The 72,089-nt window shown below is 40.3% G+C and overlaps 1 long non-coding RNA gene across 5 annotated transcripts; it reads right to left on the bottom strand.

The window, feature by feature from the left end:
* Positions 1-24,197: 24,197 nt before the first annotated feature.
* Positions 24,198-51,867, bottom strand: LOC112135843 (uncharacterized). Of its 5 annotated transcripts, XR_010135849.1 has the most exons (8): positions 51,555-51,849; positions 49,743-49,926; positions 42,515-42,628; positions 39,321-39,433; positions 39,070-39,232; positions 37,663-37,802; positions 26,160-26,320; positions 24,198-24,856 (listed from the first exon to the last, which is right to left on the bottom strand). It is a non-coding gene; the product is annotated as an uncharacterized LOC112135843 (long non-coding RNA). The 5 variants fall into 5 exon arrangements; XR_008512238.2 differs by lacking the exon at positions 39,321-39,433; XR_008512239.2 differs by lacking the exons at positions 39,321-39,433; positions 49,743-49,926 and having other exon boundaries at positions 51,555-51,855.
* Positions 51,868-72,089: the final 20,222 nt, after the last annotated feature.

A 72,089-nucleotide genomic window follows, 5' to 3' on the forward strand; every position in this document is an offset into this window, starting at 1 on the left:
CTATTTCTCCACATCCTCTCCAGCATCTGTTGTTTCCCGACTTTTTAATGATCGCCATTCTAACTCAAATAAGATGGTATCTCATTGTGGTTTTGATTTGCATTTCTCTGATGACCAGTGATGATGAGCATTTTTTCATGTTTGTTGGCTGCATAAATGCCTTCTCTTGAGAAGTGTCTGTTCATATCCTTTGCCCAGTTTTTGAAGGGGTTGTTTGTTTTCACTTGTAAATTTGTTTAAGTTATTTGTAGATTCTGGATATTAGCCCTTTGTCAGGTGGGTAGATTGCAAAGATTTTCTCCCATTCTGTAGGTTGCCTGTTCACCTTGATGATAGTTGCTTTTGCTGTGCAGAAGCTCTTTAGTTTAATTAGATCCTATTTGTCTGTTTTGGCTTTTGTTGCCATTGCTTTTGGTGTTTTAGTCATGAAGTCTTTGCCGATGCCTGTGTCCTGAATGGTATTACCTAGGTTTTTTTCTAGGGTTTTTATGGTTTTAAGTCTTACACTTAAGTCTTTAATCCGTCTTGAATTAATTTTTGTATAAAGTGTAAGGAAGGGATACAGTTTCAGCTTTCTACGTAAGGTTAGCCAGTTTTACCAGCACCATTTATTAAATAGGGAATCCTTTCCCCATTTCTTCTTTTTGTCAGGTTTGTCAAAGATCAGATGGTTGTAGATGTGTGGTGCTATTTCTGAGGCCTGTGTTCTGTTCCATTGGTCTATATGTCTGTTTTGGTACCAGTACCATGCTGTTTTGGTTACTGTAGCCTTGTAGTATAGTTTGAAGTCAGGTAGCATGATGCCTCCAGCTTTTTTTTTGTTTTTTGCTTAGGATTGTCTTTGCTATGTGGGCTCTTTTTTGGTTCCATATGAAGTTTAAAGTAGTTTTTTCCAATTCTGTGAAGAAAGTCATTGGTAGCTTGATGGGGATGGCATTGAATCTATAAATTACCTTGGGCAGTATGGCCATTTTCACAATATTGAGTCTTCCTATCCATGAACATGGAATATTCTTCCATTTGTTTGTGTCCTCTTTTATTTCGTTGAGCAGTGGTTTGTAGTTCTCCTTGAAGAGGTCCTTCACATTCCTTGTAAGTTGGATTCCTAGGTATTTTATTCCCTTTGTAGCAATTGTGAATGGGAGTTCACTCATGATTTGGCTCTCTGTTTGTCTGTTATTGGTGTATAGGAATGCTTGTGAGTTTTGCACATTGATTTTGTATCCTGAGACTTTGCTGAGGTTGCTTATCAGCTTAAGGAGATTTTGGGCTGAGATGAGGGGGTTCTCTAAATATATAATCCTGTCATCTGCAAACAGGGACAACTTGACTTCCTCTTTTCCTAATTGAATACACTTTATTTCTTTCTCTTGTTTGATTGCCCTGGCCAGAACTTCCAACACTATGTTGAATAGGAGTGGTGAGAGGGCATCCTTGTCTTGTGTCAGTTTTCAAAGGGAATGTGTGTCTCTGCACATGAGATGGGTCTCCTGAATACAGCACATTGATGGGTGTTGACTCTTTATCCAATTTGCCAGTCTGTGTCTTTTAATTGGGGCATTTAGCCCATTTACATTTAAGGTTAATATCGTTATGTGTGAATTTGATCCTGTCATTATGATGTTAGCTGGTTATTTTGCTCATTAATTGATGCAGTTTCTTCATAGCACCGCTGGTCTTTACAATTTGGCATGTTTTTGCAGTGGCTGGAACCGTTTATTCCTTTCTATGTTTAGTGCTTCCTTCAGGAGCTCTTGTAAGGCCAGCCTGGTTGTGACAAAATCTCTCAGCATTTGCTTGTCTGTAAAGGATTTTATTGCTCCTTCACTTATGACGCTTAGTTTAGCTGGATATGAAATTCTGGGTTGAAAATTCTTTTCTTTAAGAATGTTGAATATTGGCCTCCACTCTCTTCTGCCTTGTAGGCTTTCTGCCAAGAGATCCGCTTTTAGTCTAATGGGCTTCCCTTTGTGGGTAACCCGACCTTTCTCTCTAGCTGCCCTTAACATTTTTTCCTTCATTTCAACCTTGATGAATCTGACAATTATGAGTCTTGGGGTTGCTCTTCTCAAGGAGTATCTTTGTGGTGTTCTCTGTACTTCCTGAATTTGAATGTTGGCCTGCCTTGCTAGGTTGGGGAAGTTCTCCTGGAAAATATCCTGAAGAGTGTTTTCCAGCTTGGTTCCATTCCCCCCATCACTTTCAAGTACACCAATCAAACGTAGATTTGGTCTTTTCACATAGTCCCATGTTTCTTGGAGGCTTTGTTCATTTCTTTTTACTCTTTTTTTCTCTAAGCTTGTCTTCTCACTTTATTTCATTAATTTGATCTTCAATCACTGATATTCTTTCTTCCACTTGATCTAATCAGCTATTGAAGCTTGTACATGCATCACGAAGTTCTCATGTCATGGTTTTCAGCTCCATCAGGTCATTTGAGGTCTTCTCTACACTATTTATTCCAGTTAGCCATTCATCTAACCTTTTTTCAATGTTTGTAGCTTCCTTGTGATGAGTTAGAACATGCTCGTTTAGCTCGGAGAAGTTTGTTATTACCAACCTTCTGAAGCCTACTTCTGTCAACTCATCAAAGTCATTCTCCATCCAGCTTTGTTCTGCTGCTGGCGAGGAGCTGTGATCATTTGGAAGAGAAGAGGTGCTCTGGTTTTTAGAATTTTCAGGTTTTCTGCTCTGGTTTCTCCCTATCTTTGTGGTTTTATGTACCTTTGGTCTTTGATGTTGGTGACCTACAGATGAGGTTTTGGTGTGGATGTCTTTTTTGTTGATGTTGGTGCCATTCCTTTCAGTTTGTTAGTTTTCCTTCTGACAGTCAGGTCCCTGAGCTGCAGGTCTGTTGGAGTTTGCTGGAGGTCCATTCCAGACCCTGTTTGCCTGGGTATCATCAGCAGAGGCTGTAGAACAGCAAATATTGCAGAACAGCAAATATTGCTGCCTGATCCTTCCTCTAGAAGCTTCGTCCCAGAGGTGCACCCACCTGTATGAGGTATCTGTTGGCCCCTAGTAGGAGGTGTCTCCCAGTTAGGCTACACGGGGTCAGGGACCCACTTGAGGAGGCGGTATGTCCGTTCTCAGAGCTCAAACACCTTGAGTCTTGGACTGCTCTCTTCAGAGCTATCAGACAGGGGCGTTTAAGTCTTCAGAAGTTTCTGCTGCCTTTTGTTCAGCTATGGCCTGCCCACAGTCATGGAGTCTATAGAGGCAGTAGGCCTTGTTGAGCTATAGTGGGCTCTGCCCAGTTCGAGCTTCCCAGCCTTTTTGTTTACCTACTCAAGCCTCAGCAATGGTGGAAGCCCCTCCCCGCGCCAGGCTGCAGCCTCACAGGTGATCTCAGACTGCTGTGCTAGCAGTGAGCAAGGCTCTGTGGGCATGGGACCCACGGAGCCAGGCACGGGAGAGAATTTCCTGGTTTGCCGGTTGCTAAGACCATTGGAAAAGCACAGTATTTGGGCAGAAGTGTACCAATTTGCCAGGTACAGTCTGTCATGGCTTCCCTTGGCTAGGAAAGGAAAATTCCCTGACCCCTTGTGCTTCCCAAGTGAGGTGATGCCCTGCCCTGCTTTGCTTCACTCTCCATGGGCTGGTGCTGCACATTTTTAAACAACCAGATCTAATGAGAACTCACTCATTATACCAAGGGGGGAAGGTGTTACATCATTAATGAGAACTCCACCCCCATAATCCTATCACCTCTTACCAGACTGCACTTCCAACACTGGGTATTACAATTAGACAAGAGGTTTGGGTAGCGACACAGATCCAAATAATATCACTAGGGAACTGCTTCTGTCATTTAACTAGAACTGTTACCTAAGTCTCCCTTTTGCCCATTCAGTCCATCAGTATCTATTTAACCAACTCTATTTCTGTTAAAGTAACCACCATAACTTCATTTTTCCTGATTGGATCCAAACTGATAAACTCCCTTTAGCAGCCATCCACTCCCTACTCTGGAAGAGTCTCATCCCACTTTGAAATAGGCTCTTCTCACTATGCTGAGCCATAACCTTGCTCCTCTGTGTAAGCAGACCCTGTGGAACCGACCTAATTATGTTACCTCCTTTTTCCCCTATGAAATCTGATCTTTTCTTCCCCACAGATCCTTTTTTTCATAGGGCTTGGCTTGAAGTGACCTGACTGCATGAATCAAAGCTAAAGACACTGTGGGATATGCAAATCTGTTCTCAAGGCATGGGGCCTTCTGGCTGCTTTGTGGTGCACATTTGTTCTTTATCAGCAGTCCCTGAGCCCTTCCCTTTTCCCAGTAATAACATCTTAGTTTGCTATAGGCAGGTCTCCCCCACTCTCAGATTATGGGTTTGGGAAGCCTCCTCTGTCTTATTAGTTGGAAGGGTATCAACTCAGACTCAGGCCTGATCAATTGGATTGTTCAGTTTCTCTGGTCCCAGTGGTTGGTTCATAGATGTCCACTTCAGAGCTAATCAGAGCTAATGAGTAATGATGGGTCCCTGTCTGGGAGTGTTGGAAGATGGACCTGTTCTTTTTAAGGGAACTGGAGTCAGGTAGAATGCAAAGTTGGAGATAATACAGCCATTGTGCCTTCAGAAAGGGAGATTCTGTCTAAGAATTAAACCAGCAGGGGGAAACAATGCAAAGAGAAGAAAAGAAAGTAACCAGATGCTGGTGACATTAAAGAAATCCCTGATTGTATTAGTCTGTTCTTATGCTGCTAATAATACATACCTGAGACTGGGTAATTTACAAAGGAAAGAAGTTTGACTCACAGTTCCACATGGCTGGGGAGGCCTCTCAATCATGGTGGAAGGCGAATGAGGAGCGAAGTCACATCTCATATGGTGGCAGGCAAGAGAGAATGTGTGCAGGGGAACTCCTCTTTATAAAACCATCAGATCTCATGAGACTTATTCACTATCATGAGAACAGCATGAGAAAAATGCACCCCCATGATTCCCCTATCTCCCACTGAGTCCCTCCCACAACACTTGGGGATTATGGGAGCTACAGTTCAAGATTAGATTTGGGTGGGGACACAGGAAAATCACATCACTGGTTCAAGCCATACCTGAAGGAGTCTCCTTCCTGTATATTTCAGTTATGATAAACATGAATAAACTTCATATTGTTGCCAATTTGAGATGGGATTTCTATCATTTCAGTTGAAAAAGTTATTTCTGGTCTTCCCACTTCCCTAAAAGAGCTCTTGTATTTCCAAATCAATGAGCAGAGTTTGTTGTTTCTACTGTGATGGGTTAGCAGCCTGGTCTCCCAGTGCTTTTGACATTTCCTACTCATAGGCTCGCCCAGTACATTCCTTGGGTCTGCATTTGATAGCAGCAGACTCCTCCAGGCCATCAGCTGTACTGAGATTGATTTAACACAGCTGAATGCATAACACAGGCCTTAGTTACTTTTGCCAAGGAAACGTGGGCCTTTCTCCTTTGTTCTGCAGGATAGAGGGCCCTTATTTATATCTCCAAAAAGAAAAGTAAATGATTAATGAACAGGACTAAACAATAATATAATAATAATAGTTAATATATAGTGCACCTTTATGAATATTAAACAAGTTAAATTTTTAAGTATTTTATATTCATTAACCCATTTATATCTCTCAAAGCAATTCATGCATCAGATACTAATATCATGGTAATTACACAGATGAAGACACTGAAACACAGCAAGGATGGGCAACGTGCCCAAGTCACACCACTAAGCAACTGGCAGTCTCACCAGGAAGTCTGAACTGAGACCCTCTGTGTGCTAAGCAGATAATGTCCCTTCCCCCAAAGATGTCCTAGTTTCTATAATCTTTGACAGTGTCACCTTATATGGCAAAACAGATTTGGAGGTGTGATCAAGTGGACCTTAAAGTGGGAGAAATTATCCTAAATTGTTGGGTAGGCTCAATAATAACAAAGGTTTTTCAAAGTGGATGATGGATGCCAAGGAGGGTCAGAGAAGCAGACATTGAAGTGAGTCAATGTGGGAAGAACTCACCACCATTGCTGGCTTTACAGATAAAGGCAGCAATGAGCCAAGAATCATGGGCAGCTTCTAGAAGCTAGAAAGAGCAAGAAAACCAATTTTTCTCTACAGTCTCCAGAAAAGAATGCAGCCTTGTCCACATCTTGGTTTAAGGCAGAAAAACTCAGATGTATGACCTGTAGAACAGTAAGACTATAAAGTTTTGCTGTTTTAAGCTAAGCATGTTACAGCAGCAATAGAAAATTAAGACATCTTATCATGGTTTTTCAAAAACAACTTTGTTAAGGTATATTTGACCATTTGAAATTCATCCATTTCAGGTGCACAGTTCCATGACTTTTAGTCACTTTACTAAGTCTTGAAAGCATTACTATAAGTCAGCTTTAAAATACTCCCATATGCGGCTGGTCATGGTGGCTCATGCCTGTAATCCCAGCACTTTGGGAGGCCGAGGTGGGTGGAATACCTGAGGTCAGGAGTTTGAGACCAGCCTGGCCAAAATGGTGAAACCCCATCTCTACTAAAAACACAAAAAATTAGCTGGGTGTTGTGGTGGGTGCCTATAATCCCAGCTACTCAGGAGGCTGAGGCAGGAGAATCACTTGAACCTGGGAGGCAGAGGTTGCAGTGAGGTGAGATCACGCCACTGCACTCCAGCCTGGGAAACAAAGCGAGACTCCATTTCAAAAAAAATATATTCCCATAAGATCCCATTTACAATATATCCCTGGTCCCATCTCCAGCTCCAGGCAACTACTAATCTACTTTTCCGTCTCTATAAATATGCCTTGTCTGAACATTTTACATAAACGGAAACATACAATATGTGTTCTCTTGTGTCTGGCTTCTTTCACTTAACGTGGTAATCATAGATCCACCTATGACATCGTGAGTGTCAGAAGTCCATTCATTCTTATTGCTGAATGCTTTTCCACTTATGAATATATTGTATCTTATCTACGTACCTATTGATGGAAATTTCAGTTGTTTCTACTTTTTCCTATTATGAATAACTCTATTATGAACAATTTGTGCACAAGTTTTCACATGGACATGTGTTTTCATCTTACCTCTTTTTCCAGAAGTGAAATTGCTGGGTCATATGGCAGTTTTACATTTAACTTTGTGAGGAACGGTTTTTCAAAGTGGCAGTGCCATTTTACATTTCAGTTAATACTACAGTACCACTTGTATTCATTTTCTCATTTACCATTGTCATTCTAGTGAGTGTGAAATGGTATTGCTTGTGGTTTTAACCTACATTTTCCTAATGACTAATGATGATGAACATCTTTCTGTATGTTTATTAACCACTGATACACCTTCCTTGGTGAAATATCTATTCATATCATTTGCCTATTTTGGATTGAGTTGTTTGTCTTTTTATCATTGAATTTTTAAGTGTTCATTGTAAATTCTAGATAAAAGTCCTTCATCAGATTTGTATTTTACAAATATTTTCTCTCTGTTTTTTTTTTTTTTCATTTTCTTCACATTTTTTGAAGTGCAAACATTTTGTGTTTTGATAAGGTCCACTTTACCTTTTTTAAAAAGAAACTATGGGACATTCATTTTGTTGCACAAAACTCTATCATCTTCACCATTAGACTGTATGCCTCTCAAAGTAGCTCATTGTTTGATGTATTTACTAGCTTTGTTCAATGTTAGGTTAAGTATATCTAACATTCTAACATTCAATGTTAGCTTAACTATATCTTAGAGTTCTTCAGGAGCTAAAGCACTTAAATTAGAATGTTGTTACCCCAATGCTCTAATGAATTCTGCCAAGTCCCTGCAATGCCTGGAGACCACAGTTCAGGATATATGGGGAAAAGAAAGTTTTCACATTTTTTTCCTCAGTTTTGCCCAGGAATGGTCAGTGCCTAATGTCAAAATACATAGTCTGCAACACAACAATATGAATGGACTGAATACCACTGGTGTGTATACTTACAAATGCTTAAGATGACAAATCTTATGTGTACTTTATAATAATAAAATGTTTTATTTAAAGAAATTAATTAAAACTCACTTGGAAAAATTACAGGAAATATGTTGTATGAAAATGCTAAGATATTTATAACAAAGACCTATAGGGAAAAAAAAGAATGACCTGTGTTTTACCAGACCTGTTCATATATACACAGCTGTGATAAAGGAAAAATCACCACCATATATATCGAGTTTCAAAAGCACACTCAGTGTGTAAGGATAAACATAATTTATCTCTATTTACTTGATCTGAATCCAGTAGGTCATAGTTCTGTCTCAGAGAAGGTCTTACAGAAAGTAGACTGACTTAGCACATTACCTCCAAGCCTAGTATAAGGGCCATAATATGTCATAGTGTTACCGGTGACAGGTATCCGGAGTTACACTGTGTTACCAGTGGCAAATCCCTATGCATCTGCAGCAACTTTAATTCTTGCCTCTTGAGAAGAAAGAATTTTACTAAGGGGCATAAGACAGAAGGAGAGACCGAGGCAAGTTTCAGAGCAGGAGTGAAAGTTTATTAAAAAGCTTTAGAACAGTAAGGAAAGGAAAGAAAGGCAAGAGAAGGAAAGTACAGCTTGGGAGAGGGCCAAGGGGGCGACTTGAGAAATGACGTATACAGCTTGACCTCCTGACTTGGGGCTTTTTTTTTTTTTTTTTTTTTTGACATGGAGTCTCACTCTGTTACCAGGCTGGAGTGCAGTGGCGTGATCTTGGCTCACTGCAGCCTCCGCCTCCTGGATCCAAGTGATTCTTCTGCCTCAGCCTCCCGAGTAGCCAGGACTACAGGGGCGTGCCACCACGCCCAGCTAATTTTAGTATTTTTAGTAGAGACGGGATTTCACCATGTTGGCCAGGATGGTCTCGATCTCTTGACCTCGCGATCCACCTGCCTTGGCCTCAAAAGTGCTGGGATTACAGGCATGAGCTACTGCGCCTGCCTTAACTTGGGGCTTTTCTACATTGGCATACTTCTGTGATCTTATTGGGAAGCTGCTGATCAGTTTCAGTTGTTTTCTATCTATTAGGAAATGGCCTTTTCCTGGTGCCGGCTGTGGCTAATCATTACTTTTGAGAAAGGGTTAGCAACAGCCTGACCATCACCTGTGGTCACCCAACACTCCTGGCGTGTGTATGGTCAGGGGAGCCCTCTCCTGCCCTGCTCACGCCCGACCAGCCACTTCCTGTAGCTGTAGGAGGCAGCTGCTCCAAGGTGTGTATTTTGGAACACTTGTTGTTGGTTATGAAAGCTGTTCTCTTTTTATGCTGCATGTCTGCAACGTGTCAGAAGGCCCAGGCTGCTGCTGTATTTCTCAAACAGGAGAATGTTATGCTGTCTGCAGTCTTTGTATTCGTAGATCACATAGTAGGGAATTGCAGGCAGTTTTGTGTCAAACCAGGAGCTGTGGGTGAGTGTTGGCTTTTCCACATTCCAGCTGAGAGATTTGAGCTGAATTATTAATACCTCTGTATCCTGGTTTCTTTGTCTGAAAAATAAGGATTAAAAATGCCGATCGGCCTTTAAAAAGGCCGAGGCGGGCGGATCACGAGCTCAGCAGATCGAGACCATCCTGGCTAACATGGTGAAACCCCGTCTCTACGATTAAATAAACTCATATGCATAAAGCCCTTAGCACAATTCCCAGCACCTAATCAATGTTTTTGGAAAATTATTAATATTTTTATTGCTGTTTTTTCATAAATATAATTATCATTATATTAATAGCTAGAAGCTAAGATTGGAAATGTGGACAAAGGTTGCAGGCAGGTGGTATTCCCTATTGCAAAGCGTTAGAATAAGTGTTGCATCCTCACCTCCCATATGGTTAACAGATCTCAGTAGAGCAGATACAGTTGAGTACCCCTTATCCAAAATGCTGGGGACTGGAAGCATTTCAGTCCCAAGCATTTTTTCAGTTTTGGAATATTTGTATTATATTTATCATATTTGGAAACTAATTTTTTCAGTTTTGGAATACTTGTATTATACTTATCATTGAACGTCCCTCATCTGAAAATCTGAAATCCACAACCCTTCAGTGAACATTTCCTTTGAGCACCAGTGCTGAAAAAGTTCCAGATTTTGGAGAATTTGGGATTTCGGATTTTTGGATTATGGATATTCAACCTGCACTGGCTGCATTTGTTGACCCCGATTACAAGTGAGAAAGAAAGAGCCCCCTGGGCCGGGTGTGGTGGCTCACGCCTGTAATCCCAGCACTCTGGGAGGCCGAGGCGGGCGGATCACGAGCTCAGCAGATCGAGACTATCCTGGCTAACGTGGTGAAACCCCATCTCTACTGAAAATGCAAAACATTAGCCAGGAGTGGTGGTGGGTGCCTGTAGTCCCAGCTACTCGGGAGACTGAGGCAGGAGAATGGCGTGAATCAGGGAGGCAGAGCTTGCAGTGAGCTGAGATCACGCCACTGCACTCCAGCCTGGGCGACAGAGCGAGATTCAGTCTCAAAAAAAAAAGAAAGAAAGAAAGAAAGAAAAAGGAGGGAAGGAAGGAAGGAAGAAAAGAAAGAGCTCCCTGCACCTGTGGGGAAGACATGGGTTGTATTTAAAACTGACACACTAAAAACAAGATCAAATAGGAGGAACCATTTTGAGAAATTTTTGTGAAAGTGCATACTTTAGGAATAGATGTGATTTTCCACAAAGCCTTCAAGGATTGTATTTTTGTCTCTGGTTTTTAACGATTTCCCTGAAACTATCAAACAGTATCTTGTGAAAGGCAGGATGTAGAGGCCTCAGGGTCTGGGGTCAGATGAAGTTAGGTTGGATACCAGCACTGACACTTAACAGCTGTGTGGACTTGAAAACATTACTTAGCCTCAAGCTATTTAAATTCTCTCAGTTCCCTTCTATATAAAATGGGTAAAATGGTAGAACCTTCCTCCTTGGATTGTCATCAGAATTAAGTGAGGTGAAGCTTGTAAAATGCTGAGCATAGGGCCAAGAACATTGTGACAGCGCCATAATTGGGAGTGACACCCATCCTGGAACGCTGCATGGTCCTAAAAATCTGCCAGAGTCTTGTACTTCAAGATCCTTAAGTCTGCTGCAAATGATATCTTACCAGATTTAGCTATAACAATCCTAATAAAGTTCTCCTAGAGGAATGTACTCTTCTAATGCAATGTCTTAGACAGGACTAGAGTATTGGAAGTCTTTTCATACAAAAAAATTTATGTCCTTCAGTAAATTTGGGCCTAATTTTAAAGTATAACCCACAGGCCAAAAATGAAAATTTAGCTCAATTACAAAAGTGTTTTACTGAGCCTTTTTTCTTGACCTGTAAGAGATTCAGAAAGGGGTAAAATAAGGATACGCCATAGGGAAGTTCACAGTGTGATGGTAATAAGCCCTGTTAGTTTCTGGTGTTCCTGGGATCACCTGCCTGTTCAGAAAGATTCACAGGGCTCTGCACATATTGTTTATACAGCTAAGTTTTATTATTGCAATATTGGTCAGATATTCAGTCGAACCGCAAGGGTTATACTGGTGGAGTCAGTAGGAATCCATGTGCAGGATTCTCATAATCTCTCTCCCACAAAGGTCACACAAAGCACACTCTTTCCCCAACAGTTAAAGTGCTGAAACATGAATACTGTGTTTCAACAAAGGGAAATCTGTTAAAGACTCAGTGGCCAGGAGTTTTACTGTGGGCTGGTCATGTAGACACCCTCTGTCTAGCAGAGGGTATGGTTTATGTGAACACCTGCTTCTTTCTTTTGAGAAGTCCCCAAATTCCAGACTCCCCAGAGGAAAAGCAGGTGTTCACATGAACAATATCATTTGCACAAGCAGTTTAGGCACATTGGGTGCTCTTATCAGTGAGCTATTGACATTGAGAGACAAGTTTCCAGATGAAAAGCGCCAACCTTGACAACAGGCCTTTCTACAGATGACAGTTTCAGCCCAGCTGCTCTTTCTTTGCTGCACACCATGTGTTGGAGGCTGTCCATGAACCAGACCCTTCACGTATGTTATATCATTAAATTTAATACATACACACACACCCCTATACACAGGAGCTTTTACTATTTCAGGAAGAAACAGAACAACTTGACCAAGGTCACACTGCTAAGAGGCAGAGAGATGAGATTGAAACCAAGAAGACTCTTATTCTTGTGTCCTCATTTTTGCTGGTCGCAAAAACCTTCAGTGAGGCAGAAAATTTAGGCGAAGCTTCTCCCAATGATTCTTTGTTAGCCCTGACAGCAAACTCCTCATTTCCTTGGACTCCTCCTGAATTAAAGCCCAAGGTCTCTTTCCAGCTCTGAAATCATAGGTCATGTTCACCTCCGCATATGTTCACTGGGGAATGATACTACCAACTATTTGATAATGTTCTTGTGAATATTCAAAGTCAGAGCACAAGACCAGTTCCCTTTCCTTGGCCTTAAGGGAGTATAGCAAAAAGCCAGAAATCACCTAAATTACCTTCTTCTTTGTTCTAGGGCTGAAGGAGGAAGGCAGGAGCCAGACAGGCTGAGGTTCCCAAGCTGGGGGCCCTCCCATTCTCTTACCCAGTGTCTAAGCTGCAGTCACTCTCATCTAGAAGACAAAAGTCAAATACAGTGTTTCTAACTGAAGACTCACTTCCTAATGCCTGATCTCATTAGCAGTCGGGTTTAAAAGACCCAGCTCAACATGGCCTTGTTAATATTCTTACTCACCCACTTTGGTTTTAATAACATGTGTTCTTGTAACTTTCTCATGTAATGTTTATTTTTTATTGCATGTTTTAAATGATACTTTGATTTTATTTAGTTAGAATAAAAATGGCAGATCATTATTTCTGTTCAAGTTTCTCATTCATTAAGATCTTAAATTGCTCTGGTATTTTGCATCCACAACAGAAATAAACAAAATGTGACAAACAAAATGTAGATTACATCAAATATTTATGGCCCATAAAAAGTGCATCCCATCTAAAAACCTTTCCAGGTAATTATAAGTATGTGAAAATAATGTAACTGTGAGGCATTTGAGATGGAATCCATAGTAATCTCTTTAGAGCTTGTAAAAGCATTAATTTATGATTAAGTATACACAGTACTCTGTGTGGCCTGGAGCTGAGGAAGTCAAATTCAATCTGAAAAAACCCTTATAAAGAACAGCATTATTTGAGAAGCAAGAGATTGGGGTAGGTCAGTGAATTAAAAAAAAAAATGCATTTTGAAAACTTAAGTCTAAACTAGCTATAGGGAGAGATGGTGGTGGGATACCCCTTCCAGCTCAGTGGTTCTGAGACTAAAGGATTTGTCATTCTAGTTTATGCACACACATTTGATATTAGTGTCTCCTGCTCAGTGGAGAGGCCCACAATTTAATCAACATTTTTAGGCAAAGCTAGTGAGAAACCACTGAATAATATTCTTCAGCTGTTAAAACATATAATAAACATTTCCCTAAAATGATACATTCTTTATTTCAGTGTTCCTAGCACAAATACTGCCAAAACTGCTGTGCAAAAGATGAGTTTAATTTCCTTATTTCGGGTACCTACTGATGATCTCTTACTGAGTCAGTAAGCGTATTTCCCTAATCTACAGAAAATAAATATGGGGGCTTGTTGTAATTTGGTTCATATGTCATGATTCCAAAACTGTTATGCAAGCTAGAAATCACAAGGCAAAATATACTGCATTTTTAAAGATATTAACCAAGTCTATATTTATGAATAATTCATGGCTTGCCAGTGAAGTGGCAGGTTTTGCATACTTTAGCATTAAAAATTAGTCATCTTGCTTCTGTCTATTGGTGTTCTTCAAAGTAGAATATTATCTGAGGAAGGGTTAGAGAGGACATTGAATTAATTTTATTTTGAGATTTAGTACATTATAAGTATTGCTTAATATAGAACAAAAGTCATCAGCTCAAGGGAAACAAATTTAGTTCATTCACTCCTAGAACTGCTTCCAATATACACAAGACATCCCATATGCACGTTGTCCTAGGGAGGTGGATTTGTGACCACAGTCATGCTCAATCGAATATTTTATTTTGGCGGTTTCATTGGTTTCCAAATATGTGTTTCTCTCATTGTATTGAAATGCTAGTTTCCTTGTTTTGAACTTCATTGCTTGGTAAAGTTCAGTCTCATATCTTTTTTTTTTTTTTTTTGGGACGGAATCTCGCCCTGTCGCCCAGGCTGGAGTACAGTGGCACGATCTCGGCTCACTGCAATCTCTGCCTCCTGGGTTCAAGCAATTCTTCTGCCTCAGCCTCCCGAGTAGCCAGGACCACAGGCATGTGCCACCATGCCCGGCTAATTTTTGTAGTTTTTAGTAGAGACAGGGTTTCACCATGTTGGCCAGGCTGGTCTTGAACCTGTCACCTTGTTATCCACCCACCTTGGCCTCCCAAAGTGCTGGGATTACAGGTGTGAGCCACTGCGCCCGGCTCAGTCTCATATCTTAACCTTATCAGAAGTCAGAAAGGATGAACCGTGAACCATGGCTAATTTCATAAGTACTGTGAGTTCTATGCTAATCATGGCATAAAAGGTTTTGAGTAATTAATATTAGTTTCTATCTCTAAGGACAATCTCCTGTACCTGATCATTGTATGCTTGAGCCATTGACAGACAGGGAATCGAGTCTTCAGAGCTCTGTTTCTATGTTAATCCTTCCTTCCCCGCACAACAGGTGACCCTTTGAAGCAGCCAGGTCCAATCTTCTGTGGAGAGTCAGTCATGTGAATATTAAGCAAGACTCTAGATCAAAAAGTTTCCTCCAACACTGCGTGACATACTCAGTAAATTCCCAAAAGACTCCTATAGAAAAGTCAAGACTGCCAAACCCATACGCCTTAGCAGCCCAATTTAAGACATTTGGAAAAATACCCAGTATTACATTTAATGCCTTCTCTCTTGAGAAAAAAGTACCAGACATTCTATATGCTTTTTCCCATTATCTAATAGAGCCTCAGCAGAATGTCAAGAATAGAGAATTCAGTAATTGAAGGAAAAAAGGAGCCAAGAGTTCTGTATATGTAGTTTTCGGAAGGTTCAAGCAATACAATCCTAAGCATTAGCAACAGGGAGTCTTTAAAAGTTTGTACAATAGATAAAATTGATGATGCCATTTCTTTTGTAAGTTAAATATGTCTTTTGATTAGGACATACAAATTCCCATTGTAAAGGAACTGTTTTGTCATTTAAATTTAAAATTTTCCTTACAACTAAAGAAAAAAATATAAGTACCCAAACCCCTGTATCCCTGAGATAAACAGTATTAACTTCCAGTAGTTTTTCTATATGTATATTTTAAAGAAGATACTATTAAGATAATTTGTATTGTTTTTCCACTTAGTATTATGTCTTAAGCATTTGTGGGACCATTAAAATCTTTGAAAACAGGATTTTTGTTTTCCAAATTTTAATATAAGTAATACATAATCATTGTAAAGGAAGAGATATGGAAATATACTGCTAAGTGATAAGAGCATCTATATCTAATCTCCCAGACCCAGCACTGTTCATTAATCCTGAGGGCTTCCCATTCGCACATATGTATAAGTGGCAAGCAATATCATTGTGATATTAACTCAAGTGTTAGGAGCACCGAGAGGATGTGCAGCAGGATCAATCAAGGTCCATCCACAGCACTATCCTGCAAAGGTTCCAATGTCCCACCCAGCCCAGGAGCAAAAAAGAGCGCATGGACCATGCTCACTGCTACAGATGAGCAGAGGCTTTTCTATACCTGTGGAGCCTCAACTGCATAAAATCCAGAGCTCTGGACAGTGCTGCAGGGATGGGGCAGAGAGCTTCATTCTCAAAACAACAAAGGCATATTTTTTCCAAAACCAATTTTAGTAATGAAAGTTATTGTAGTATTGGTAAACCTCTAAGATTTTTGACCAACCTCTGCCTTTGATCCCAACTAGAATAAATGTATCACATAATAAATCTTGGACCATTTATTGTCCTTCCAAGCACTGATCTAAGCACTCTGTAAATGTTTACTTTTATAACCCTCATGGTAACAAATCACTATCATTAAACCAGTCTTACAATTGAGGTGACAGTAAGAAGCACAGAGAAGTTAAGTAACCTATCCAGGTTTACACAGCTTGTGAGCAGGAAGCCAGAACTTCAGTCTGGACTGTAGAATCCTGGGAGCCAATGGTTTTTGGTGCCATAGAGCTCCAGCAGCCTTATGCAGGTGGGAGGGGTGGAGGGAGGCTGGGGATTGAATGGCTTCTGGGGAGTCAGCGTCCCCTCTTCTTCCTCATAAGCTGATATTCTCTGTGTATCACCACCAGTTTTATCAGTACCAATACACTTTTCACTATATGTAGTTAATTCATGTTAGTTTCTATCTCTAAGAGCAATCTCTTGTACCTGATCACTATGCTTGAGCTATTGACAGTGAATCAAATCTTCAAAGCCCTGTTCCTGCATTAATCCTTCCTTCTCTGTACAATAGGCAACCCTCATAAGCTGATATTCTCTGTCCATCACCACCAATTTTAGCAATACCAATATGCTTTTTGCCATATGTAGTCAATTAATGTTCGTTTTTATCTCTAAGGACAATCTCTTGTACCTGCTCACTGATTTATGTATTTTATAAATAAATAAAATAGTTATAATTTATAATAATGTTTATATTATTTTATAAATATTACTTTTATAAATATTTGTTTACTTTTCCTTTTTGCCTATATTATGATAAACAAAGCATAAAATGGTTGTACTTTGTGGGCAATGCCCAATCATGTTTTCTGTTTTTTCCCTTAATATTTACAGTTTCTAGAACATCATCTGGATGCATACGATCCTTACAAAACAGTTAACACAATACAAAGCCTCTATCCTCATTAACCAGTTACCAATGATTCTGTTCGAGTAATGGAAACTCATGCTGTAGAACAGCAGTTCTCAGTGCTCACTGCACAACAGAATCACCTGAGGATGGCTTACCTGCCCTTTTGTGATGCCCAGGACCCACCTACAGAAGTTCTGATTGGGGTGGCCTGGACTGGGGGCCTGGAAGTTTTAAGTCTCCAGGTGATTTAAATGTGTGCCCAAGATTGATAATCATCTTAGAAAGAGAAAGTTCTATGGATTTAGATGGCTTCACTGAAAAAAATGGTTGTTTCTTGATTTCTTATTAGAAGAATTATCATGGATGAATAAAGGTTGTCCACACCCCTCTGAAGAAAGAAACCTGAAACCCGAGCTGGAGTCTTCTTTTCTGAAGGGAAAATCTCGTCTTTAATGGCAAAGTAAATTATTAGGAGAGCTTAATTTCAGAATGTGTAGACTTTTTTTTTCCAGACAAAGTCTTGGCTTCGTTTCCCAAGCTGGAGGGCAGTGGCCCGATCACAGCTCATGGTGCAGCCTCAAACTCCTGGGCTCAGGAGATCCTCCTACCTCAGCCTCTCAGGGAGCTGGGACTACAGGCATATGCTGCCATGCCCGGTTAATTTTCCTATTTTTTGTAGAGATGGGTTTTTGCCATGTTGCCCAGGTGGGTCTTGAACTCCTGGCCTCAAGGGATTCTCCCACCTTGTCCTCCCAAAGTGCTGGGATTACAGGCACCAGCCACCACACCCAGCCTCTGAATGTCTAGACTCTTGATTCTAAGTGGCTGGTGTTTCCCAGAGAGAAGAGGGTTGCAATTATGGAGAGTGGCCAGATTGAGGTGGAGTAACTAAGGGGATTGGCCCAGATGATGTGGAAGATGGGTTGTGGATTCCCCCCATGTGGACCTAGCACCCTGAGCACCGTAGAACATCAAGCAGGTGGAGCTCTGAGCCTGCGCAGGCAGCTGGGCATCCGTTTCCTCTGCAGAGGGCTCTTCATCTCCAGCTCAGCTTGAAGGAAGGGAGCTGGCTCTCTCTGAGCAGAAACTGTGGATGTCAAAGAGGAGACCCCAGGAGCAGTAGCCCGGGTGAACTGAGGACTAGGGGTTTCTTAAATTATTCCAGCTTGCACAAGTCTCTACGTTCCTGACAATCACAGACGGTGAGGGAAGATCTCCCTTAAAATTACTCAACTGCATTTTCTATCATCCCTGATGGGTGGAGGCTTAGCCAGACTGAAGCCTATTTAAGAATACAAAGGGATGTGCTATCTATTTTACCTTGAGAGCGTGTTGCACTCATGACCTTTACTTATGGTATGATGGATTTGAGGACGTGGGAGTGCTCAAGCTCCATTACTCCACAGAGGATGGAAAAGAAGGAGGAAGGAGTAAATTGTTCAAAGGAAATGCATGATAGACAGAGATAAAGATGTGTAATGTCTTGATTTCAAAAATCTTTAAACCCTGGGATATAGGAGACAGTCTGGCCTCCCGAGAGCTTTTAAAACACCACTGATGATGATCACTCTATGCTATGGTCTGAATGCTTGCGCCTCACCAAAATTCATATGTCCAAGCCTGTCTTGAAGGTGATGCTGTTAGGAGATGAGGCCATTGGAAGGTGATTAGGCCATGAATGTAGAGCCTCACAATGGAATGAGTGCCTTTAAAGGGGGCTGGAAAGACCAGAACCTTTCCCTTCCACCATGTGAGGACACAGGGAGAAGGCTATCTTTGTGAACGAGGTAGTGAGCCCTCACCAGGTGTGGAATCCATCAGCTTTCTATCTTAAATACTCAGCCTCCAGAGCTGTGAGAAGTAAATTTATGCTTTTTAAGCTACTGAGTTTATGGCATTTTGTGATAGCATCCCAAACAGACTAAGATCTCATGAAGAGAATCATGTAAGTCATTCAAGTCTTTTATGTTTATGTTTTGATAGAGATGAAAATAGAAATCTATGAATTCCTGTCAAAAGTAGTAAAGTGAGTGAAGGAAAATTACTTATTTTATAGATACTTGTCTTGTTTTGTCTAAAACTTGGTAAACTACAGCAATTCTCATAGGGCTCAATCATATAATGTAGCTACTTTGATAAAATATTTTATTTTCATTGCTTATATGAAAAGTTAAAAAGAACATATACAAATATTAAAAAGTATTAATTTTCACCAGTAATTGTATTCTGAGATCTATTCCATCTATATGTGAATGTTGGATTCCTTTGCTTACTTTTTTTAACAATCTTATAACTGTGCCTGTTTCATGAAGTTAAAATTCATGAAGCCCAGTTAAGATAGTAAGGCTTTTTGAAAGCAAGTTTGGAACATTCATTCCTGAATGTAAATGCCGCTATCATATATTATTTTAAATGGCATGATGCTATTATTTGTATTTCAATGCTTAAGTATAATAAATTATTTCAATATTTTCCCATTATTGTGATTTATTGATTTTTTAAAAATCAGACATATTGTAAAAAATAAATATTAGCTTCTTAGAAGAAAAGCCAAGTAATTGAATCTCCAGCTTTATTTCTAATTATCTGCAATCTGCTTTCTGTGCAAGGACCTTTTATTTGAGACTTGTATTTGCTCTTTGGTATTTTCTTGGATTTTATTTGATTTTCTATGTTTTAACTGTAATTTAAGTTCTCTCTGGGAGGGCAGTTTATAATTAAAATTATTCCTAATTGTGTGTTTTCATTTCACTGCTGCTTAATGAGAGATTATGAGACAATTTGGTGCATGCAGGGAGATCTTAGACCATAGAATAGTTGCCATTTGGGGAAAGATTTCTCTATTTTTAACCTGTGTAATGCAGACCAAAGCTCAAATGAACACAAAATATTTACATGGTCTAGGAATATGGCTTTGAACCAAGGAAAAAAATGACTGTCAGCCTTTGACTGGATTTCTCATTGGCATTCAGATTTATAAATAAACTTGGAAAACTGGAGATTGTTATGTGACTTCAGTGCATGATCATATCCATGTGCTCTGGCCAGTCAAATGCAACTAGAAGTTCTGCTGGCCCCACAGTTCTTTGACCCAGTTGGTCTTTAGGACTGTTACACACACTCTGCAAAACTTGTGGTTAATTTCACTTAATTTCCTCCTCTTCAGCCCCATCCCTCATTAGCCTCATTTCTTCCTACAAGGTTATCAGTAAAAGGAGAATCCTATCAGCATGAATGATATCAAGGCTTCCATAGTCAATGATTTGCCTATAAAATCCTTGTTTGTACCTGCAATGCATTCATTATACTCCTCATTTTAATTTAGTCTAATCAACACAAGAAAATTGCTGAAAGAGAAAGAGAGAGAAAGGACACGTTGAAAATACAGTATAGCTGTGATCATCAAAGTGCACCAGTCCCCAGAGAATCCTATAGATGTAGCTCGTAGGAACTTTTGTCAAGGACAAAACACAAGGGTTACATTGTTAGCTTTTCTTGTCATTAATTTTAACTCTTTCCTTAGGTTATACCATGGTTGTTAATAAAGTTTTGGAGATTGTCGGTGGACCCACCTGGCAACTATGGGCAATGCAAGTTTTCCCACGGTTACTGCCACTGCCACAGTTTTCAGGGTTTCTGTGTAGCTGAAGCCCGAACATGTGACCCAGGATTTTGGTTGGGAAACATGCAAGAAAGGGGAAAAGGAAGGATGTGACCCTTCACTGGGTGTTTTCATATTAGTGGCTCAAAAAATTACACAAGTGGATAGAGGCAAGGACAGGATGCCACAGACCTTAGAGAAGGGGCCTGAAAAGCTGGCATTTTCAGTTGTATCATGAAGGCCAGCGGGAAACTGGACAAGCGAAGAAGGTCTAAGGATATCTCACGTGGAAGGAAGAGCAAGATGCACGTGCATAGAGATGAAAAATGTGTCCCCACTTTCTGAGAAAGGCAAGATGCTGGTGCAGCACTGTAAGGACAGCAGTTGGAGGAGGGTAGGGGAAAAGCCCCATAAGAGACTGAGAACCAGGCTTCAGTTACCTGCATTCCATAGGCAGAGTTGGCACACTCTCTACATAAAGGAACAGAGTAAATGTTTAACGCTTTTCAGGACAGTATGTGCCACAACTATTAAGCTCTTCCATTGTCTAGCAGAAGCAGCCACAGCCAATTTGTAAGCAAACGTCCATGGGTATGATCTAAAATAACTTCATTTACAAAAAAACATGTGATACCATGGTTGGACCCACCGACTGCAGATTGGTGATTCTGTCCATGGATGGAGAAATTATGAGATCAGTGAAATTATCATATGACCTGTAGGTGGTAGGGCCCAAATCAGGCTGAACTATTCTGTTTTGTTCTGTTTTATTCTAGTGTTCTTTCTTCCTCTCTGAAATCTGAAATTATGCCACATTTCCTTGTGGATGGGGCAGAGTATTCAACACTGGGTGGTGTGGTGGTTGTTCTGTGTCCCACAAACAAGGACGGCGACCAGGCTCTGTCATGTTGAACTCTGTGTGGCTTCAGCAAAAGAGACTTGCTGTCCATGGAAGAAACCTGAAGTTATTGTAAATCTTATTTGAATCAGCCAGGTTTCTGAGTTGTAAGCAAGGGAAAGCACCTCTGGTTATTTCACAGAGAATGGAGATGCACTAATGTGATACTGCGTAGGCTCATGTAATCCCAGGAGAATAGTAAGGAAAGGCTTAGAGGATACCCAAGGAAGGAAAATGTCCCAAGTGATGCTGAAGTATTAGTCCTGTCAAGGGACCAGGAGGGCAAGCGCTGGGGGAAGACCCTGGATCTTGCACCACAGAAACCATTAACAGAAGGCCATGAGCACTGCAGCTGAAACCACTCCCACTGATACCCTGGGAAAAATGGTGTAAACACTGCAGATGCACCATCCTTCCAGAAATTATGCCCCTCTACATTATAGTTCCCCAGAGAAATAGAACCAATAGGAGATAGATAGATAGGCAGATAGATGGATGGATGGATGAATGGACAGATGGACAGATGGGTGGACAGACAGATAGACAGCTAGTTAGATAAATAGACGGATAGGTGGATAGATTCATACATACATTACATAGATACATAGATACATGGATGGATGGATGGATGGATGGATGGATGGATGGATGGATTGATGAATGGACGGATGGATGAATGGGTGGATGGATAGATTAGATAGAAATAGATGCATAAGTACATTGATACATAGATACATGGATGGGTTGATGGATGGGTAAATGGATAGATTAAATATAGATAGATAGATAGATAGATAGATAACAGGGGATTTTAGGGGGAGAACTAGGTACAATTAGGATGTTGAGAAATCTCACAATATGCTGTCTGCAAGCTGGAGAACCAGGAAAGCTGCCAGCATGGCTCAGTCCACATCTGAAGGCCTCAGAACCAGGGGGAGCAAATGGTGTAGCTCTCAGTCTGAAGTCAAGGCCTGAGAACCCAAGGGCCACTGGTGCAAGCCCTGGATTCTGAAGGCTGGAAAACGTGAAATTTTGATCTCTCAGGACAGGAGATGGTGGGTGTCTCAGCTCCAGGAGAGAGAGGGAGAAAGAGAGAGATAGGGAGAACTAATTCCTCTTTCCTCTGACTTTTTGTTCTAATCTGGTTCTCAGCTGATTGGATGGTGCTGCCCACATTAGGTGAAGTGGATCTTCCTTACTTAGCTCACTTAATCAAATGCCAATCTCTTCCAGAAATACCCTCACAGGCATACTCACTGATAGTGTTTGGCTGTGTCCCCACCCAAATCTCACCTTGAATTGTAATAATCCCCACATTTCAAGGGCAGGGACAGGTAGAGATAATTGAATCATGGGGGCAGTTTCCCCCATACTGTTCTTGTAGTAGTGAATAAGTCTCACAAGATCTGATGGTTTCATAAATGGGAGTTCCCTTGGACAAGCTCTCTCCTGCCTGCCACCATGTAAGACATGGCTTTGCTCTTCCTCCATCTTCCATCACGATTGTGAAGCCTCCTCAGCCATGTGAAACTATGAGTCCATTAAACATCTTTTCTTTATAAATTACCCAGTCTCATATATGTCTTTATTAGCAACATGAGACTGAACTAATACACCCAGAAATAATGCTTTACAAGCTATCTGGATATCCCTTAATGCAGTCAAGTTGACTTCTAAAATCAAGCTATCTGGATATCCCTTAATGCAGTCAAGTTGACTCCTAAAATTTACCATCACATCTTCATAAGACTTTGCTGCATTTACATATCCTGAAACAAAAGCCAGCTCAGGTTCTTCTCTTGGTGAGGCTGGGCTCTTACACCCTAGCTGCTCGGGAGTTGGAGAAGGCCCTGGCAGTTTCATATTGTGGAGTGGGTGGTAATCTTTGCTTCCTATGAATAATCTTCAGTTGGGGAATTCCCCCAAACAGAAAAAGAAAATAGAGGAGCAAATAAAAATAGGTATATTTGTTTGCTAGGGCTGCTATAAGAAAGTTATTTAAGTTTGGAAACAAAGGGCTGAAGGAGTTTGGAGATTGCCTAGAATGTATTTAAAAAATGTGCAGAAGGCACAGACTTGAGCATTGTTGCAGTAGTGAGCCAATCTGCATTGCAGCATCACAGGCTGAGATGTAGTTTTTTAATTTAACAATATTTTTGTATTTAAGAATTTGAAAGTTTGGGTTTTTAAATTAATTTTCTTCTCCTGTCTGATAAAAACAGATGACTTCTCTTAAGAGACTTTTACAGTGTATGAAGCATGCCTCCTAAGACTTAGAGTACATGAAGTTGTCCTTGACAGTGTGTATAAAATTGCAACTGTCTTACCCTCTTCTAGGCAGGAAAAGAATGATACAGTGGAAGTTTTCTCTAGGAAAGTCACTTGAGCCATCCCTCTTAGTTGTATAAACATTTATTTTCTTAAAATTTTCATATGACAAACATCTGAGTAGCCACATTCATTCATGCCTTCATTTCCTCAAAAGATTGAACTCTATCCAGTAAACAGAGATAGAAAAGGGCAGAGAAATTCCTCTTCTCATACAGTTATTTCAGTGGCATACAAAATTATGGTATTCAGTGTATGCCAAAAAGGGTATTCAGTGGCATACCCTTTTTGGCATACAAAATTAACTCTGGAAGGTAGAGATCTTAATTTTCATAGAGAATCCAGGACCTCCCAGTAGGGTAGAAGTGGATGCTGCATTTCCTGTAACTTCAGTTGCATTTCTATGAAATAAAATTGCTTTGTGGGAAGAAGTCAGTGACCTGGCTCAGCTAAAGGTGGTAAGAGTTCATTTCAAAGGGTTGGCTTCAAAAAAATCTGCAGCTGATTGTGGGATTCCTCATGGAACAGAGGTGGTGATTTGAAGAAAATGGCTAAAGATGTATATGACTCTGAAAGAACAGTAATTTGGCACCCAACTGTGCCTGAGCACAGGGATCTAGGCAGTCCTGAACAAGGATCTAGGCAGCCCACGGATCTGCACAGAATGACTCTTCAACAGTGCCACCGTGAGGCCATGTGAAGCAATACCCCTGTCGTCCATTAGATTTCTTTTTTTTTTTCTCCTTGCTGTTTAAAAGAGACCGGATTCCTTTTGAACTATAGAATGATACCAACAGATCTTGAACCATTTTTCATGAGATAAAAATGAGACAGAAATTCCATAATTCTTACTAATAGAGCTTTTATTTATTAGGCAATTATTTGGAGGTGGTCCTGGTGAGGTATGCCAGTTTATGTCTCTTCTCTTTATGGAAAGGGTCTTATCGCTGATTCTTCCATAATAACAGTTCCCCAATTTTATTCACAAACCAACCGGACAGACCTGTGCCCTTGAGAGGAGATGACTGAGAAGCTGAAAAGGTGAGTCATGCCTGTTCTAAGCCAGTTTTGGTCCTTGTACCTGTGCTTGGTCTTGGAATGAGCCTTTCAGCCAATTTGCGCCTATGAGTCCAATGGGAGGTTTGCTGGGGCTTCTAGGAAAGGTGGATTCTTCATAAGAGAACATTGTCAGGAACGTTTCCTTTTCTGCCTGCTCTGTCTCATCCTGCTTCAGATGAATATCATGTAAGGCCATGATACCTGAACCTGAAAGTTTAGAGGACTGGCTCATGGTGATGCCACAACCTGATATTACAGCACTGATAAATGACCTTAGCACTGCTCATCTCCACAGTTATTAATTTAAATTATTATTTGGGATTTCTGTTATTTTAGCACAAAATATTCCCCAAAGTGCAATTTTTCTTCGGTACTAAAATGAAAATACTACACATTTTAACATAATTATTTTATATAAAAACTTTAAAATATATATTTTTAAAAAGCTTACCCAGTTATACCTTTAGATTGCATTGTGCACTTTTACTTGATAAGTATTGTCTTAAATGCAATTAAAGGATGGATTTTGAAATAAATGGTTTAACATCTGCCTCTTAATAGCAAATTTCACAAGCAGGCAGGAACCAAGTCTCTCAGGTACACCCCCTAATACATAATGGAGGGTCTGACAAAATAGTTGATACTCAAAATTATTTGTCAATTAAAAGCTGGATGAGACAAAGAAATGGCATTTCACGCTTCTATTACAGATTGAGCATTATTACCAAATTCCAGTGCAGTTACATGTAAGCTCAAAGGCAAGGACACTTTCCCAGTGGACAAGGAGAAAAGGCAATTTTTGGAATCGAAATGCTTCCTCCAAACTTTTGATGCATAAGAAACAAATATTCAGTTCAGGCTAGGTTATCACTCATGTTTCATTGATTGTGTGTCTTCAGAGTAAAGAAAAAAAAATAAGTGTAAATGGGCTTTAAAGGAGAAACTTATCCAAGAGATATTGATTTGCCTTAAGTGTCCTGGGGGCAAGGCTGGTCCCTAAGCCAAGCAGCTCCATGCAGCATGCCCTCTCCTCTAAAGGCAGCAACCCCCTGTCACAAATTACATTGTTAAAATTTTCCAGTGAAATCTTACAAAGGTTTTGTACTGAGTGGGCTAGTATTTTTTCAATCATAGATTAAGTCTTTTTAGTGTCCTGAAATACATTTGTTCTTCCAAGGCTATCATTTATCCAAAGATAGGTTGTGCAAGGTGATTTGGATGAGTTGAAACCCTCAATCTTGAATTTCATAGGGAGAGTTATAGCTACTTGATTACAGGCTGAGGTTTCCTTGCCTTCAATTCCTCAAAGACAGGACCCCACAAGCTCCACTCAGTGCAGAGAGGATCTCTTTTGGGAAGGAGAAGGCAAAATAGCACGTATTTAACATTGCCTGGGTTATGAACTTAGCTATACTCACTTAATATATGGATATATATTTAATTTTCCCACTTTCCAAAATGACAAAAAAAATAAAAACTTATAAGAGTTATAACACTTATCTACATTCACCTGTATAGTAAGTGATAGGTGGGGTTGGTATTTGAACTCATGACAATTTAAATCCATGCCCCTTCCATAAAGAATGCCAATTACACTTCAGTTCATGTGTCAGGTCCCAAAAGAATGATTTCATTGCCCAGAGATGTGCTGAGATTTTTCTAAAGATGCAACTAGGATTAGAAGGAAAAGTGACAAGATTGACTAGGAATGTCTGCTGCAGGTCAGGATAAGAGCTACTTAATTGCTGTTCCTGTACTAAACCATAGTTAGTTCCCAGATGAGCCAAATTTATCCATATCTGCTCTATTATTCTAGATTCAGTAAGTTTTAAAATGTTCGTTAATTTCAATAGGCATCTTCTACTTTATCACACAGTGGGGAAAAAAAGGTGATAACATTTTTCTTCCATAGAATGCTCTCATTCTTTTCTGGAATTAAATATGTACCTCATATTAGGGAAATCAAAGCATCTCATTGACATGACCACAGTACTTTAGGAATAGTTATTGATCTAATGAATAAATGAGAGATGAGACTCTTTGGGGCTATTGTGTAGAGCAAAAATATATTTTTTAATAGGACTTGAACCTGAGAGGATACAGCCCTCCCAGATCCCATCTCAATTCCATGTGGAGCCTGACAATGAAGTCAACATGGATAAGGGAAGACCTGGGAGATGGAGACCAAATCCTGGTGTCCTTGTGTGAGCCGCAATCCCAGCCTTGCCTGAATTCATTTCTTCTAATAAAGAGTTACACCAAAAAACTATCTTGTGTACCTAAGCTGTTTTGAATTATATTTTCTATGTCACTCAAATATTTAGAAAACCTGAAAAATTTGCAGCCACAGGAGCTTTCTTGTACTCAGGATGGTGGCCACTTAGAGTATCTTTAACAGATGGAATCAGCATGTCTTTAACCATTTTCACACCTTCATTCACTCATCAAACATTTACCCAGTAAGCACCATGGAGCAGGGACTACCAAAATCATTAGGAATATAGAGCTAATTCGACAGGAACCCTGCCTCTAGGTCTTAGAATGCCAATGGACGGAGCAAATGTGCATAGAAACAACTTCAGTTCAAGACTTTATGGGACTGATTGTTGTTACATTTTAAAAATGGGGGGTTTCTCTGATCTGAGCTAATCAAACAAACATCAGACATGGAATTCAGGCTTTGAAGGATGAATAAAAATTTGGAAGAAAGAAATGATGGGTAGAATGGAGCATGCAAAGGGAAGAATGACAGGAAATTTTCATGATAAAGCACAGGTCAAATCCAAGACATGGTAGGTGTTCCAGATTCAGTAGCATTGGAGTGGTGCCCGTGAGTGGTGAGACACTCCCTTGAAGACAGAAAAAATAAGTAGCATAAATTTTTAGAGAATAATCCATCTGCAGTTTGAATAGTAAAGGAAGGGGGTCAGGGGGCCCAGTGATAATCTAAAGTATAAGGAGCAAGGAGACTGGAAGAAACGAGAACAATTAAGGTGAAATCAGTTAATTCTTGGCTGGATCCTGGATCCATTAAAAGCTGCTACACCAAATAATTAGGGGACAATTGGAGAAATTTAAATGTGGACAGGGTGAAATGAATAATTTGCTAATTTTGTTAAACATCAAAATAGTGTTAGCTGATATAGGAGATTCCTTATTTTCTGGAGATGTGTGATAAGGTATTTAGAGTAGAAGTATCATGCTGTTTGTAATTTTTCTTGAAATGGCTCCAAAATAAATAAAGGAAATATGGCAAAGTCTAAATCTTCATTGAATTTGGGCGGTGTATGCAGTTTTGTTATAATTTCCTTTAAATTTCTCTGTATGTTTGAAAGTATTTTTTAAAAATCAGCAAAGATAATAAAAGGGTAACTGCAACTTATATATTGGATACTGGGAGTAGACAGACAAAGGGAGCTCTCATAAGAGATGAAACATGCTTTATAGTCCTTTGGGTATATACCCAGTAATGGGATGGCTGGGTCGAATGGAATTTCTAGTTCTAGATCCCTGAGGAATCGCCACACTGACTTCCACAAGGGTTGAACTAGTTTACAGTCCCACCAACAGTGTAAAAGTGTTCCTATTTCTCCACATCCTCTCCAGCACCTGTTGTTTCCTGACTTTTTAATGATTGCCATTCTAATTGGTGTGAGATGGTATCTCATTGTGGTTTTGATTTGTATTTCTCTGATAGACTGGATTAAGAAAATGTGGCACATATACACCATGGAATACTATGCAGCCATAAAAAATGATGAGTTCATGTCCTTTGTAGGGACATGGATGAAATTGGAAATCATCATTCTCAGTAAACTATCACAAGAACAAAAAACCAAACACTGCATATTCTCACTCATAGGTGGGAATTGAACAATGAGAACACATGGACACAGGAAGGGGAACATCACACTTCGGGGACTGTTGTGGGGTGGGGGGAGAGGGGAGGGATAGCATTGGGAGATATACCTAATGCTAGATGACGAGTTAGTGGGTGCAGCGCACCAGCATGGCACATGTATACATATGTAACTTACCTGCACATTGCGCACATGTACCATAAAACCCAAAGTATAATAATAATAATAATCATAATCATAATAATAATAAAAAGAAAAAAATAAAATAAAATAAAAAAGAGATGAAACATGCTCGGAAAGTCCATTTTCTTTGCTACATGAGCTTCTCTGGAACATTTGCCTTGGCAGCAACAATTTTCTTCCCGGTAGTCATTGTTTTTTCTTTATGGCTAAATTGCTTTTGTCCAGACAGTAATTTGCCCAGCCCCAGAGACTGAGTCATGGTTGGTCTGCTACAGCACTGACTTCCCATTCCTCTTTGCCAAATGCTTTCCCTGCCTCCCTTAGAACCAAAGGTGAACAGTGATGCAATCCTGGCTTATGAGGCCTAACAGGATCTTCTGGAACCATGATGCTCAGAGTGCTTTTTAAGGACCAGGAGCTTCAATGCCACCTCTGAGGTTGCTGGAAATTTTTAAGGACTAGGAGCTTCAATGCCACCTCTGAGGTTGCTGGAAAAACACAGCGTTGATCCCCACCACAGACCTATTAAATGTCTAAAGAATACAATAATTTACAGGAGTAGACGTGATTGTTTTATCACTCAGTTTGTCAACAGATTTGATGTTGCTTGGTCCTGTCACTGACCTGTGTAGCTAATAAAGAATCAGCCCATGTCTGTGCATAAGAAACACGTCAAATGTGCTCTATTGAGGCTCTCTTACTATAGAAAAAAATGCTGGTGTCATAGGAAATTTGGTCATGCAACACATGATTCCTAAGCATTTGAATTGACTACAATCTGTGATAATTTTGTGACATCCTGTCCACTCATTCGTGACATTTAAAGTGATTCAAAAAGTACTTAATATGAATTCAAATATATATATTAATATACATTAAAATATGTATTTGTATATTAAAGTATATATTTAAATATACATGTATACTTAATATATATTTAATATATATATTTAAATTATTAAGCACTTACATATGTATTGCATTCCTTTAATGAGAGACATCTTGAAATGTTTCAAAGCAAGGTTTTGGAATCTCTGCTTTAAGGTGCTTCTCCTTAAAAGGCACAAGGTTGTATCTTAGCTGAAGTTGAAGACTCTCAGAGGTTGTCGTTTCCTATATCTACCACAGAGGGATTACGCCACAGGAGTTCTGTGTCTGAATTCTAGGCCCTTCTTAGCATTTCCTATCTATTGGGACTGAGCTTACTTTCCTTCAGACCTCAGACTGCTCACCTGCCATTAGGATGTTGTATTTATACGATCAGGCAGACTGGTGGCTACCCAGAAACAAAAACTCAACCACCATTGTGCCTAGGATACTTCCTGAAATCTCTTCCAGCAGCAATCAAGACTAGGAAAAACCATCTGTATGTGGAAGGCACACAACTCCATCCACAAATTCAGATAATCAAGACATATAATTTTATCTTGCTTTATTCTGCAATTCTACTTAAGCTCTATTTTTAACTTCCTCTCATCTCTGAGGAATGTTGACCTTACTCAATTTATGAGGGCTTGAGCAAGACTAACTTCTCTGTGATGGGGGTTATGTAATGCACACCCTAGAGTTGATGCAATGGGTGAATGAGTCAATACAAAGCATTTGCAAGAGTGCCTAGTACTTGTGATTGCCATTGTCATAATGATTTAGGGTTGCCACTGCATCTCTCCAAAGTTGTATCTCTGTTCAAATGACTTAGACAGCATCATGGCCCACATGGTATCTTTGGACTATGCAGCCCTCTGCAGAGACATCCTTTATCGTATCTTGTACTAGGTAACTGGGTCACACAGGTTGCTACTGTATCAACTCTTGTTCCCTTCTGAGAGGCTCCTCATGCCCAGAAATTATCCTTCTTCATCTTAGTACCTCCCAAGGCTACAAGAGTTTGTTTTTTGCTATGCTGGTCTATAGGAATTTTTACTATTGTGTTCTTTAGAGTATGAATCACTCTTATTCCAAATACTTTCTGTTGCCGGTCATGGGGTCATGGAAAAACTGAAAACGTTTTACAGCTCACAGTACTTTTTCTAAAACAAAGATAGTGACCCTCGAGTTGTGTGCCAGATATTCTCCACTGGCAACACTTCAATACTCTTCACCATTTTCCCTCCCACTCTGTACCCACGAGGGCTAACAATATGGTTTGGCACCATTAATTAGACTCTTTGCCCTCCAACATCCAGTTAGATTGGAAAGTGAGAGTTAATTGCAAGAAATCAGAGAATGAGAGGAGACGAAATCCAGGTCTTTTGTTCCCTGAACCCACTCTGGTGAGAATGGTGCCAATGCCCTTCAATCAAAGACATGCCAGGACACACTTGTAGCTTAGCAAAGTTGGGTTAATTGCCTTGTGGCAACAAGAGAGGATGTATTAGAAACAAGTTGTTCTAGGATTTGGGCCTTCTTCTTTCAGATGATTTTTGGGTAGGTTCCATGAAGTGAGGCTTTGAATAAAATACTTTCTGAAAGCAAAGTGGTTTGACATCGCCTAACCACTTTTGTGTAAAGTCAGAGTATCTGCTAAGCAGCCCTCATCAGGTTTCTTTAACATATAGGTAGCTGGGTTACTGCTTTTTTTTTTTTTTATTAGTAGTAGTATTTTTTTTTTTTTTTTTTTTTGAGACAGAGTGGAACTCTGTCTCCTAGGCTGGAGTGCAGTGACATGATCTTGGCTCACTGAAACCTCTGCCTCCTGGGTTCAAGCAATTCTCCTGTCTCTGCCTCTTGAGTAGCTGGGATTACAGGCACATGCCACTATGCCTGGCTAATTTTTGTATTTTTAGTAGAGATGGGGTTTTGACATGTTGGCCAGGCTGGTCACTCCAAGCCTCAAGTTATCCACCTGCCTCGGCCTCGCATGGTGCTGGGATTACAGGCATGAACCACTGCACACAGCCAAGATTACCTATTTTGTAATGCTTCAGCCTGCCCTCAGTCCAGAGAGTGGAAAGATGGAGAAATCTTCAATATTCTTGAACATATAACCAAGTCCACTTTATCTCCACCTAGAACCCAATCATTCATTGCAAGGAAGTTTCCTGATTTTTCTCTGCATGTCCTTGATTTCCTTTAGTGAAGGGAGACAACATTAAAGTTCATTATGTTTGTCAATGTAGTATTTTATGAGTGCAGCCCTTGAAATGTGACCAGATCCAAAACAATCAGAGTTGCCACTGTGCTGCCTTTCACAGCAGGGAAAGCTTTACGTTGGACAGAATTTTGTTTTCTTCTTTCCTGTCCTCTTTGAAACTGCCTATTGCCCTGAATGAATGGTAAGTGGTAAATACTTCTGCCTCTCAGCTTTTTATTTTTATTTCCTTATAATTTTTATGGAAGAATTAGTGAGAAGCAGAAAAAACAAGAAAGTATCTTTCAATAAAAGGTTACTTCTCACTAAGGAGATGGCTAATTAGATTTTATCTTCAATAAAGCCTGGTGAACTTAATTTGGCAGGTGTCTTACCTCTACACATGTTGTATTATCCAAATAAAGTTTTCTAAATCTGACTGGTAAAAAATAATGACCTGATGATGTTGGTAAATGTAAAGATGCCAGGCTTCTCACTGGGAGAGTCACATAAGTTCAGGGTGGTACCCAGGAATAAGTACTTTTAATAAGTGCTCAATGTGACTCAGAAAACCAGGTAGGTTTGAGCAATTTGAGTTAAAAGCAAATTTTTGGCTAGGCATGATGGCTCATGCCTGCAATCCCAGCACTTTGGGAGGAACGCTTGAGCCCGGGAGTTGGAGACCATCCTGGACAACACGGCGAGACTCTGTCTCTATAAAAAATACAAAAATTAGCCAGGCATGATGGTGCATTCTTGTGGTCCTAGCTAGGCGGAAGGCTGAAGTGAGAGGTAGGCATGAATCCTGGGAGGTCAGGGTGCAGTGACCCTTAATTGTACCACTGTGCTCTATTTAGCCTGGGTGATGGAGAAGACCCTGGGGAAAAAAAAAAAAAAAAAAGGCAAACTTTCTGGTTAAAAAGAATGCAATGAAAGAATGCAGGTCCTAGAGCTGGGAAGGCAGGAGGCTGGGTTGGACTCCCAGCCACCTACAGCTTCATGGGTGTGGGCAGTGACTTTACCTCTCTGGGTCTAGTTTTCTCTTCTATCAAATTCAGATGCTAATAGGCCTGCTCATGTGGAGGTTCCCATCCAGTGGGAGTCAGTGGCTGATGCTAAAGAGGTGCAGGGTCTCACACTGAGGAGAGGGTCAGCACAGAGCAGGGCCCACTCTAGTGAGAATGGCACCAATACCCTTCAATCAAAGACATGCAGGGACACACTTGTAGCTTAGCAAAGTTGGGTTAATTGCCTTGTGGCAACAAGACAGGGTGAGCACCATGGGAACCATTAGGTGTCTCAAGAAGACTGTATTAGAAACAAGTCATTCTAGGATTTGGGCTGTCTTCTTTCAGATGATTTTTGGGTAGGTTCCGTGAAGTTAGGCTTTGAATAAAATGCTTTCTGAAAGCAAGGTTAATTCTACAACTGGACATGTTCATATGTCTATCTAAAAGGCAGAAATACCAGATCAAATGTAAGCCTATAATTAAGAAAAAACTGTATTCACTCATATCATTCAGGAAAATAAAGGATGTTTGGTTGTTTTTGTAGGTTCTTTAATATCCTTGTATTTTTGAGAATTCAGACATGATTTTAAAGTGGTCTAGTTATCACCTTAGTCTATAGGAATCACAGAGTGGCTCTGCTTGATATTAGTTTACTGGGAAATTATTTTTTAGTGTTTTATAGACACATAATATGTGTTCATATTTATGGGGTACATGTGATATTTTGTTAAATGTAATGATCAAGTCAGGATATCTGGGGTCTCCATCACTTCAAATATTTATTGTTTCTGTGTGTTGGGAACATTTCAAGTTTTCTTTTCTAGCTATTTTAAAATATGCAATACAGTGTTGTTAAATATTGTCACCTTATTCTGCTATCAAACATTAGAACTTATTCCTTCTAACTGCTTGTTTATGCCTCCCAAAAAACCCTTCCTAGCCTCTGGTTACCAGCATTCTACTCTCCACCTCCATAAAATCAACTTTTCTTTGCTCCAACATATAAGTGAGAACATGCAATATTTGTCTTTCTGTCCCTGACTTATTTTACTTAATTTCCTCTAGTTCCATCCATGTTGTTGCAAATAGCAGGATTTCATCCTTTTCAGAGGCTGAATAATACGCCATTGTGTAATGTACCACATTTTCTTTATTTATTCATCCACTGATAGACACTTAGGTTGACTCCAAATATTAGAATGGTGTAAATACTGTGAATAGTGCTAAAATAAACATGGGAATGCAGCTATCTCTGGAATATATGAATTTCTTTTCTTTTATAGATATACCCAGGAGTGGGATTCCAGGATCATGTGGTAGTTCTATTTTTAGTTTTTTGAGGAGCCTTCATACTGTTCTGCATAGTGGTTGTACTAATTTCCATTCTCAACAACAGTATATATCCTCACCAGAACTTATTACCTTTTGGATAAAAGCCTTTTTAACTGAAGTGAGATGATATCTCACTACAGCGGTGATTTGCATTTCTCGATGATAAGTGATGAGGATTTTTTCATATACCTGTTGGCCATTTGTACATCTTCTTGGAGAAGTCTCTTCAGATCTTTTGCTTATTTTTAGTTGGATTATTAGATTTTTTTCCTATAGAGTTGTTTGAGCACTTTCTATATTCTGTTTATTAATATCTTGTCAGATGAGTGGGTCACAAATATTTTTCTCTCATTCTGTGGGCTGTCTCTTCACCTTTTTATTTATTTATTTATTTTTTTTGCTGTGCAGAAGGTTTTTAGCTTAATTCCATTTGTTCATTTTTGCTTTAGTTGCCTGTGTGTGGGGGGTATTATTCAAGAAATCCTTGCCAAGACCAATGTCCTAGAGAGTTTCCCAATATTTTCTTGTAGTAGTTTCATAGATCCAGGTCTTAGATTTAATTCTTTTACTCCATTTTAAATTTATTTTTGTATATGGCCAGAGATAGGGGTCTAGTTTCATTCTTCTGCATATGGATGTCCAGTTTTCCCAGCACTATTTATCAAAGAGACTGTCCTTTCCCCAAAGTATGTTCTTGGCACCTTTGTCAAAAATAAGTTCACTGTAAATGTGTGTATTTATTTCTGGGATCTCTATTATTCTGTTCTACTAGTCTATGTGTCTGTTTTTATGGCAGTACCATGCTGTTTTAGTTACTATAGCTTTACAGGATAGATAGATAGATAGATAGATAGATAGATAGATAGATAGATAGATAGATAGATTTTTTTATTTTATTTTATTTTATTTTTTTGAGACGGAGTTTTACTCTGTCACCTAGACTGGAGTGATGTGGCATGATCTCAACTCACTACAACATCCGCCTCCTGAATTACAGTGATTCTTGTGCTTCAGCCTCCCCTGTAGCTGGGATTACAGGCATGCACTACCACACCTGGCTAATTTTTGTGTTTTTTGTAGAGAGGGGTTTTGCCATGTTGCCCAGGCTGGTCTCGAACTGCTGGGCTAAAGCTATCCACCCGCCTTGGCCTCCCAAAGTGCTGGGATTACAGGCACAAGACACCGTACCTGGCCAGCTTTGTAGTATAATTTGAAGTGAAGAAATGTGATGCCTTCACCTTTATTCTTTTTCCTCATGTGTGCTTTGGTTATTCTGGGTATTTTGTAGATTCAGTAAAATTTTAAGATTTTAAATAAAAACATTTCTTTAAAATTTTGGTATTTTGATAGAGTTTGCATTGAATCTGTAGATTGTTTTGTGTAGTATAGCTAGTTTAACAATATTACTTTTTCCAATCCATGAACATGAAATATTTTTTGGTTTTTTTGGTGTCCTCTTCAATTACTTTCATCAGTGTTGTATAGTTTTCATTGTAGAGATTGTTTAGTTCTCTGGTCACATTTATTGCTAAATATTTTTTTATTTGTAGCTATTGTAAATGGGATTCCTTTCTTGATTTCTTTTTCAGATTGTTCACTGTTGGCCTATAGAAATGCTACTGATTTGTTGTATGTTGATTTTATATTCTGATTCTTTACTGAGTTTGTTTATCAGCACTAACAGTATTTTTCTGGTGGAGTCTTTAGATTTTTTAAAATATAAGATTGTATCATCTGCAAACATAGACAGCTTGACTTCTTCCTTCCCAAATTGGATGCCCTTTATTTCTTTCTCTTGTTTAGTTGCTGTGGTTAGGACTCCTAGGACTACGTTGAAAAAAAGTGGTGAAAGTGGTCATCCTTGTCATGTTCCATATCTTAGTGAAAGAGCTTTCAGTTTTTCCCTGTTTATTATACTAGCAGTGGTTTTGTTGTATATGACTTTTATAATATTGAGGTATGTTCCCTTTATTCCCAGTGTTGTGAGAGTTTTTATCATGAAGAGATGTTAAATTTTATCAAGTGCTTTTTCTGCATTTATTGAAATGAACTTATGTTTTTTGTCCTTTACTCTGTTATGATGTATCACATTTACTGATTTGCATATGTTAAAACATTCTTGCATGAATCCCACTTAATCAAGATGAATGTTCTCTTTAATATGTTATTAAATTAAGTTTCTTAGTATTTCTTTGAGGATTTTTGCATCTGTGCTCATTACGGATTTTGGCCTGTAATTTTCTTTTGGTGTCTTTGTATGGTTTTGGTATCAGGGTAATACTGGCCTCATAGAATTTGTTTGAAAGTATTCACTACTCTTTGATATTTTTGGAATAATTTAAGTAGGATTGACATCTGTTCCTCTTTAAATGTTTGGTAGAATTCAGCAGGTGCTGTTTGATGGGAGAATTTTTACTACTGCTTCTATCTTGTTATTAGTCTACTCAGGTTTTGGATTTCTTCATGGTTCTGTCTTGGTAGGTTGTATGTGTCTAGGACTTTATCCATTTCTTCTACATTTTCCAGTTTGTTGGTATATAGTTGCTAATAATAGGTTCTAACGATCCTTTGGATTTATGTGGTATTAGTTGTAATGTTCTCTTTTTCATCCTAATTTTATTTATTTGGGTATTCTCTCCTTTTTCCTTAGTCTGGCTGAAGGTTTGTCAATTTTATTTATCTTTTCAAAAAGCTGACTTTTTGTTTCATTGATCTTTTGTATTTTTTTAGTCTCAACTCCATTTGTCTCATCCCTGATGTTTATTTTTTGTTTCTTCAACTAATTTTGGGTTTGGTTTGCCCTTGCTTTTCTAATTCTTTGAGATGCATCATTATGTTGTTTATTTGAAGTTTTTCTACTTTTTTGAGGAAGGCACTTATTGTCTTTCATTCTTTTCCTTTTGCCTGAGGAAAATCTGGGGGCCAATCTTGCTGTCAGCTGAGACTTCCCTGGGTATCCAACTTCAAGTCTAGATTATGTGCTTACATAATTATAATGACTAGAAGATCTACATTGTGTTGAGCAGCAGCAACATGTAGGCACTCTCCTAAGTGCTTTGCATGAGTTAAATTATATAATACAGCAACCCTCTTTCCCTGTCTCTGTCTCTCCCTCTCTCTACACACACACACACACACACACACACGCATATATATAGGCTTGTAAATATATGTCTGTATATGTGTGTATATGCATATCACACATATATGTACAACAAATATATATATATATATATATATATATATATATATGCACACATTCCATTTTTCAGATAAAGCAACTAAAGCAAGAGAGGCAGGCCAGTGTCACACAAATGGTTAATGACAGTTGACCTTTGTCATTTGGACCTTTGTCATTAGACCTTTGTCATTTGGACCAGACCACCTTCCTCTAGTTCCCAGTCTCTCCACCACGTCTTACTGTCTTTCATCTTTTGATTACTTAGATATGCCAGTTAGTTTCCTAACCAGCTTTTTAGGTGATCCCCATGAGCACCCTGTGAGGTTGGTGCTACCATTACCCATCATACAGATGAAGGAACTGAGAGGCTCAGAGACCTTAGTATCCTGACCATCCACGTGAAATGCAGATCCTCCTTCAGGAAATCTCGAGCTGAAGAAAAGGTGTTCTTCCTATTTTAATTCTACGTTCTTGACAATAAAAGCTAAACAGGAATGAGTGCAGCTCAAAGGCAGACCTGAGATAAAACAACAGAAAAAAAGCACCACTGGTTCACTTATTTTATGTCCTTCTCAAAGAGCAAAAGAGGTTTCTTCCTCTTTCCTAAGTACCTTCCCATTTAGGCTGCAATTTCTCTGTGCATCCCTTGTTTTCTCTGAGAAAGAGGGACACACTCAAGCATAACAAAGTGTCCCAGAATGTAATATTGAAGTGACCATAATTGGACACTTACTCTCTATTTACTCTCTATGAGTCACAAGGCCAGAACAATTCCCTTTGTCTTTTGGAAAACCTCTTTGTTGGGTGGAGATGCTCTTCACACTGAACAGCTGTTCAGGCTTGTCATGGTGCAAAATAGCAAATGACACACTGAGCCCTACTTGTTACCCATACCGGGTCTGCTGCTGCTGCTCTATTTAGAAAAGGCAGGGACCTTATAAACAACATTAAGGAGTTTTAGAAGCTATCTTTCCTGTAAAGACAAGAAGTGCCCTGTAAACTAGCTCAATACTAAGCAAAAGTTCCTAGTCTTCCCTTTTTACCTTTATTTACCCTAATTTTCTTTTTTTTTTCCACTTAGTTTCAGAGGGTGAGGGGCCAAAGGAAAAAGCAGCAATAGAGAGGGAAGGGGTACCCAAGGTAGCTAATCTATGTGGTTGAGGGGTCAGGACAAGAGTGTAGTTTTCACTCCTGGACTGTGAGACATGTGTTCACCTAGGTTTGGGGATAGGGTTGAAAGACTTGAGGGTTGGGCCATTCTCAAAGCCCATAAATTTAGTGGAAAATAGGAAATCCTCAGAGACTTTATTTTAAAAAAAGGGGAGCAAGTGGAGAAAGAGGAGGAGAACAAAATTACAAGAGACAAACTATACTGTACAAGTATGTGATAATGTTGCAAAATAAGGATTTAAACACTGGTCTTTTCATTTATTTATGTATTCTCCATTTGATAAATATTTCTGCCAATTCATGTCGACTGAGAAGCAGATGCCAAGATGACGTTATACACATGAAAGGTCTATTATGAGAAATTCTTGTGAAGGATGAAGAGAAGAGTAGACAGGGACATGCAAGGAGAGCCTTTAGACCATAAGGCAGGTTTGATGCCAGCAAGTGGAGAGAGGGAAGGAAGACTCACACTCACACTGCTGCAGGTCTCTAAGAAATCCAGCCAGGCACATAAGGAGTCCACAGGCAAAAATGCCCAGTGGGAGGTGCATGTTGGGCAGAAATGTCCTGGCTCTACTACCCCACTGCAACTTTTGGTTAGTGTTTGGAAATACCTTGGGTGGGAGGATGGAGATCTATGGTCCTTGAAGCAGGTTTTTGTGAAGGGAGATGTGAGCACTGGAATCTAAGGCTGCCAGCATCCACCCGTTCGGCTGCACAGGTCTTCTGCACATGATCAGGAAGCAGTTACTCAATGTGCCCCATGGGCCTTATTCACTGAAGGGAAGATTAGAAGAGTGAGTGTATGGAACACATTACAGACTTGGTTGCTGCAGTTGATCTTAGCACTACATGAGGTTCCTACTTTCTCTCTCCTCCAGTATCAATGACAAATTCTCCCACTCTCGTGGATTTTCTGTGAAGATCTTGCTGGCGGACTTGATACTGCAGCCTAACCTTCATCCCTGATGGGTTGACCTGCTGGTAATCATACTCTTCTCAGTCAGGGATTGCTATACATGTTCACTCACAGTTATTAGACGAAGGAATATAAGAAGGTACCAAAGTGGATCACTTGAGTTCCACGCATATTCTTCTCATTCTTCTCTTGCCCCCATTGTGTAAGAGCATTTTTCATCTCCTTTCAATCAGGGTCAGTTATGCCTGCCATCATGGTGACCCCTTATCTGTTGACATCTTCGCAAGGGGTCCAAAGTGCCCAGGTGCCTGCCATAACCTGTAGCTCAAGGGGAACCTTGCTTTTCCCATGGACAGAGTGCCTCCGTTCGGGGACAGGACCCCTAGTCATGCAGAACTCAGAATGGCAGGAATGAGAGACAAACATTCTCCCAATGGGCCATTGGGAAGATGGTAAATAGAGCCATTGTTTTATTACTCTGATTTTATGAATCAATTTAGTCTTCCCTTAGCTACACAACACCATATAGAGGTCTCTGATTTAATGCATGTACTACATTCTAAAAAATGGTAATCTATCCTCACAGAGTATTACCCCAACCTGGTATTTCAACCACGCCATTAGTAAGTAATTCCAATTCTCTCAAGCTGGCTTCTTCCAGGCAATGCAATGTGTTGTATGGCTGATAAGATCTTACGTTTAGGGGCCCTTTCATGAACCTCCTTGTTATGAAGTGGGTTCCTGTTGGATGCTATGCTGTATGAAATTTCATGCTTGTGGATCAAGCCACTTATATGCACACAGATAATGGTACTGGCTGAGGCTCCCCCAGCAGGAAAGCAAATCTGTCTATGAAATATATATCTAAGGCTGTGATTAATCACTGGGTTTTCTGGGATGGAAGGGATCCAATTTAATCGGCTTAGAACAAAGTGGCTGTTCTCCTTGGGACTAGTGTCATAATTGAAACTCAATTTTGATCTCTCTTACAAGCAGATTGGGTATTTAGAGATGCAATGAGAATGAACTTTATGAGTTAAAGTCCATGTTATTGGGACCATCTATACATTCCACCTTTGGCACCATGAATACTATGTCAGTGTGTCCACCATGCTAGTTCTGGAGTAGATAATGACAAAGGTTGGCTCATGTGAACTAGCAGGATCATTTTGTCTCCTGGATTGTTGATTTCTTCTTCAATCATAGATTACTTATAGTGACATAAATGTGTGAAACAGCTTCACGGTTTATGCCAACTCCATTATGCCCATCCATGTGCCTCTTTCCCAGATGTTTTTGTCTCAGACTTTCCAGTCGTTTCCTTACAGGACTCTGACCAGCCACCTAGGTCGTTGACCACTGCTCAGGAATCTATAACTATTCTCATCTCAGGATTCTACTTTCATACAAAGAGGATGGCCAGGTACACTTATTCCAGTTCTAACAACGAAGATTTCCCCTCACCACTGCCTTTCAGCCCCACCACTGAGTATATGTGTAATGCAGCCCCCATCCATTTTTAAGTTGTACCTACATACCTAGCTGACCTATCTGAAAACCAAGATCTGGGAGTGAGCTGATGGAATGATTCTTGTATAACCATGGCAGGTGACATGCATGGCTAGGTTACTTGCTCATAGAGTATACTCAGTCCCTCTGGTTTTGTTCTGGCGTAATCTCATATATGCCATTTCCATTTTATAATGGATTCTGTGGTCCTGCCTGACCCCAGGAAAAGAGGGTCCAAATAGAACATAGCTCATAACTAACAATTCCAGATGCATGGTCTTTTGGTGCCCTCTTGGTCCATCTCTGTTTCATCTCTACCGGAGCAGAGTAATATGCCAGGATTGGATTCACACAAGAAAAGCACATACATTTCTCCTACAGATGGTATGGCCTGGCTGTAGAACTTCGTGGCTTTGCTTTAAAACTCCTATTGTGATTTGCCATAAACCCCACAATGCATAAATATGTATATATATATATGTGTGTGTGTGTGTGTGTGTGTATACACCCCTGACATCTCTAACATCATAGTGACTATAGTGACTGATGGATCATATGGCCCAAGTAGCAAGACTGTCTACAACAGAGCTTGCATCTGCTGCAGAGCTTTTTCCTGACCAAAGCAAGTCAACTTCTGTGTCTTAAAATATGTGGTTCTCAGCAGTGTTTTTGTGTGTGGAATGTGCCGCCTCCAGAACCTGGAGCGTCCCACAAGATGTTATGTTTACTTCATTGTTGCATTGTTGCAGGGGATGCAAGGTGCAGCAATTTGTCTTTTAATGTGGAGTTACTGTATACCCTGAATACTGGACACCTGAAAACATATTGAAATGGCAGGTCCCAGAATTTCTTATTTTTTTACATGTGTCTTATTAAAGACTTCTGCAGACTAATCACCTGTTGCTTGCCCTGACCAATCAGCATGATGTCATCAACATAATGAAACAACATGTTATTTTTCAGGATGTCTAGATGGTCCATATTTCTTTAGAATACATCAGGAGTAAGGATGGGAGCATTGGCATAATATTGGAGGAAAGATGTAAAGAAATGCATGCCATTTGTATATGAATTGTGATTGATTCTCCTGGGATTAAAATATAAATTGTTGGCCAAATAAGTAGACACATACTATGGACCTGAGGCTTTAATAATTTGTTCTAATAGCAAAAGCCCATCTGAGATAGCGACTGTGAACAGGGCTACTGCTTGATGGAAGTTGAGATACTGTAAAGTCACAGGCTAAACTTCATCTGCTTTTTGGAGGGGCTAAACTGGTGAAATAAACAAACATATGATTGTGGCCATGATCCCCTCACTCATTGATCTTTAATTGTTGAGTGAATCTCTGCTAGCCCTCTCCTCAGGATGTAATATTGTTTTGGTTTTATGACTTTCACTGGGTGGGGGCAGTTAAAGTGACTTGTATTTAGCCTTTCCCACTATGACAGTTCTGACCTCACAGGACAAATATACCATGTGCGGGTAATTCTAACTGTGGAACACGTCGATCCAAATTAGACACCAGGGACTGAGGGAATAACTGCAAATTGGTCCACGGGCCACAATTATTTTTGCTTTCTCAAATATAAAGCTAAGAAACTGCTGAGCTATTTTCTACAATTCTTCACCTTCTTCCTGAAGACTGAAGGTGATTCTTTCCTGATCTGAGTGGTTTGAGTCCAAGAGCTGGTGTTTCTCATTCAGCATTTGGGATCAGGTGACAGAAAACTTTTCATAGGAACCTATAGCCAAGAAATATTGGAGGATATATTCTTATTATCTATCCAGGGAAAAATAGTGAGCACAAAGTGAAATTCAATTACCCTCCATGCCTGGTGAAATCTAGTTCACCCTCTGTCTGCAGTTAGTCGTATCACAAGTGCTTGTATTTATTTGGAATATAAAGCAGGACACAGTTCCCACTTTCTCAATTATTTCTCATTAAAGGTGGAAGAATCTTTGGAATTCCTTTCTTCTGAACAATTTGTTCTTAGAGGAAAGAGGAAATATCACACAACTCTGCCCAGGTTTCAGACCCCATTTGGGGATTCTCCTGAGAACAAAAGCTCGTCAACTTGAGTTCACTCCACCACTGTGAGTCGATTATTCTCAACCTGCTCAGGAGTGTTTAAATGCCCTCTTCCCAACAGCATTATTTCAGTCTAGGCTTATGGACATTCTGTCTTTGGTTATGCACTCTATTACAGCTGCTGCATATTAAGCACCGAACACATTGCAGGACATTTGGATTTTAAATTTTCATTGAGCCAGGCCCCCCTCTTCATTTGTAAATTTAACAGTCATTCATTGAGTTCCTACCTTGTGCAGCTCAGCAATCTCTCCAATGTAAAGCCCTGAGGCTCCCTTCATTAAACAGCTGAACCCCTAATGATATGTTAGGCACTGTCCTAGGTGCTGAATATCCAGTGGAGAACTAAACCAAACCTGGACCATCCAGTTGTGGTGGTTACATTCTACCAGAGAAGAAAGGCATTAACCAAACAAGCACAAACCTATTAAATTACACACTGAAATATGCACCATAGATAAAATTCACAGGGAACTACAAGGACAGGCAGGAGTTTTGACCTCTCTAGGACTGCAGTGAGGACAGAATGTATGAGTATCTTTTGAACAATAAGCTCTATATAAGTACCAGCCAATTGCATTCTCACACAGCTATTGAGAGGCAGGTCCTGGACTTGACACAGATTCTCTGGCTTAATCCCCAGACTCTCATCCACCACCCTAAACTCTGTCTCTCTCCTAACCTTTGGATGTACCAGCTCTGTCTCCTGAGGTGGCTATTCTATCAGGGCTAAAGTAGTGGCACTGGAACTTTTGGGGACAATCTTCTTTAATACAAGGGTGCAAACAGGAAAGAACTGATGGTCCTCTGCTGAAAGGGAGACAGAAATACAAGACTTCCCACTTAATTTTCAAATTTCCAGCAGTATTGTTGCAGTAATTTGGATTCATTCTGTAGCAGAGACATTTTAATTTTTTCCTTTCCAATGACTCTTTACATTTCTATGGCCATACTGTCTTTGATGATATAAAAAACATTTAAATTGTGGCATTTGTTCAATGTTGAGTTCTTGTTTTGTTTTGTTCCTCTTAAATTTATCTTTCTTGTAAGTCAAAGAACACAGAATTATTGAATGCATTTCTATTACCATGTTTGCTGTTTGAATGAAGTTATTTAATTGGTACCAAAAGAAATGTGGGTCTGTTGCTATCCACTCACGAAAGAGCTTCACAAATGAACTTCCCCAATCTGTATCAGGCAGAAGCTACACCAGAAATGCAGCTCTGCTCTTTAAGAAGAATAATCTCACCAGACTCTCATTATTAGTGCTCAGCTCTGGGTCCTACCAATTAAACATTCCTAAAGTTGTGGGATAAGAAGAATTGGCCCCAGTGTCCCCTGCTCTTTGAAAGTACAGTGGATCTGAGTGGGGCTGGGTGGGGGACTTGTATTAGTCCATTTTCACACTGCTATAAAGGAATACCCCAGACTTCATAATTTATAAAGGAAAGAGGTTTAATTGACTCACAGTTCCACATTACTGGAGATGCCTCAGGAAACTTGCAATCATGGCAGAAGGCAAAGGGGAAGCAGGCTTCTTCACAAGGCAGCAGGAAAGACAGAGAGAGAGGGTGAAGGAGGAACTTCCAAACACTTATAGAACCATCAGATCTCGTGAGAACTCACTCACTATCATGAGAACTACATGGGAGAACCACCCCCATGATCCAATCACCTCCCACCAGGTCCCTCCTTTGACACATGGGGTTTACAATTTGAGATGAGACTTGGGTAGGGACACAGAGCCAAACCATATCATTCTGCCCCTGGTCCCTCCCAAATCTCCTATCCTTTTTACATTTCAAAACCAATCGTGCCGTCCCAACAGTCCTGAAAGTCTTAATATGTTTCAACATTAACTCAAAAGTCAAAGTCCAAAGTCTCATCTGAGACAAGGCATGACCCTTCTGCCTATATACCTGTAAAATCAAAACCAAGTTAGGTACTTCCAAGATACAATGGGAGTACAGGCATTGGATAAATGCTCCTATTCCAAATGGGAGAAATTGGCCAAAACAAAAGGGCTACAGGCCCCATGAAAGTCAGAAACCCAGCAGTGCAGTCATTCAACCTAAAAGCTCCAAAATGATATCCTTTGACTCCATGTCTCACACCTGGAGTACACTGATGCAAGGGGTGGCTCCCACAGCTTTGGGCAGCTCCTTCACAGGCTGGCATTGAATGCCTTTTCCAGGTGCACAGTGCAATCTGTCAGTGCATCTACCATTCTGGGGTCTGGAGGACAGTGGCTCTCTTCTCACAGCTCCATTAGGCAGTGCCCCAGTGAGGATTCTGTGTTGGGGCTCCAACCCCACATTTCCCTTTTGTACTGCCCTAGCAGAGGTTCTCCATGAGGGCTCCACCTCTGCAGCAGACTTCTTCCTGGACACCCAGGCATTTCCATACATCCTCTGAAATCTAGGCAGAGGTTTCTAAAGCACTCCCCTTGTCTTCTGTGCACCCACAGGCCCAACACCAGGTGGAAGCTGCCAAGGCTTGGGGCTTGCACCCTGTGAAGCAATGGCCCAAGCTGTACCTTGGCCCTTTTAAGTCACTGCTTGCACTGGCATTACTGGGAAACAGCCATGTCCCAAGGCTGCACAGAGAAGTGGGGCCCTGGTGCTGGCTCACGAAAGCATTTTTCCCTCCTAGGCCTCCAGGCCTATAATGGGAGGGATTGCCTTGAAGATCTCTGGCATACCTTGGAGACATTTTCCTCCATGTCTTGGTGATTAATATTCAGCTCCTTGTTACTTATGCAAATTTTTGCAGCTGGCTTCAATTTCTCCCGAGAAAATGGGGTTTTCTTTTCTACTGCATCATCAGGCTGTAAATTTTCCAAACTTTTATGCTCTGCTTCCCTTTTAAACATAAGTTCCTCATCTCCATCTGATACCACCTCAGCATGGACTTCATTGTTCATATCACTAACAGCATTTTGGTCAAAACCATTTAACAAGTCTCCAGGAAGTTCCAAACTTTCCCACATCTTCCTGTGTTTTTCTGAGCCCTCCAAACTGTTCCAACATTTGCTTGTTGCCTCCACATTTTCAGGTTATCTTTATGGCAGTACCACACTCTTACTACCCATTATATTAGTTCATTTTCACATTGCTATAAAGAAATACCCGAAACTGGGTAATTTATAAAGGAAAGAGGTTTAATTGACTCACAATTCCGCATTGCTGGGAAGGCCTCAGGAAAGTCACAATCATGGCAGAAGGCAAAGTGGAAGCAAGCACCTTCTTCGCAAGGTGGCAGGAGAGAGAGAGAGAGCAAAGGAGAAACTGCCAAACACTTACAAAACCATCAGATTTCGTGAGAACTCGCTATCATGAGAACACGTGGGGAAACCACTCCCGTGATCTAATCAGCTCCCACCAGGTTCCTGTCTTGACACAGAGATTAAAATTTGAGATGAGATTTGGGTGGAGAGACAGAGCAAAACCATATCAGTCCTCATTAGAGAGACTGCCCTCCAAGGTCTTTCTGACCCGGGGACTCTGCTCTCCCATTTCCTCCTCTGCTGCCACCAGGTCTGTCATCTTCATTGTTGACATCTTGTGATACAAAGACCAAAGAGGCCTCGATTTTTTTAGACTCCCAGGATGGAGGGATGAAAGAGTCAGACTCACTCAACCATGTTCCTCTTCCTTCCCCACTGTGTTCATTTAGTTTCTGGACCACAAGATACCCTGACAGCTCAAGTCAGTGCCTGGGAAAGTCATTTGATGGGGCTCAGTATTTTGGCATGTTCAAGTTTGAATCTGTCTATGAGGAGAATGAAGGATCCCTGTCATGGTCCTGCAGTAGCCAGAAGTTCCTTATGTTTTCCTTGTACGTGTGCATGTGCATGTGTGTACATGTGTATGTGTGTGTGTAAATATCAATTTTTGAGTGACTACTATCGCTAGTTATTGAGTGAAGCAGTTTGCATATACTGTTTCAATCCTTCAAAACCCTTAGCGGTAAAAACAATTATGTGATCATTTATAGGTGGGGACCCAAAATTCAGAGAGGTTATCACACCCTAGATCCTATAACACCTATGAACATTGTCATGGTTCAGAACCCAGATTCTCATGGACACCACTGTATTCTCTCCCCCTCCCTTCCACTCTTTCTTCCTTTCTCATTATAGCCAGGTTCTCTCCCTGAAAAACTGTGTTCTGGACCCTATTTTTTTCTCCTAAGAGAGGTTAGTTCCCCTCCCCCAGTGCCATCCTAAATTCTAAGCCTATGGTTTTAACAGGTGAGAAGGAAGCAGGCAACTCAGCCCAGTGAGGCCTGGAATAGTACCAAGGATGTGGCTGCCCAGGAGCCCTGGAGCATGGCCAGGGCTGAAGCTGAATACAAGCTAAGCACCACAGGTGGGGTGGGATCTGAGAAGCCCCTGAGCTGCGTGAACAGCTTTTATTATTCTCACACCCTGGGCCTTTCCCTCTCCCTTCTGCATCCCAGAAGAGAGATTTAATTTTCTCAGCAGATGCTCCTGCCTCCAGCACTGGTTCTGTAGTTTTGCATCTGGTCCCCTCCAGTGCCTTTTTCAGAGCTCTGATGTGTCTTTCATTTGAGCACATGGGCCTAGGGCATCCAGCTATGGAGACACATGGAGGAGACAGGGGCCAAGAAGGAATGGACATAAAGAAATTCTAGGGCAAGTCCAAAGCCCTACATTGGAACTAGAAGCAGAATGACTAGTTAGCAATTAGGGAAGAAAAACAAACAAATAAAAGTTGGAGATTTTTCTCATTCCTTATATAAATATAATTTCCACCTTATATAAATATAATTTCCACTGGATTAAAAATTAAATGTAAAATGCAAAATGATAAAAGTACAAGAGGAGAACAGGGACAGATTTAGCCAAAGGTCACTGTAAAAATCATACAAAGGCCGGGCGTGATGGCTTACGCCTGTAATCCCAGCACTTTGGGAGGCTGAGGTGGGCAGATCACAAGGTCAAGAGATCGAGACAATCCTAGCCAATATGGTGAAACCCTGTCCCTACTAAAAATACAAAAATTAGCTGGGCGTGGTGGCAGGCGCCTGTAGTCCCAGCAACTCGGGAGGCTGATGCAGGAGAATCGCTTGAACCCAGGAGGCAGAGGTTGCAGTAAGCCAAGATCACACCATTGCACTCCAGCCAGGTGACAAAGAGAGACTCCGAAAAAAAAAAAAAGACACAAAAGTCTCAAACCATAAAGGAGAAAAGATTAATAGGATTGACCACATAATCTGAGGAATCAATCCATCGTCCTTTTACAGAAATGAAAAGATATAGAATAAAGCAATAATAATAAAATGTTAACAGTAGAATTTAGGTGCTGGTAGGTATATGGTTCTTCACTAAAAACTTCTTTCAATTTTTCTGCATATTTGAAATTTTTCATAATAAATAGTTAGATACAATTATATAGGGTGAGCAGCCATGCATAAAATTAGTTCAACATGTGACCACAGATATTTTTTCTCATAGAGCACATGTGACATTTTATTCAATTATTAATTTACTATCATTATTAGTCTTCAGCCACACAATTTTTTTTTCCACCAAACTGGAGGTTATTAGCAGGTCATTTGCTTCACGCTCCTGGTCATTTAGGAAAAACGGTAGAATTTGGTGGAACAGAAACTAAGCTTTGTTATCTATCTCCCCATTCTCACAAGCAAGGCAGGATGCATCCTCTTTCTGTGAGAAACTGAAACCCATTAATCCAAAATTAGAAGATTTGCTGTTCAAAAGTTATCCTATGAAAAAGATACTTGCTCATGCATGTTTATAGCAGTACAATTCACAATTGCAAAAATGTGAAACCAACCCAAATGCCCATCAGTCAACGAGTGGATAAAGAAACTGTTATTTTATATATATATATATACACACATACATATATATGATGGAATACTACTCAGCCACACACACAAAAAAAATGAGTTAATGGCATTTGCAGCAACCTGGATGAGATTGGAGACTATCATTCTAAGTGAAGTAACTCAAAAATGGAAAACCAAACATCATTTGTTCTCACTTATAATTGGTAGTTAAGCTAGGAGTATGCAAAAGCATAAGAATGACATGATGGACTTTGGGAACTCAGGGGGAAAGGGTGGGAAGGGGGTGAGGGATAAAAGATGACAAATTGGGTTCAATGTATGGTGCTCGGGAGATGGGTGCACCAAAATCTCACAAATCACCACTAAAGAGCTTACTCATGTACCAAATACCACCTGTTCCCCAAAAATCTATGGAAATAATTTTTTTTTTAAAAAAGAAGATTTTGAGTAGCAGGAGCCAACAGGGTGGCTTTGTTCTTTTCTGTAGTTTTAGTCCTCACCCTGATTTGTCAGGCCAGAAAGTGTCTCTGCCATGACTGAACCCTCTGGTCCCTTCAGGAAGCAAGAAGGTGTCCAGAAAACACTACAGGCAGAAATCTCAGCCCCAGCTCTACCTGGCAATGATACGAGCTAGGCTAATGACACCTATGATAGCTAAAAATCCAGGAGAGACACTCCCAGTGCTGGAGAAAGCTCAGGTGGGATCCAGAGCCAAACAGAACTGCACAATCTCTTGGTTCCCCTTATTTATCTATTAAACAACAAAGGTTTTTGATAACTATGCCTGATATTTTATCTTCAGTATATAGATATCTGCCTTCCCCACTAACTTCATATAAAATAGCAAAGCATTTATAGATTTAGAAGCATATGAATTTCACTGGGGGTAAAGTCACTGAATCCTGGAAGAGGTTTTGGAGAGTACTTACAGCATTGTTTTTCAGGAAGTTCTATACTCTTGAGAACTGAGCAGTCTCCAGGAAGTTCCACACCCTGCTCCCCTTCCTCTCCCTCCAGCTCTTTTAAGCTGGAGAAGTGTGAAGAAAGCCCCTCCCTTTGCTCCACTTTCAGGCGATTTCGTGAGGACCAAATATTTGGAGCCTTGGAAGCCACCTTGTGCCGATGAGGAAAGACCAAAAGAATTGCAGAGAGGCATTTCCAGAGCTCTGACCAGAGTCAATGAACCAATCCTAGAAACACCTGTTGCTTGCTGGGTGAGAAGTTTCCTGGTAATTACACTGCATCCACTCGGATATAGCACACAAGCAGATGGACTCACTGATTAGTGAGGAGGCAGCGGGCAAACTAATAATTACTGCACAGGCGAAAGTGCTCTGATGGCAGTAAGTCTAAGATGATGGGGGACATCTAATTCAAACTTAGGGGTTCAAGGAAGCCTTCCCAGAGGAGGTAAGCCCTGAGCTGTGAAATATAGGATAAGCAAGAGTCAACTCCATAAGGTAGGAGGTAGGGGCTTCAGACCACCTGCCCAGGGTTGAAAGAGAGACAAAACATGCCAGTGTGGCTGCTGGGGAAGGAGCGTCTAACGTAAGATAAGGATGGAGAGGTGGGCAGGGGTCAGCCCAACCAAGAGCAATGGAGAGCCATGAAGAATTTTTAACAGAAAATTAGATCTGTAATTTAGAATAATCACAGTGAGGACTGTTGAATTGCTGGCTGGATACAATAAGAGAATAGTAATAGCTAATATTTATACAACACTATGTGACAGACTCTAGGCACTTTATAGGCATTAGAACATTAGATTACTTAATCCATATGTTTTGCTCTCATATATATTAACAATAGTAGTAGTTAATATATATGATTACTAACAATAGTAATTATGTGAGAGAGATAGATATCATATATATTATTAGTAACTACATGAGAGATATATATGATATATAATATACATATCTCACATAACTACTGTTAGCAATCATATATGTTAACCATTACTATTGTTACTGTTGTTATACAGTATATATCTGTCACATGATTATGCTTGTATATTTACAAGTATATATGGTGGGGGGCATATTGGGGAATGTCTCATCTCCATATCTCATATTCATCTTGTAATATGTACATATAGATAGATAGAAGATAGATAGATAAATATCTCACATGATTATATATATTATTATATATATTATATATTATAATATATATAATATATATTTATAAAATATATATTATATATATTTATAAAATATGTATAATATATTATATATATATAATATATATAGATTCACAGGTTTCCCACAGCCCATAGCAAATATAGGGAGAGGTATATATCATATGTATCTCTCTCACATGATTACTATTGTTATCCCCACTTACAGATAAGGAAACTGAGTCAAGTGGACAAACAAGGATCTCCAGCCCCACTGCCTGCCTGAGCCTGAGTCCCGCATGGCACTTGGAGGAACAGCAGTGGCTGGAGGCTAATTTCCTGTTTACACTTTGAAGGCTACTCTCCCTGGTCAGAGACTCTGATGGGACACAAATGTGGAGCCTGTGAGTTCTGACGCAGACTTTTACTTGGCAAAGGTTCAGGAAAAGCAAGTGGCTGATTAGAAGATATGATTTCTACTGAGGGCCAGGCAAAAAGCAAGTGTCTCACGTATAACTGAGTTTGCTCTTTTGATCCTGAGAACAGCTCTGTTGAATTGGGGAGGTGCTCTGGACATTTTACAGATGACAAAACTGAGGCCCAGAGAAGTTAAGTGGCTCACCCAGGGTCCCAGTGTTACTAGAAGGTGTGCAGTGGTCTTCCAGGGAAGATCCTCTTGTATTAGAAGGAAGAGATGATCAGTTCGGAGGGCCTGAGAAAAGACAAGGTCATTTGAAAGTGATAGCAGTTCATCAGGGGGTGATTCTGGAGCACGAAGTGACAAAAGAGTCACATGTCAAGGCACCAATGTAGAAAGGGTCTCCCTATCTTAGAGCCCAGCTGGTCTCTTCCTTCTCAGGGTGGCTCCTCTCTCTCTCTGCCTCTGCCCCTGCCCCTTGTCTTAGCCCAGCATGGGTGCAAGTCCCAGGTTCTGTGACATCACAGTTCAGGGCCCACAGCCCAATCTTGGATCATGCCATTGGGAATATCTGATTGGCCACTGGCCAGCCAATGGTGGGACAAACTTTGGAGCAGGCTATCACTGTTGGAACAATCAGTGCTGAAGGAGTTGGAAAGGATGGGCAAGGCTCAGCTTCTCCTTCTGGAAACGTAGCTCATCTCCAAAGAAGACCAGTTCATTTTCTACTATGGACAATGTGGATGGTAGTTCTCTCATGCTCACAGGTTCAGCACATGTTACAGAAGAGCATTTTCCTTCAGAGATTATTCACAGGTGTCCCACAGCCCATAGCAAATACAGGGCACATTAAGTTCAAATAAATTTATGCAAATATGTGAGTGCATTGACATAAATACTGCATTTATATTCATATACTATACTTACATGTATTGAATATATTTTCATATATATCTATTTATATTATATATACATATTTCAAGCTGTATTGTATATATGAATTTATTATATATTAAATGTATCCTATATAAATCTGAATATATGAATTCAATATATCTCAATTAGTTATCCATATCTAAAGAGACTTCACATAAGAATTCATATTTTAAGGTATTTTTAAATGAAAATCAATGTACCATAGCAGTAGGTAACATCTACGTAGCATTTCCAGTGTGTTACCCATTTTAAATTATTTCTTTGCATTAATGTATTTAATCCTGGACTCAACACTCATCATGAGGCAGACACCATTAGTTTTCCTATTTTACAAATCAGAAAACAGATCCTGATAAGTTAGCTGACTGGGCCAAGGTCCCACAGCTAGTTAGTGGCCCTGCTGGGATTAGCAGCCGCAGTGTGGCTCTGAAGCCTTTCCTGTCAGCACCTAGTGGTGGTGACCTTTGGGACAGGCGGCTCTGGATGCCATGGGCAGCAGGTGGCTGAGGCTGAATGTCCCCAAGAAGCAGAGTTTTGGCTGGTAACTTTGCTCCAGTGCCAACAGGCCAAGACACACTTCCACGCTGCCCGCCTAACCCCTGTGGGCTTTCGCATTTGTTATTCTGATAGGTTATAGGGCTTGAAAATTCCTATATGAGCTGCACTTGGAGTTTTAAAACACATTTCATTTTCTAAATTTGCATGTAAATTAACTCATCAACAAAAGGAAAACTAAAACTAAAGTTTGGATAAAGATAGCCCCTATTGTGGCTATAAATTCTATGTTCTCAATGGTATAGTTCAGGCTTCTTCAAGTAGATTGAGCACTGAGAACCTGTCTATTGTATTTTCCCCCGGTGAATCAGTCAGACAAATGGGGGCACCTTAATTCAGAAAGAAACAGCCCAGCTGTGACATTTGTCACTGCAGAGGCCTGGCCCATCGGTCAATCCCTTGTCCCTGGGCTGACAGCTCTGTGTTCCCCTGTGGTCCCACTGCTGTCTGACCACCTCCTCCTCTGACTGATGCTGACACCTCTTTGCAGGTGTGGAAACGGTCTGTAGCCTACAGGAGCCTGAGGAGAAGGGAGGAGCTAGCAGCCCCAGTCAAGTCTAGCACAGTGCATCTTGGCCTGCAGTGATGGCTGTTTCCCCTGGAAAGGTCAGAAGCAGAGAAGCCGCTCATAGCCTTCCTGAAGTGGGCATGACTCCCTGTATCCTATCCACTGACAATGCCAATATTTCACCAGTGAGGCCTGGACAGTTTGCCATTGATGAGTGTCAGGTAGAATTTCCCATTGTCTCTTCTCATCTTCTGGCATTGAGTGGCCAATCTCTTCCTTTTATTAGGCATATCAGGCATCCTCTGATGGATGCACAGGGAGACGGAAGGTTTTGGGTTTTCTGCTGTGGCAACGAAGACCTGGCTCACACAGTTATGGAGATGAGACTTCCCACGATGTGCCCCCCACCATCTGGAGACCCAGGAAAGCCAGTGATGTAATTCAGTCTGAGCTCAAAGGTCTGAGAATCGGTGGGGGCTGATAATACAAATCCCAATCTCATGGCAGGATAAGATGAGAAGTCTGAGGTCAAGCAATGAGGCAGAAAAAAATAAATAAACAAGGGGGAAGAATTCTCATTTCTCTACCTTTTGTTCTATTCGGGCCCTCAATGGATTGGTTGGTGCCCACATGCTTTGGGGAAGGGGAAATATTACACTTCACTGAGTCCACCAATTCAAATGTTAGTCTCATCAGCAGATATCCTGACAGATACACTCAGAAATGATGGTCGATATGAGCATCTCAGGGCCCAGTCGAACTGGCATATACATTAACTATCATGCTCTAATCAACCCTTTTCACCTGCGGAAAGTATTCAGGTTTTTGAGTCAGAAGGGACAATTGTGTCCTTGAAGACAGCAGGTAATTTCCTTACACAGTTTGTCTCCTGTACTGACATTTCTTGTCCAACTCATGATTTTATTTTTCAAAGAACGTACCCAATACGGGAAAAAAATACTGTGGGAAATGACAGTCAACCACAAACAGCAATTATAAATCTTTTTTTTTTAATTATACTTCAAGTTTTAGGGTACATGTGCACAACGTGCAGTCTTGTTACATATGTATACATGTGCCATGTTGTGTACTGCACCCATTAACTTGTCATTTACATTAGGTATATCTCCTAATGCTATCCCTCCTCCCTCCCCCCACCCCACAACAGGCCCCGGTGTGTGATGTTCCCCTTCCTGTGTCCATGTATTCTCATTGTTAAATTCCCACCTATAAGTGAGAACATGCGGTGTTTGGTTTTTTGTCCTTGCGATAGTTTGCTGAGAATGATGGTTTCCAGCTTCATCCATGTCCCTACAAAGGACATAAACTCATCATTTTTTATAGCAAAACAGAGATATAGACAAATGGAACAGAACAGAGCCCTCAGAAATAATGCCACATATCTAAAACTATCTGATCTTTGACAAACCTAACAAAAACAAGAAATGAGGAAAGGATTCCCTATTTAATAAATGGTGCTGGGAAAACTGGCTAGCCATATGTAGAAAGCTAAAACTGGATCCCTTCCTTGCACCTTATACAAAAATTAATTCAAGATGGATCAAAGACTTAAATGTTAGACCTAAAACCATAAAAACCCTAGAAGAAAACCTAGGCAGTACCATTCAGGACACAGGCATGGGCAAGGACTTCATGTCTAAAACACCAAAAGCAATGGCAACATAAGCCAAAATTGACAAATGGGATCTAATTAAATTAAAGAGCTTCTGCACAGCAAAACAAACTACCATCAGAGTGAACAGGCAACCTACAGAATGGGAGAAAATTTTTGCAATCTACTCATCTGACAAAGGGCTAATATCCAGAATCTACAAAGAACTCAAACAAATTTACAAGAAAAAAACAAACTACCCAATCAACAATTGGGCAAAGGATATGAACAGACACTTCTCAAAAGAAGACATTTATGCAGCCAAAAGACAAATGAAAAAATGCTCACCATCACTGGCCATCAGAGAAATGCAAATCAAAACTACAATGAGATACCATCTCAACCAGTTAGAATGGCAATCATTAAAAAGTCAGGGAACAACAGGTGCTGGAGAGGATGTGGAGAAATAGGAACACTTTTACACTGTTGGTGGGACTGCAAACTAGTTCAACCATTGTGGAAGTCAGTGTGGCGATTCCTCAGGGATCTAGAACTAGAAATACCATTTGACCCAGCCATCCCATTACTGGGTATATACCCAAAGGATTATAAATCACGCTGCTATAAAGACACATACACACGTATGTTTATTGTGGCACTATTCACAATAGCAAAGACTTGGAACCAACTCAAATGTCCAACAATGATAGACTGGATTAAGCAATTATAAATCTTTTGTGTATTTTTTCTTACTTGAGAATGTTAAAACCATCAGAGAATATGGAAAGCACCACACCTCAACCCAGTGTCTGTGGTCATTGAGACAAGTGGTGTATTTAGATGCAACAGTGAAGCATCATGCACCTTCCATTGGGGCCCCCATGAGCACCAGCCACTCACCAGACCAGGGGCAGGAGTCCCTGTGCATAAAACCTGTCCCTGCAGTGATTAATAACCATGGTTGCAGACAGTCATTAGGAGACCTTAGTCATTTGCTGCATGATGGAGACGCCAAGTCTAAAGAAACTACCTTTGAATGTTTTGCTAAACTCCACTGAATTGAGGAAAAATCTGACATGCATAATCAGTTCTTACAGACCCAAGAACAAGAATTCAGTGACAAATGAATTGAGTGTGCCTGAGGAAACATCTATTTCACATCCACAAGAAAACGTTCATTCTTATACCGCACAGCTTAGGCTAGACAGGAGAGAGATTGATGCTGATTATTTTTGTAGTGGGAGAAGGTCACATGTTAGGCAAGTTATGCCCACCAAAGTCACCCATCCCCTGGATACAGAGTTCTGATATCCATCCCTAGACAGAAGGGCTTTGCCACATCAGTTTTTTCCACTTCAGATCCCTGATGAAAGAATCATGGTGGGAGACAATACCTGTGCTCCTTTCAATCAGGTAACAAATCATGACAAATGTGCAAAATGAAAACCTCTTGACTGGCAGACATCAAAGAACATGCTAAGAGATAAAATTATCATCATGTCTCACCTCCTTGCTAACTCCAATCTAACTCCTTTAAAATATTCTGAGTTTACGACATGTGGGACACTGGACTTCCAAATCACACGTTGTCCGTGTGATTCCTTTCAGGGAACCGCTAGTGGTGGGTGGAGAGTTTCATAGGTTTTGGCTTTGCTAATAGCTCTCTGATCACACTTCCCCTTGCCTGGTTTGCCACTTTGGAGGGGTCTTCAATGAGGCTTGCGTGGTTCTAGTTTCACACGCAGAAAGTGCATATGGTCATCAACTCAAATGTGTATTTCTTTTGTTAGATAATTCACTCAGTAACCAGAGATGATCAAGAAGGTTAAAACTGGAAGATAATCAGTTGCTGATAATGACACTCTTCACGGCAGGTGAACCAGTGTACGGATGACCCAGGCTGGCTCAGTTTACCTGTAGTGATATAGTGATGGCCAAGGACACGCAAGTGTGTGACAGTAAAGCCATATCTATTGTTCATGAATTGCATCAAAGCATAGATCATCATATCCTGTTAATGAGGGTCACTTTACTACTCAAATGTAAGTACAAGAACCCTGGTGATTCTCTCTGTGTTTTACCTACAGTTCTTCCACACCTGGATCCCACTTCGACTGAACCTTACAAAATCTACTGCTGGACTTTCCAATGGCATGAGTTGGTAAATCATCTCATTTTTGCATAAGCAAGTGTAACTTGAGTTTCCATCACTTGCAGCTGAGAGAATACTTGTTCTTGAATTTTATCCACAATGAGGTGCTGGATGTTTTCTATTTGCCACATGAACTCACTCTCTGCCTTTCCTGTCTTGCTGTCTACTCTTACTGATTCTTTTTTCCTTTCTGCCTTGGTTTCCAGTTGGCTCTGGCCAATGATAGAAGATGATAAAAGAGCGAGGGAGAATAAAGTCGTGTGTTTATTTATTCAGCATTCTCCAGGCAGGGTTGCCAACTGTCTGGGTATGTTTTGTCACAGATTTCATAGCTTCTCTCAAGGCAGCCTGCTCCATCTGATTCTCCCCCTCTGAATTAGAACTAGTTTTCACTGAGCACTTACTATACTCAGGAACAGTGATAGCTATCTCGTATACATTAGTTCCCTAAGTCCACTTCTACATGAAATGTTTGTTAGAATTATTGCTTTTTTATAAATAGGGAACTTAAGAGGGACAGAGAACTCTAGTAACTCATCAAAAGTCCTGTGCACCTCTGTGATCCCCTTACAGGCTAAAAATCTGACTCCACCAACACCCGACTCCAGCTTCTAGCTTCATATTTCCCCAGTCCCCCTCACCCTTCACCTTCCCTACTCAAAGTTACCCAATAGCTCCCAATCACTCACCAGATGCAAGTTCTCAGTTTTCTGGACTGACTTGATCAAGGCTGGTATTGGTTAGTCTCCTGCTTACCTGCCCAGCCAGCCTCATCTCCTGTCTCTTGCCTCATTCCAGTCCTGAATTTTATGCTCTAAGGATGAAGAATTATTCCTCCTTTTACAGTACCCATTAGAGTTTCCAACTCTGAACTTTTTTATATTCTAGATCTTCTTCTTGCAACAGTCTATATATGTTGCTGTAGAGACCTGAACAAAGATAATGGCACTAAACTAAACATGAAGAGAAGGATGTGATAGACATAACTGATGGAGTATAGAGCCTGCTCAACTGCAGAGGCAGGAAGGAAGAAAAACACGTGCCTCTGCAGTGATAGGATGATGCAGTAACCAATATCAGCATGGAAACTTGGAAGAAAAGATGAGATAATTGCTGCAGTTTCCTGAAGTGACTCAATTTTTTCTTTGGAGATGGCACACTGAATATCCATCTTCTCTTCGTGATTGTCCAACCTCCCTGCAGTTAGGTGGGGCTTTGTCACTCCTTTTGCTAGTGGGTTGAGCAGAAGTGAGATCTCTGCTGGGCTCAAGCATGGAAAGGCCTACTCCTGAACTTCCAACTTCTCTTCCCAGTGGCAGAAAAGCAGAAGCCACAGTCAAGAGGGAAGAGCTGCAAAATGGAACCAGCCTCAATTGCCGATGCTGAGCTCACATCTTATTTTGCAAAACAGAACTCAACCTGTGATAAGATAAACCAGTGATAGTTTGGAGTGTTGGCAATTCCAGCATGACCTTCCACTCCTGAACGTACCTCTCCTCTAGTAGCAGCAATTATGTGTGGAATTGTGTCCCCCTCCCTCGCTGAAATGTATATATTGAAATCCCAGCCTGCAGTGCCTAGAAGGTAATCCTATCAGAAGATACAGTCTTTAAAGAAATAATTAAATCAAAATGAAGTCTTCAGGGTGGGTCATAATCCAATACGACTAGTGTCCTCGTAAGAAAAGGAAATTTGGACAGAAATACGTGTGCACACAGAGGAAAGACCGTGGGAAGATGCAGAGAGAAGACATCTATCTGGGAACCAAAGGGAGAGGCCGACAAAGAAACCAACCCTATCTGCATCCCGATCTTGGATTTCCATATTATGGAAGCTTCCATGTTAATGGAAAATAAATTTCTATTTTTTTAGACACGCAGTCTGTGTTCTTTTGTTATGACAGCACTAACAAACTAATACAGCACCATTTTTTCCCTTTCCTTTTGGAGAAACACCACACCATATTCAGCCTATGCCGTCAGGTGGGGCTGACTCCCACCCTGGCTATGGGGTGAGCTAATCATCCAGGATGGCCAATCAGAGCCTCCCACCCTACTGTTAACAATGAGTGCTTCAGGAATGAGCCAGCAATGACATCCAAGTTAATAAGAACTGGTGAGCACTGCATGGAAGACTTCATGTTTTAAGTGTTGGAATTAAGAAATGGTATCTCCTGCAGAGATGACCAAACTCATAGAATATGTCCAGTATCACCAAGACAAAACCTTCATGGGATTGAGGCAAATTATAAAGAAAGAACAGAACAAAACAGCAAGGATACAAAGAGGAAAACAATTGCTGACGGAAGTGTTTCAATTCCTGGATCCCATCCTGACTGAACCCTCAGATCAATTCCTGGGCATGAGGCAGTAAGTTAGCTCATTTTGCTTAAGCAAGTGTTCTGTCACTTGCAGCTGAATGGATCCTGCCTGATTAATACAATAGAATTTCATGTAATGATAAGAACCAAATCTAAAATTCTTAGCAGACACTAAGCATTTTACATAATTATATTTAATCCTCATAATTATTTAAACTATGGGACTACTATTTATTTTTTATTATTATTATACTTTAAGTTTTAGGGTACATGTGCACAATGTGCAGGTTAGTTACATATGTATACATGTGCCATGTTGGTGTGCTGTACCCATTAACTCGTCATTTAGCATTAGGTATATCTCCTAAAGCTATCCCTCCCCCCTCCCCCGACCCCACAACCGTCCCCAGAGTGTGATGTTCCCCTTCCTGTGTCCATGTGTTCTCATTGTTCAATTCCCACCTATGAGTGAGAATATGCAGCGTTTGGTTTTTTGTTCTTGTGATAGTTTACTGAGAATGATGATTTCCAGTTTCATCCATGTCCCTACAAAGGACATGAACTCATCATTTTTTATGGCTGCATAGTATTCCATGGTGTATATGTGCCACATTTTCTTAATTCAGTCTATCATTTTTGGACATTTGGGTTGGTTCCAAGTCTTTGCTATTGTGAATAGTGCCGCAATAAACATACGTGTGCATGTGTCTTTATAGCAGCATGGACTACTATTATCTTCGTTTTATAGATAAGGAACATGAAGCTAGAGGAGATAAGTTCTCATTGGCTGAGCTGGAATTTGCATGCATTTGCCTCTAACTGCACAGACTGTCTTCTGAACCCTGTCAGACTTTCACCCTTCCTTTTTTTGAAGCTTTACAGACCCCACAGGTTAATATCAATCAATACGCTTATTTTGTAGATTAGCAGACTTAATCATTTGAAAGTTAAATATCTTGGTAACAGTCAAGGTCTAATGCAAATCTGGCAGAATTAAAATTCCATTCATTTTGAGTCCACAGGAGACTGCTCCTTTAAAATTCTAATTTTCCTGGGAAATGCTGAACTTGAACCCTTAGAAGCTAAATCCCTCGTTGCTAATTCTCACTGCAACAGCAACCAGGGCACTGTCCACATATGAGCACACACAGGACACAGGAGAGGAGTGACAGTGATGACACTGGCTGCCAGCTGAATTTACTGAGTGCTTTCTGCATGACAGCCACTGTCCCAGTCATTCTCCACACACTGGCTAATTTAATCCTCACATCTGCCCTGTGATGTATGTCAAGTATCCCATTTTATGGATGGGAAAAACTGAGGGTAGGTAACTTGCCCAAGGTCAGACCACTGGTAGAGTGTGTGGAGGGGGTCATGGGGAGGGGAGACGGTTGCCGACCTCCACTGACCCTGAACCCTTGGTTGTGAAAGGCGCGCCTCCCTCTCCACAGCCCTCTCTCTAGTGCTGGACACTGAGGAGTCTAGTCTCCTGCCTGCAAGACTCCCAGGCTTTATAATTGCCACAGAGTCCTCAAAGCCTGGTCTATCTATTTCCATTTATGGGCAAGATTATCACCAGGCAAAAGTGGGAGAGGGGCTCTATGATCCCAGAGTGTCCCTAGAACGGATGGATGACCTCTGTCATAACACACCAAACCCTGGGGTATAACATAAGCCCGAGCTGGGATGCTGTTTTCCAGGCAGAGAGAACCGTCATTTCGGTGAATGTTGTCTAAGCTCACTGGGGACTCCTCCTGGAAAATGAATCTGGCCTCTCAGTTCCATTCCAGGTAGCAGCTGGTAGGACCACTTTTGTGGAAGGCTGGCTAGGGGCATCACTATGACATGTGGCCCAAGAGATGGCAAGGAATGAGGTAGGATGGATGCCTGATACCAGACGCTGCAGCTTTTCCTTATCAGAGCAACAGCCCTAGGACATACCACATTTAAAAGTGGTGATGGAGTTTGTTCCCTTTTTTCCCTTATCCTTACATGTTCTTGGGGATTGTGGCAGCCATATAGGCTTGGGATTTGATTGAAAATCATTTTCAGGCCAAAGTTGGTGACCTGAGGATCACTAACCCATTGGCTCATGGCTCAATTTTCATTTAGTTTGTGGTGTCCTCTTTTATTAATTCAAATGACTTTTTATCATAAAATTATTATTATTATCTTTTGAGATGAAGTTTTGCTCTTATTGCTCAGGCTGGGGCAATCTCTGCCTCCCAGATTCAAGTGATTCTCCTGACTCAGCCTCCTGAGTAGCTGGGTTTACAGGCATGCACCACCACCCCATGCTAATTCCTCGTATTTTTAGTAGAGACAGAGTTTCTCCATATTGGTCAGGCTGGTCTCAAACTCCCGACTTCAGGTGATCCACCCGCCTCAGCCTCCCAAAGTGCTGGGATTACAGGCATAAGCCACCAAGCCTGGCCATAAAATTATATATATATATATAAAAAAATTATGAAAAATAATCTTTAAAAAATCACCTGAAAATATAGTGCTTATAGACAGATGACTTATCTTTTGTTAATCACACCGCATCTTCCTTTTTCACACATACATACAGTCTAAGTACCAGATTTGCACATTCAGTTTCAGCAAGAAGAATTCATTTAATTCCCCCACTCTCTGCTCACAAGACCTATTCTCAGGACCCATTTCTAACCCTGAAGCAGCTGAGGCTCCAAGACAAGGGCTCTGTGACACTGCGCTGTTGGCTTGAAGTTGCAGAAGTTCTCCTTTTAGAGCTCTGGAAGTTGGCTGACTCATGGCAGGGCCAGGAGCACTTGCTGTGTGCAGGGCTTTCATGAGCTTTGCTGTTTTCTGATTAGTTACCATTAATATTTCATTGGGTTTCCTTTGTTTCTATTTAGCAAAAGAAGTGGCCTTACAGCTTGAATTATGTGAATATCATGTATCATGTTATGTTTTCATTGTGAGCTGGCTTAAATAATTACTCTAAAGTGCTTGACATAGTTTGGCTGTGTCCCCACCCAAATCTCATCTTGAATTGCAACTCCCATAATCCCCATGTGTCATGGGAGGGACCTGGTGGGAGAGAATTGAATCATGGGGGCAGGTTTTTCCTGTGCTGTTCTCATGATAATGAATAAGTCTCATGAGATCTGATGGTTTTATAAAGGACAGTTCCCCTGCACACACTTCCCTGCCTGCCACCATGTAAGATATGTCTTTGCTCCTCCTTCGTCTTCCATCATCATTGTGAGGCCTCCCCAGCCATGCTGAACTATGAGTCAATTAACTCTCTTTCCTTTGTAAATTACCCAGTCTCAGGTTATGCCTTTATTGGCAGCATGAGAACAGACTAATACTGTGCTTAAAGAGAAAATATGGACAATCAGATTATAGTCATTATTCAGGAAAAAACTTCCTGTCAACTGCTAACTCCTGGAATAATTATTTCAGTTTTTGTAAGATTTGATGTTATTTAGGAATGCATAATAATAACTGTGGCATTGAGGAACTCATAAAACTATTCCTGTGGAAATTAACTACATTATATTGTATAACATTCAACGTTGTGTAACATTCAACAATGCATCCTGTGATGTATATTTCTAGAGTATATTGTATGGGTAAACTGGGACACTGGAGAGGGAATAAGATCCTTTCTGTATAAACAGGATAGAAGGAGGGGCCATGCATTTTTGCTCACCACTGAATCTGGAATGCTTAGCATAGAATAAAATAGCAGATACTTTATACATGTTGTTAACTAGTAACTAGTTAATTAAAACATTTCATAATTTCATGTGTAATTTTTTGGTGCCAGTCAACATTATGTCAGAAGATACCTTCATTCTGCTGAAAGAGTCAGTGGAAGTGAAGGAGTTAGAAAACGATGATGGGATCTGTAAACTGACAGGCCAGTTAGCAAACTTCATGTAGTTACATCAGCCAGGTCGCTCCTGTGCTTAAAACATTTGTGCCAAACATTCTGCAGATTATCAGGCCCTTGGCTTTGAGTTCTCCTTCCTCTTTCTCGAGGCCATTTCAGCATTCATGGACACTTACTCTTTCCATAGGCAGGTGACCAGAAACTATTGTTCACAAAGCACTAACAGAGCATTTTGGGGTAACATAAAAAACTATAAAAAGGGGTTGTTTATTTATGAAATTTTCATTATAGCTGGAGGACATATAAAAATAATCTCAAAGCTCATGTGGGATAAATTATAAATCTATGTATATAGCTTCTATCACTATATATGAGTTTTTAAAAATTCTGTACAAGCAGAGAACACAAGGACACACCTAGGCATCAGTCTGATTCCCTAGTTAGCAGGAAGGGAATATAAAAGTATTTTAGAATGATGGGTCTGATGATGAGGAAAGAGGGCGGGAAAAGAAATGAGCATTCATTTGTTGACCAAGAGCAAAGGCAATGTGCTAGACACTTCACAAATGCCACTGTATTTTTTTCCCAAACACCTTATAATGGCCGGGGATGTGACCTAACTCACCCACATGCCCACAGATGCTGTGTGCAGAATGAAAGAGAAGACCCAGTTCCTCTGTCCCCTATTCCACCTCAGCACATTGTCCTTTGAGGTTCTGTAATGGTTCTGCCTTCAATAACATGCAGGCTGATCAGTCTGTTTTTGGGTTGGCAGAGACTGGGATCCAGTAGGCTCACTTCTCAACCCAACTATTGAGAGGACTATTTCGTCCTCTCAACCCAACACTTCCTAAGACCTTTCCTAAAGAGCTACAACATGCTTTAGGTATACTTCATCTATACATATTGACAGACAAGGTTCATTTTAAGTAAATATAGTTGAACAATTATGAGCCCCTTGAGGCTAAGGACAACATTTATCTCCTTACCGCCCAAAACCCACAGCCAAGAACAATCTCCCACATGTTTTGGGGGTCAGAGAGTGGCAGAAAAACGAATATGCATTATAAAAAATCATGATCTATGGTATTAAGAACTTGGATTAAAAATAATTTGTTCTTATATTTGTGTGTGTGTTGTTCTTTTATGTGTGTGTGTGTGTGTGTGTATCCTACTATATATATAGGATTATATATATATAGTATCATACATATCTATCTATCTATCTATCTATCTATCTATCTATCTATCTAGTTGGATATGTATCCTACTCTTAGGACCTAGGACAAAGAATAACATTCTAGCCATAAAAATACATAATAGGCAACCAACTACAAATTAGTTATTTAATCACAGATTTAGTAGATATATACAAGATCAAACCTAGGGGAATTAACACATGACAGGAGAGTCAAAACGAATTTGTGTAATCATGAAAATCCATTCAGGAAGTGACATTTGTTCTGAAATTTTTTTAAATAAGTGAAATCAACTGGATGAGTAAGTAATCAGAACATTCTATAAAAAGAGAATCAGAAAGAAGGAATGACACATGCCCCGGATGAGAAGTCCAGTGCTTTTCATGAACTGACAAATAAATCACAATGGCCGCTCTGCAAAAACAAAATAAAACAAAGGTTCTCAAGAATGAGGGTAAGATGAGAAGAGGCCAGAGAGGTCAGCAGAGGCTGGGCCATATTAAATCTTTTCAGCTATTGGAAGAATCAAGATCATTTTAGAAAAGTCAGTTATGAGTCACAGAAAGACATTAAGTAAGGAAATACTATAATCAGATTTGGGTGCTGTAAGAGAAACCCAGTAGGGAACAAAAGATGAATTGAGATACACTTGTTAGTTTGAACTGGAAATTGTGCAAAAGGCTGGAATTGAGGGACATTTATGGGGTAGAGACAGCAGACCATGGCTGGACATGGTCATGAGATGAGAGAGCTCTCACTGGAGAATTCCAGTTTTTAGCACTGAATACAAGGCAGAGCCATCCATTGATTCAGGAGACCCAGAAAATGAGCACGGGGAATGTGATGAGTTCCATTATAGGTGATGTGTAATCCTTATTTTCCATGATACATGTAAAAGATGGGCATTAAGAAATAATTTGTAGTAGGACAGCCATGCACTCAAGTTACTATTTCCAACTACTTACTACGTTCAGGGCGCTGTTCTGCGCAAGATGACAATGCCAAGACAACTTGTCCCTGGATTCTGCCCACAACAGAATACAGAAAGGGAAATGAGGCATGGATAGCACAGATACAAGGTAAAACCATACTGATCTCCTGTGAGATTCCTTCCCTCTTCCAATACAATCAAATCTTCCAGTGAGAGGTATCAGAGGAAGCTTCTCAGGGGCAGAAAAGAGAAACAATAGAAGGCCATATATAAAGGGCTGAAAAGATAAACAGCAGAAAGCCTATGTAAAATGCAGGTTAACCGCCCTGTTTCTTCTTGAAGAGTCATAAAGGGGTTGAAAATATTGTTAATTCACTGAGGCTCATGGAGAAGGTGAATTGACTGTTCAAATGGTCAGACATGGTCCATCCTTTTCACCTGTGAAAGTCATTCATTTCTCGAAGTCAAGGAAAAGATTCTGTTCAATATCTTTTATCTTGGCTGTGTAAACTAAAGGAAGAGTCAGCAGTTTAATGGAATAGTTGTTGGGTTTAATCAGCCTTTGGTGGCAAACTCGGTTTCCAATTACAGTGAACAAAGTTTTCCAAGTGTAGTTTCCTGTAATATTCATAGTCTCAATAATAAAGCCAATAGTTCTTAAAGCAGTTAAAATGAACTTTCAATATAATGAAAAATTTATTTTCCTATCTAAACAGAAAAATTCAAAAGCTATAATGCCATGATACGGACCAATTAAGTATGGCATATATGTCATGATAATAAGAATGTAAACTATCTGGTAATCTTCCCTCTTCCCTATGTAAACAAAGGCTAAATATCAGTGAAGAAAATCCTTGAAAATACTTGTGTCAGTAACTTCTTAAATTTGTTCTCAAATGTTCTGTCCAACAAATGTAAAACAAAATGTTGAGTCCTTGTCATTAGATTGTATTTTAACCCAAGCTGAATCAAATAAATTTGGGGTAGTTTACAGCAATGTATTGTTCTACTAGCTTACACTGTCTCTGATCACTGCTCATTTTGTAAGGAGCTACCATATTTGTCAGCAAGCAAAACTCATCTTTACCAAAAAGCAACATATTTACCCCATGTCTAGTGAACTAAGCCTATTGAAAGCCCAACAGGGAAGGAAAGAAGAATAGTGGATTTACAGACCATGGTAATATCGTTAGCCCCTGGTGGCAGAAAACGGAAACACAAACATCACAGAAAAGATTGGTGATTTCTCCCCTTGCGTGCTTTTCTTTTTCTTTTTTTGTTTTTTTCTTTTGAGGTGGAGTTTCACTCTGTCGCCCAGGCTGCAGTGCAATGGCGTGATCTCAGCTCACTGCAACCTCAGTCTCATGGGCTCAAGCGATTCTCCCGTCTCAGCCTCCCAAGTAGCTGGGATTACAGGCACCCACCACCAGGCCCAGCTAATTTTTTGTATTTTTAGTGGAGACAGGGTTTTGCCATGTTGGCCAGGCTGGTCTCAAACTCCTGATCTCAGGTGATCCACCCACCTCAGCCTCCCAAAATGCTGGGATTACAGGCATGAGCCGCCGCATCCGGCCTGCTTTTCTTTACTTGAGAAATAAGGTATTAGCCACCCAGATAATCCGGGGTAAATTATGGGCTATTTTCTGACTAGATTTAAATTGATCACTGCCATAAACCATGGCTCAAATAGGAATGGAATTTCCGGGAAGCTCTTGAAAGCATGGTTTAGGCTGGTTTCTATCAGAATTATTTTCTCCTTTGCTGCTTGTTCATGTGCTCATAGCCAAGCAAATTCTGGCTTTTACTACATGCATGAGAATGATCTTGGGGTACCTTCAAATTTCTTTTACAGGTTTTATACTGATTTATATAAAAATATTGGCTTGTCAATATGCAACACAACCTGTGTGGGAATTCAGTCAAATTTATAGGTTTTTGTTGTTGTTGTTGCTTGATTTCCTTTGCTTTCAAGTAAAGGCATTTGTTCTTATTTCATACAATTTTATGTTGAGACTTGCTTTTTAGTCACCAATATTTCCTGAACCGCAGTGCTGCCATTTGCTTTTATAGACCACAAATAAGTGATATGAATCTACTTAGCAGTATTTTTCTTGGCATTTTTTTGTCTGCTTTGAACCAGTATTTACTTAAGCCAATATATTTCTTTTAGTTATGTGATTTTTATGTTTTTCAGAGCTAATGGACTATTATTTTATATTTCAAACAGTTTCCTGCTACATTCCAATCTAGATTATGATGTATCTGCATGGGTATAATAATGCATTTCCTCTATAAAACCTTTTTAATATCACTTTCAATGAATCCACTGTAAAAATCACTCAGATCTTCCTACAAATATTCCACATTAAATAAGAATGTTTTATGTTCTGATATGCCTGGAATGCCAGCAAATAAAATACTTGCAACTTGTTCTTAAAGGTGCCGTGAATGAGTGAAATGAAACTAGCATTTGCTGCACACAGAGGCCTCTTTAATTGAAATATTTTATTTAACTTGCAAGAAAAAAGCCACACATGTAGTTATATTGGAACCTAGAAGTTTGGAGGACTGTGCAAAGCAAAGACACATCATTCAGAAGAAAGACCACCACCCAGTTGCTAGCGATGCCTGAGAGCTGGGAAGAAGTTCCCCAGGGAGCTGAGACCCAGACTTTCAGAAGATGAAAATGCCCAGAGGATGCTGATGTCTTTGGAGCTTGTGCTGAAGCTGGCCTTGGAGAGTAGGAAGAAGCTGGAAGCTAGAATCAATGACTGCTGCCAGCATGCAGGGCCATTTGCTGGATGGCATAGGGGAACAGCAGGAAAGACATAAAGATCAAGATCCCTTTCCCCTTCTACCCCCAAGGTCTCCTTCTAGTGTCCCTAATGACAGAGCCCAATAGAAAGCAGCTGGCAAAGCAGAGGTGTGGTTTGCAGAGCTCCAATCCTGACATCAGGGTGTGAAAGGGTAGGTCTGGAGATGAGGTAGTAGCTTAAAGCCAGCATAAACAGTTCCACCCTCAAAATGTCACGTTTTATATATATACTTTTTTCTTCTGCGTGTCTTAGAGACGAGCAAATGAAACACACTTCTGGATGGTTTAGAAAGAATTCTCAACAAGTAAAATAGAACAGGCATTTACTAAGCACAGATAGCTCCTTAACGAACCCAGAAATTTCTCAGTCAGCTCTGAACTGTGTATGTTATGATCTCCTTTCTCAGGGGAAAGAAGCTGAGCTCAGGAGGTGGCATGACCAGCCCAGTGCTACACAACTAAGGAGTTGCAGACCCAGGACTGCCCCTTTCCAAGTCGAAGAATATGTTCTCACTCCTGGTACTGACTGCTACAGAACATAGGCTTGACTCTGTGAACTGGGTTGTGTTATACTTATGACTTTTAGTAGGATTTGGGATGCTGGCACCTACAGCCTGTGCTCAGGTGTTTGGTAAATGAAGGAATGTCAGGATTCTGAAAGGCACACGGTATTGAAGACAAGATCTGAGAAGTTAGCAGGGCACACACATGCAGAGGGGTATGTCTTAACAAGACAAAATTCACATCCTCTATTGTAGCTTCATTTATTTATATTTCATCTATTATCTGCAATGAGGAGGCATCTTACAACTAATTCATCTTGTAGGCAGCATTTGTTTTTCTTAGTGGTATATAAAATAAGAGTAAGCCTGACCAATGCTAGCATCTTACGTCTAATGAAATACGGTACAGTATTTATTATAACCATTGTCAGAAAGACAGCAGTCAAACTCTTTGAGGAAGGGGTGCCTTTTCTAACTTCATAAAGGTACCACATGGACAGGTAGCTGCCTGGGGAGTCGAATATTATACATTTTCAATATGGATATTTTTGCAGTGGAATAAACCTAATATGACAATAATGTATCCCATATTCAGAAGTATTAATAATTAATGGAATTTGGGATAAAAAGAGGCTGGGAACAGTGGCTCATGCCTGTAATCCCAGCACTTTGGGAGGCCGAGGCGGGCGGATCACCTGAAGTCAGGAGTTCGAGACCAGACTGGTTAACAGGGGGAAACCCGTCTATAATAAAAATACAAAAATTAGCTGGGCGTGGTGGCACATGCCTATAATTCCAGCTACTCAGGAGGCTGAGGCAGGAGAATCACTTGAATCTAGGAGTTGGAGGTTGCAGTGAGCCGAGATTGCGCCACTGCACTCCAGCCTGTCAACAGAACGAGATTCCATCTCAAAAACAAACAAATAAACAAACAAAAAACTTTCCCTTTAAAATTTCTACACATTTCTAAACTTATATTTTTTTAAAAAAGGAATATTTTGCACACTTTAGCAGTTTTTCTCCTCAGAAGACAAAAGTTCAAATGAAATATTTTGTATATACTCAGACCTCTCATATATGTTTTACTCTGTTTTCCATTAGAATCCATCAAAACCATAACCTTATCCATCAAAATCACACCATTTTACATTCATCTATTTATTCCTATTGCATTTCGATTTCATGCCTCATTGAATTCTATGATCTTGCCATTGCCAGTACAGGATGCAAAATCACAGGCAGATGATTCCCAAAGACTCTTCTCCTCTGCCCAGATCTTGATGTCCTACCATCCCCTGAAGTTGATGTATGTGGGGTTCTGAAAGGTAACCATGCTTACTTTCTGGTTTGGTCCCCTCTGTGTTGGAGACCCTGATACCACCCTTATGTTCAGAGAGTCACTAGAAATACTCAAGGGGCTCAGCATAGAGTTGTACTCCTGGCTAAGATTTATTACAGCAGCAAAATGAGGCAACACAGTCAGATTGTAAGGGACAAAAACACAGGGGGAGTCTGGAGGAATTCATAGGCAGCCTTTCTCATGCTTTCTTCCTTCTATATGAGAGTTACACGGAGTGAGCTTTTCTGCAAAATGTTCACAAAGTTTCTGCCCGGGGAAGCCCAAGGTTTTTATCTGGACCTGCTCACATAGGCAGTCTGCCAATCACATTTCAAAATTTTAGACTCACAGAAAGAAACCAGATTTTCAGCAAAAGCCACACGATTGGCACAAACGTTCTAAAAACAATGAGTCATTATTATCACTTAGGGAATAGCTCAAGTGCAAAGTACCTAGACACCAGCCAATGGCCAGCAAGCAGACCTTTCTAAGAAGAGCAGTTTCTGGCTATGTTAACATTTTTCTGCAAACCCTCCAAGCCCCATCACTGGCCCAGCCACAGCTACTAGGTGGCTGGACAGAAAGAAGCCTCATTCTTTCCAAAGATGACTGTAGATACTTAGACTCATTAGTTCCTACCGTAATTTATTGTTTCTTCCGGGTGACACAGCAGAGCATGTGAAATTACAAAACTCTTTCATATCTCCATATTCAATTTCACTGGACATGTTAGCCCCACTTCTCTCTCTCTCTCTCTCTCTCTTTTGGCAAAGTCTCACTCTTGTCACCCAGGATGGAGTGCAGTGGTGCAATCTCAGCTCACTGCAACCTTCGCTTCCCAGGTTCAAGTGATTCTGGCACCTTAGTCTCCTGAGTAGCTGGGACTACAGGCATGTGCCACCATACCTGGCTAATTTTTATATTTTTATATTTTTAGTAGAGACAGGGTTTCACCATGTTGGCCAGGCTGGTCTCAAACTCCTGACCTCAAGTGATCTGCCCACCTTGGCCTCCCAAATTGCCGAGAATACAGACGTGAGCCACTGCACCTGGCCAGTTCCTCTTCTTATATCATAATTTTAAAATGTTTACAAGCCATGTGTATAATGCTTTACTTTAATTAAACAATCTGCAAAACAACATTTTCAGTTTCTTTATGAAGGTAAACATAATAATGGCAACAAAAAAATCACTTTATGTAAAAATATTCTAAACACACTCTTCTCAGTCAATGCCAAGACTAGAAATCATTTCAATTGTTAGAAAACAAAATAGTTTTGTGTTGTGTGTTTGTGTTTTGTCTTACATCTCTTCTAGATGTAGAACAAGACTGTATCTTTTGCAGACTAGGAGGCAAATTGACGCACTGTAGACATATGATAATTATTCTATTTGTCATTGAACATTTGTTGCCAAATTATCAACCATAGCAAATGTAAATGTAAATTTCTATAAATATAGAATATATAGAACCAGGTAGCCCAAAGTGGTACTTTGTTCAATAGCCTAAAATAAATCCTACGTGGCCTAGACTATTCCCAGCTATAAAAAGAAAAGTAAATCTATGTCAAAGTGAATTTTAACCATGAAATGCTCTCACATCTTCTAATTTTAAAGGACTTGAATGATGTAAAGAACATTTTCAGAGCAGAAATTGGGAAAGACAAAGTGGCTCTGTTTAACTTTGGTGCAAATTCAAGTTGGGGGACCATTGACCCCACCCTATGTGTTACTGTTGCTCCTCAGAAATACCTCAAAGACCAGCTGCTTTCCAAATTGTCCTGATTCGGACAGTTTCTTTTTCTTTCTACAGTCTTTTTAAAGAACTTTTATTTTAAGTTCAGGAGTACATGTAAAGGTTTGTTTTATAGGTAAACTTGTGTCATGGGGGTTTGTTGTACAGATTATTTCATCATCCAGGTATTAAGTTTAGGACCCACTAGTTATTTTTCCTGACATTCTCCCTCTTCCCACCCTCCACCCTCCAGTAGGCCCCAGTGTGTG

Source organism: Pongo abelii, chromosome 10 (genome assembly GCF_028885655.2).
Source record: "Pongo abelii isolate AG06213 chromosome 10, NHGRI_mPonAbe1-v2.0_pri, whole genome shotgun sequence".
Lineage (NCBI taxonomy): Eukaryota > Metazoa > Chordata > Mammalia > Primates > Hominidae > Pongo > Pongo abelii.